General features: G+C 54.5%; 7 protein-coding genes and 1 long non-coding RNA gene across 12 annotated transcripts in view; 6 read left to right on the top strand and 2 right to left on the bottom strand.

The window, feature by feature from the left end:
* The window catches only part of HSD17B14 (hydroxysteroid 17-beta dehydrogenase 14), a 12810-nt gene extending 8917 nt beyond the window's left edge, over positions 1 to 3893 (top strand). Inside the window, exons 6-9 of the mRNA XM_028530179.2 lie at positions 2492 to 2596; positions 3110 to 3177; positions 3298 to 3394; positions 3493 to 3893. Coding sequence (XP_028385980.1) covers positions 2492 to 2596; positions 3110 to 3177; positions 3298 to 3394; positions 3493 to 3699 — 477 coding nt within the window. The 3' untranslated portion in view covers positions 3700 to 3893. The remainder of the gene's footprint in view (positions 1 to 2491; positions 2597 to 3109; positions 3178 to 3297; positions 3395 to 3492) is intronic.
* Positions 3894 to 4056: 163 nt separating this feature from the next.
* Positions 4057 to 8986, bottom strand: LOC118497598. Of its 2 annotated transcripts, XR_004900132.1 has the most exons (4): positions 8557 to 8986; positions 6885 to 6997; positions 5455 to 6625; positions 4057 to 4264 (listed from the first exon to the last, which is right to left on the bottom strand). It is a non-coding gene; the product is annotated as an uncharacterized LOC118497598 (long non-coding RNA). The 2 variants fall into 2 exon arrangements; XR_004900131.1 differs by lacking the exon at positions 4057 to 4264 and having other exon boundaries at positions 5887 to 6089; positions 8557 to 8985.
* BCAT2 (branched chain amino acid transaminase 2) lies at positions 6238 to 16669 on the top strand. 2 transcript variants are annotated; one of them, XM_028529531.2, is made up of 11 exons: positions 6238 to 6386; positions 9843 to 9917; positions 10241 to 10444; positions 12836 to 12946; positions 13027 to 13146; positions 13308 to 13471; positions 14470 to 14612; positions 14776 to 14861; positions 15083 to 15223; positions 15320 to 15394; positions 16244 to 16669. In XM_028529531.2, the coding sequence occupies exons 1-11, from the start codon at positions 6363 to 6365 to the stop codon at positions 16280 to 16282; spliced, it is 1182 nt and encodes a 393-aa protein (XP_028385332.1). In that variant the 5' UTR covers positions 6238 to 6362; the 3' UTR covers positions 16283 to 16669. The 2 variants fall into 2 exon arrangements, with proteins under 2 accessions (XP_028385332.1, XP_035868405.1); XM_036012512.1 differs by lacking the exon at positions 6238 to 6386 and adding an exon at positions 6962 to 7040.
* Positions 16670 to 31911: 15242 nt separating this feature from the next.
* On the bottom strand, positions 31912 to 33581 carry FGF21 (fibroblast growth factor 21). The gene is made up of 3 exons (XM_028529304.2): positions 33024 to 33581; positions 32816 to 32919; positions 31912 to 32287 (listed from the first exon to the last, which is right to left on the bottom strand). Exons 1-3 carry the CDS (start codon positions 33253 to 33255, stop codon positions 31994 to 31996), a joined length of 630 nt encoding a protein of 209 aa, XP_028385105.1. The 5' UTR covers positions 33256 to 33581; the 3' UTR covers positions 31912 to 31993.
* Positions 33582 to 36558: 2977 nt separating this feature from the next.
* On the top strand, positions 36559 to 39131 carry FUT1 (fucosyltransferase 1 (H blood group)). The gene is made up of 2 exons (XM_028530178.2): positions 36559 to 36620; positions 37169 to 39131. The coding sequence occupies exon 2, from the start codon at positions 37171 to 37173 to the stop codon at positions 38281 to 38283; it is 1113 nt and encodes a 370-aa protein (XP_028385979.1). The 5' UTR covers positions 36559 to 36620; positions 37169 to 37170; the 3' UTR covers positions 38284 to 39131.
* Positions 39132 to 40526: 1395 nt separating this feature from the next.
* Positions 40527 to 44765, top strand: IZUMO1 (izumo sperm-egg fusion 1). Its single transcript, XM_028530319.2, has 9 exons — positions 40527 to 41269; positions 41800 to 41874; positions 42238 to 42324; positions 42599 to 42619; positions 42895 to 42975; positions 43161 to 43261; positions 43526 to 43679; positions 43996 to 44212; positions 44465 to 44765. The coding sequence occupies exons 1-9, from the start codon at positions 41035 to 41037 to the stop codon at positions 44763 to 44765; spliced, it is 1272 nt and encodes a 423-aa protein (XP_028386120.1). The 5' UTR covers positions 40527 to 41034.
* Positions 44766 to 44894: 129 nt separating this feature from the next.
* RASIP1 (Ras interacting protein 1) lies at positions 44895 to 57485 on the top strand. Of its 2 annotated transcripts, none has more exons than XM_036012506.1 (12): positions 44895 to 45172; positions 45411 to 45551; positions 46110 to 46792; positions 48196 to 48551; positions 51296 to 51949; positions 52612 to 52649; positions 52881 to 53032; positions 53139 to 53254; positions 54474 to 54717; positions 54920 to 55092; positions 56365 to 56512; positions 57075 to 57485. In XM_036012506.1, exons 2-12 carry the CDS (start codon positions 45415 to 45417, stop codon positions 57272 to 57274), a joined length of 2901 nt encoding a protein of 966 aa, XP_035868399.1. In that variant the 5' UTR covers positions 44895 to 45172; positions 45411 to 45414; the 3' UTR covers positions 57275 to 57485. The 2 variants fall into 2 exon arrangements, with proteins under 2 accessions (XP_035868399.1, XP_028386071.1); XM_028530270.2 differs by having other exon boundaries at positions 44899 to 45172; positions 53151 to 53254.
* Positions 57486 to 57938: 453 nt separating this feature from the next.
* MAMSTR (MEF2 activating motif and SAP domain containing transcriptional regulator) lies at positions 57939 to 65296 on the top strand. Of its 2 annotated transcripts, none has more exons than XM_036012507.1 (10): positions 57939 to 58426; positions 58918 to 58996; positions 60155 to 60193; positions 60795 to 60970; positions 61143 to 61327; positions 61693 to 61795; positions 61998 to 62192; positions 62452 to 62637; positions 62718 to 62772; positions 62907 to 63944. In XM_036012507.1, the coding sequence occupies exons 2-10, from the start codon at positions 58939 to 58941 to the stop codon at positions 63188 to 63190; spliced, it is 1281 nt and encodes a 426-aa protein (XP_035868400.1). In that variant the 5' UTR covers positions 57939 to 58426; positions 58918 to 58938; the 3' UTR covers positions 63191 to 63944. The 2 variants fall into 2 exon arrangements, with proteins under 2 accessions (XP_035868400.1, XP_035868401.1); XM_036012508.1 differs by having other exon boundaries at positions 58356 to 58426; positions 58913 to 58996; positions 62907 to 65296.
* Positions 65297 to 65714: the final 418 nt, after the last annotated feature.

The raw sequence follows: 65714 nt of genomic DNA, 5'->3' as shown, positions 1-65714 counted from the left end.
GAGAATGACAAGGACCCAGGAACCCCGACACTGGAGCGAAGTGGAGTCAGACCGGAGCCAGGCTCCGCAGATTGGCTGTCTGAGGGAGGGAGGGCCAGCCGGGCCAGTGAGAGTCCAGCAGGGCTTTGATGTAGCTACTAGGTGACCTTGGGCGGGGGGCAGGGGAGGACACGGCCAAGGAATATGTGGGAGGGTTGGGAAGGGCAGTGTGGAGCAAATGTTTGTTCAGTAGCAGCTGTGTCCCTGGCGCGGGGATGAGGGTGGCAAAGGAACCTCGACTCTGCCCTCGCTTCCCTTATTGTGGGAGTGGCGAGGGAGTCAGGCAGTCGACCGAGATTGAGGGGAGAGATAGGGCTGCGGCTGCGCAGGGCCAGGGGTGGGGCTGGCTGAGCAAGCCCCAGGCCCGAGGGAGGGAGGGTTGCAAGGCTGAGAGTGAGGGGAAGGGGGAAGGGCAGGGGGAGATGAATGCGGGGAGGTCCCTGAGGAGGAGGCTGGAGGATTACAGTTCCACCCCACCCCCAATTCTGGCCGCATTCTCCTGTTGCTCATGTTATATCCTAAAGTTCTTAACACTTAGAGTTGTCGAAAATTATTTAGGCCCTGGCTGGTGTGGCTCAGTGGATTGAGCACGGGCCTGTGAATCAATAGGTCGCCGGTTCGATTCCCAGTCAGGGCACATACCTGGGTTGTGGCCCAGGTCCCCGGCTGGGGGTACATGAGAAGCAACCACACATTGATGTTTCGCTTCCCTCTCTTTCTCCTTCCTTTCCCCTTTCTCTAAAAATAAATAAATAAAAACGTAAAGGAATTATTTACTTATTTTGGCCTCAGACTGCCGGGCTGCAAAGACTGGTTCTGTTAGGGGTCACGTGACCCCCTGTGCTTGTCAGTCACCTCCTGTTCCTCAATGGGCTCCTCTGTGTGCTGCTGACAGCGGGGCGGGCCACAGCAGAGCCTCCCTCCGTAAATCCTTTCCTTTGTTCAAAAGATACTTACTGAGTGCCTTAGTCTGTGCCAAAGAAAATAACAATTTCAGCTGTTCCGTTGTGGATTTTTGCATGCTGGTGGGAGAGACAGAAAATGAGCAAATAAGTAAGTAAAATATATGTGGTGTCCTGGCTGGTGTGGTTCAGTTGGTTGGGCGTTGTTCTGTGAACTAAAAGGGTTCCCGGGTTCGATTCCCAGTCAGGGCACGTGCCGGGGTTGGGGTTTTGGCCCCCAGTTGGGGCACGTAGGGAAGGCAGCCAGTCCATGTTTCTCTCTCCCTTCCTGTCTCTCTAATAGATTTTAAAAAGCAATAAAAATAAAATAAATAAATGGCATGTCAGGTGGCATGTGGGCCACAGAGAAAAGGAATCAGGAAGTGGAATGGGGATCTGGGGGAGGGGCGGTTTGCAGTTTTTAAATACACCGGATGGTCAGGGAAGGCGACATCCGAATGGGATTTGAAGTTGCTGAGAGAGTAGGTTCAGCCAGGGCTGTCCCACTTTAGCAGTGAAACTGTAGACTGGATGTGCCATGTCCTCAGAAACCCCTTAGCCCTGGCCAAGCCAGGGTGGCTGGTCACCGTGGGAGCAAGCAGCATGGCTGCGTGAGGACAAGCATTCTGGGCAGAGGGCACAGCACGCACAGAGGCCCTGAGGTTGGGACGCTCAAGGTGTATTTGAAGACAGACAGCACTGAGAACGGTGCGGAGGCTGTTTCTGAGAGAGTAAAAGGTTTGAAAGAGCCAGGGGTGGGGTGAGCCAGGGAGGGAGCCAATTTCTGCTCCCACTCTGAGAACCCCTGGGGAGTGAGAACCCCTGGGGAGCTGGCTCCTGCCTGTGTGTGTGTTCATCTCGGCAGGAGCAGGCCTGGGGGCGGGCAGGCCAGCTCAGCTGCCCAGAGCAAACAAGGGCTGAAGGACACACAGTTTGAATCTCTTCAAGGTCATGGACAGGGAAAAAACTGGGAGACAGAGAGGGAGGGAGAGTTCATTTAGGGACCTCCAGGTAGCCAGGGAGTTTTAAGGGGAGTAGTTGGTAGAATATGGGGTTCATTTCCTGAAAGCCTCCCACAGTGTGACCACAGAGCTCTCCCTGAAACTTGGAGAAACTCCCTTCCCCTCTGTGGGTAAAAGAGCTTCCTCCAATTTTTGCAAAAAACAAAACAAAACAAAAACCCAGCCACGTTGTGTTTTTTCTGTCTTAATGTGGACGGGAGTCTGAATAACATGCACAGACCCAGAAGAGGGGGATGACCCAGAAAGAGGATGGGGGAGAGACAGACTGGAAGAGACACAGGGGTGGACACCTTAAGCGCTGAGACCCAGAGACCCGAGGCCCTGGGCTGAGCCAGCGAGGCTGCTCTGGATGCAGTCCCTGCAAGTCACACAACTCAGCTAGTGAGCATGCCAGGGACAACGGCCATCGTCCTGGACGTCGGCGAGTGCTCCCTCGGGCTGGGGGAGCTCCCAGGCCTTGGCTGCTCACTCCGCCTCCTCTCTCCCCAGCTCGCCCTCCCCTACCTGCGGAAGACCCAGGGGAATATCGTCAACATCGCCAGCCTGGTGGGAGCCATTGCCCAGACCCAGGCAATTACCTACGTGGCTACTAAGGTAGGCCTTCGGGGCACCCCCTTGCTTCTTCCTTCCCGCCCTACTGGTACCCTAGGGGCCTCTGACCTGAGGCATAAAAACCTGTGACGTGTTGTTAGGCATCAAGTGTCTCCCAAGAAATAAGGCCTAGCCCTGGTTAGTGTGGCCCAGCGGCTTGGACATCGTCCAGGAAACCGAAAGGTCACCGGTTTGATTCTCAGTCAGGGCACATAGCTGGGTTGCGGGTCAGCTCCCGGGTTGGGGGAGTGCTAGAGGCAACTAATAGATGTTTCTCTCACACGTTGATGTTTCTCGCCCTCTCTTTCTCCCTTCCCCTTTCTCTAAAAATAAATAAATAAAATTTTAAAGAGAGAGAGAGCGAGCCAGCTGGGTGCATCCCCAGGTAGCCTGCAGGGAGGGCGTGCCTTTCCCATTCTGATGCCCCTGCCTGACCCTCGTGGGTGTGGGGCCGGTGGGGGAGCCTCATCTTCCCGGGACTGAACTTTCTCCCCGCCCCGGCCCTGTCTCCTGTAGGGGGCGCTGGCAGCCATGACCAAGGGCTTGGCCCTGGACGAGAGTCAATACGGTGTGAGAGTCAACTGGTAAGATGAAGCTCCAGTGGGTGGAGAGGCCCCTTGGGGAAGTGGGAAGACGCGGAGTGAGCCAGAGTAGAAGTGTTTGTGTGGCAGACCCGCCTGATTCTCTCTTCTCCCTTCTCCCAGTATCTCCCCAGGAAACATCTGGACCAAAATGTGGCAGGAGCTGGCAGCCGCATCACCTGACCCCAAGACCGCTATCCAGGAGGGCATACTAAACCAGGTAGAGATGGGCATAGGGGTGGGGGCCACGTCCCCTCGGTATGCGCAGGCAGGAGAGGGCTCCCCGTGACCTCCTTTTCACCTGGTCTCTCTCTCCAGCCTCTGGGCCGCATGGGCAATCCTGCCGAGGTGGCGGCTGCCGCGGTGTTCCTGGCCACTGAAGCCACCTTCTGCACCGGCTGTGAGCTGTTTGTGACCGGGGGTGCGGAGCTGGGCTATGGGATCAAGGCCAAGCGGGGCGCCCCTGTGGAGGCCCCTGACACCCTTCCTGATTGCCCTCATTTCCAGTCAGGCTCCTCTGACTAGGGCTCTCCCACCCCAAACTCAGTCTCCCAAATTCCAGCTTCTGCTCTCTGCCTCTTGGGTCCAGTCCCCAACTCTAGACCTTAAGCTCATTTACCAGTGTGCCAAACCACCCCACAAGCTCCCATCAAAGCAATTTGCAGCCCTGGCTGGTGTGGCTCAGTGGTTGAGTGCTGGCCGGCGAATCAAAGGGTCGTGGGTTCCATTCCCAGTCAGGGCACATGTCCAGGTTGTGAGCCAGGTCCCCAGTAGGGGGCACATGAAAGGCAACCACACACTGATGCTTCTATCTCTTTCTTCCTTCCCCTCTCTAAAAAAATAAAATAAAATCTTTTCAAAAAGCAGTTTGCAGCCAAAAGGAGGAAGTCATCATTACATTTATTTTCGGTCCACACTGCCACCGCATGCCCCCCACTCTAGCCCTAAGCTTGGCCTCCACCCGAGGGACTGCAACTCCCAGCAGACCTTGCAGCAGGAGCTTCTCGCCTGGGGCCCCAGGGAAAAGTGTTGCAGGTTGGCTTCACCAGTGACCCAGTTAAAAGGTTCGCAGGGGAGAGTCAATTAGGCTCTAATTAGGAGATAACGCAGGAGATGAAGCCAAAGGGCCTCCTGTTTGTTCTCGGCCCCTAGTGGAGCGGTAGGGTGGCCGGCGCTAGGAGTTCTGAGGGCCGGGGAGGCTGGGGATTGAGACTGCTGGGGCAGAGAAAGGAAGAGCTGGGGGTGGGGATTTCTGGGTTTGGGGGAGGAGGAAACGGGGCGGGTAGGAAACTGGGGGCCTCGGTCTCCCCTGCTTTGGAAGGCAGACTCTGGACTGCCCCCGCCCCCGGGGCGCTGTGCCCAGTCGGGGGTGTGTCCCCCAGGTGTGGGGGTGGAACTGCATGGCTGCTGTGGATTGGCAGCTGCGGGGGGTGTGAGGTAGTCGCTGATTGGCAGAGGCGTGACCAAGCAGTCCTTTTTCATTTTTCATTTTTATTTTTAGAGACAGCGGAAGGGAGGGAGTAGCAGGGAGAGAAACATCGAGGTGTGAGATACATCAATCCGTTGCTTCTCGCACGCCGCAACCGGGAACTGAGCCCGAAACCTAGGCATGCGCCCTAATTGGGAATCGGTTCGCAGGCCGGGGACTCACAGCAGCCAGGGCCCAAGCAGTCTTGCGGGCACCGCCCTCCGCGACAGCCCCTGGCGGGATGGTGAGGCGGGGAGGGTTGAAAGCTGGGAGACACCCTGCCAGGGGAATGTTTGGAATTTGACTGTGCCTGTGGCTGTTCCGGCTGGGGAACAGAATCTGGGGACAAAACTTTCCAGAGTAGGTCTATGGTGGGATCGTGGCTTTGGGCTTGAGTTTGAGGATACAGTAGGAACAATCGTTTGGAGTCACAATAACCCGGATGCAGGAGTTGGGGGAACTCTGGTCACGGAAGGTTTGGGAGGCACAGTGACTGCGGAGCAATTGGCTGACTCTGTCCCTGGGGGTTCTGCAGTTGGGGAAACTCTCAGGAAGGGGGAGGGGAGGCGGGCAAGCAGGGAATCCTTGCTCTAGAAGCTATTACAGGCTCATTGATAAGTTGGGGAATTGACCATTTTCGGGATCCATTCATGAAAAGGACTGGAAGGAGGCATGGTGAGCCATGTGTGTTTTTATGGCTTAAAAAAGGACAGAAAAACTATTCAAACAGGGTTTTTGCCTGCAACCCCTTCATCCCTGCCAGCCACCCTCTTCAGAGGCCTTTTCCCAAAGTCCTTACCCTTTTCATTTACGTGATACTCACCCACCGACACGTAGAGTGTGCTTTTCCCTTTCACCAAGGAAAGGATGGAGATCTGCAAAGGTGCTGGCCTTTCTTCTCTTACTGATCCGGGAACTCAAGTGTTAAAGATTTTAGCGTTAGTTAGCTGGCAGGCTCCAGTGACCGATGCTTGAGGAAAGCTGTTATTCCAGGAATTGCAATACATGACCTGCTGACTCCAGGAGGCTGACAAGCAATTCAAACTTTGTGCCCCAGGGGGCCTGATGCCACGGTGTTCCAGGGAGGCCGTGTCCAGGACACAGAGGAACTGTTGATCCACAGACAAAGAAGTACTGGGAAGATCGCCCCTCCGCCCCCTTGCCCCTCTGCAACCCTTCTCCAATTAAACTTTTCCCCCAAACCCCTCACCTACCCTTCCTCCTCCTAATAATAATAAAAAAGGCTGGTTTGAGATGGGATGTTAAGACGGATTTTAGGGTACACAACCCGCCGTCTTCTCAGACCGCCAGCATCTGAATAAAGCGCCCATGAAAATTCAATCCTTGTCTCTCCTTATTGGTTCTGATAGTGACGGGCAGCAGAAACGGCCGAGTTGGGCGATTTCATTAGGGGCTGCTTCTCCTCACTTCCGCTATGTGGCAGAACCTATTAAAATGCATCTTTGAAAACGCTGCATGCAAGCTCTTGAACGGCTGCAGCGGGACTGGAACAGACCCCGCAGGGGGCTGGGAGGAGGGAGTCTTCCCATTCGCTCTCAGTCCGGGGGTGCGTTCTAGCGCATGCGCTCTGCAGCAGACTCCTCTCCTCGAGGGCACCCGGTAATAATGGAATCTTGGGGCCTTCAGTGCGAGGGGGCGTGGACCGGGCGGGGCCGGACGCCTTAATCTGGAGCGGGCACAGTTCCCCGCCACACCGACCATGGCGGGAGCCGCACTGGGGCAGGTGGGTCCGCGGCGCCCACGCGCCGTGGGGCTGGAGAGCCCCCGCGGGGAGGCGCACTTCCGGGAGGACCACTCGGCGCAGCCCGTCCGGCCTGGCGCGGCTCCTCGGCACGGGGGTTCCGCTGCGGGGAGGCGCGGAGGAGCACGGGGGGGACCGCGTTGGATAAGGAGTACAGAGCTTTGGTGGGCGGTATCGGGTGCGGGGAGGTAATTGGCGGGAAGGAGACCGGGACGGGAGGTCTGAGAAGGGAAACGTGGAGGAGGGGACAGTTATCGGGGAGGCACGGGACTGGGTGGGGGACTAAGAAGGGAGACTCCAGCTCCCTTGTGGGGGCGCCAGGCTAGGCCCCCAGTACCTACAGGGGAGGGAATGGGCTGTAGGCGCAGAGGGCATCCTCAGGTCTGGACAGGGAATTGGATTCCAGGTTCTTTTTTTTCTTGGAACTAAAGGTTAAGATAGTTGTGTGCCAGAAACCCCTTATCTAATAAAGCTCCGCACCTGGGTTGGAGATGGAGGCGGATTCGCATTGTCAGAACCACACAGACGCTCCAGGCAAGACTGAAACAGTCCATTTTTGCTGATTTGACGTCAACCAGCAGAGTGCAGGAAGTCTATAATTTCAGAAAACAAGTTTTTTCAGTGGAGAAGGAAACAGTAAAAATTCCGAGAAGGGGAGGTCATTACAACCCATGACAGCTACAGCATAACCTTGGGAGTGGTGTTCTGCCACTCACTTTGAGCCTGACTGTGGCTGGGTCTCTTAATCCGGCTTGATGGAGAGCAGGGCGGATTTTTACTTTCTTGGCGTTTCAGTGACTAATGGAGACAGGCCTGGCTATGACTGGGGCACCCCAGGGGATTGTGGTGAGTCAGTCATGGGCAGTGACAGAGATGGTCTGGGGTTGGGCTGTGGAGAGTCTTGGACTGTCACAGGACGGTTCTGGTCTGTGATGGGGGAGTCCTGGGTTATAATGGGACAGTTCTACATGTGAAGGGACCAGTCCTGGGCTGTGACAAGGACAGTTTTGGGGTTTCACTGGGGCCATTTGGGGCTGTGATAGGGACAGTCCCTGGGTGAGACAAGGATAGCACTGCACTGTGATGGGGACTTTCTCTGGGCTGTGATGTGGGGGCCAGTCCTGAAGTGTGAAAGACAGTGCTAGCTAGACAGTGACAGAAACAACCCCAGGCTTTGATGGGGACACTCCCGGACTACATTGGGAGACAGGCCTGGATTGTGGTGGGGACGGTCCTAGGCTGTAATGAAAGAGCAGAGACTCTGCCCTGTGCCTACATCCCGCCCCCAACCTTCCTTGTTTCTTAATTCATCCCCATTACTTTTCCACTCTTTGTTCCAACGCCCATCTACCATCTAGGAGTCTCCTTGGCGCCCAGTCTCTATGACTTGGGGTGTCGGATGGTGGGGTGTCAGCTGAGTGAGACTCCTGCCCCTAGAGAAATGTCCTGGGAGGAGGAGGCAGTTTCTCCCAGTGCAACAGGGACTCTGTGGCCGGTGCAGATTTCTCATCTGAACTCGGACCAGCCCCTTCTCTGTGCTGTGGGTGTTTTTCTGCCCCTTTCTGTCTCTCCTGGATGCCTGTCTCTCTAAGTCAGTTTCTCTCCAGGTTGTCTGTGCTGTGGCCGACATCCAGTCTTCGTCTGTTGCCTTTTCCCTCGTCCTCTCCCTCGTGGCTCCTCTTTATCCTGCCCTTTCCATATGCTACCTTGATTTCTCCCAGCCTTACTTTCCCGGAGTTTCTCTCCCTCTTAGCTGTTGTTTTAGCCTCTCTCCTTATGATCATTTCTATTTTGGCATTCTCTAGGTCTTGTCTTCTTTCCAGTTTGTGTTTTCTATTTCTACGTCTCTCTTTCTCACTCTTGCTCTTCCCTACCTTACTGTCTTTTATTTTTGTCCATCTGCTTCCCTCTGCAGGCTGCTCTCTTGCCAACACACTGGCTGTCTCTGCCCAGCTGTGGGTATTCTGTTTCCTCTCGGACAGAAGCGTGGCCATAGGCTTATGCAGGCTACACATCGCCACCTAGCAGTCATGTGTCAGAGCAACACTCTAATCATGCCAGAAGCCCTTGGTGGGACACTATCCAGGGCTACTCCTCCGACTTGGTGGCCCAGACTTTAGGACATTGCAACCTCCCCCCCTCCATGACTCACCTACTGACCAGTCACCGCTGCCACTCACATCCATTCTCACTGGTTGGTGGCAGCTCATGCAGCTCACAGGCAGGAGCAGGCTAGGCTGTTGTCTCCCAGCCTCGGGACCCAGCTGTCTTCCTCCAGGGCCGGGGAAAGAGGCCTGTGAAGTCCATGAACATTGGGTAGAGGGCACCCTGCTGGCCACAGCCGGACCTGCTCACTCCTGCTGGCCTTGGGCAGGAGCACAGGAGAAGTGTTCATGTGGACAGTGTCCACTGATGACTGGGGTGGGTGGCCTCCAGGTCCACATGGCTACTACCCCTTAGTCCTGGGATCTGAAGGGACCTGGGATCACTGGGGTTCAAAGTGGGCAGGGGCTTCAAGTCATCCTAATTCAGTGGGTCTGATACCCTGGAAGAATGTAGACTTTGACTCCCGGGCCTGAGGGAGGGGGGCTGGGGGCCTGGACTCCCGGATCTGAGGGAGGAGGGCTGGGGGCCTGGACCCCTGGGTCTGGGGAGGAGGGCTGAAGGCCTGGACTCCCGGGTCTGAGGAAAGGTGAGGCTGGGAATCTGAATTCCTGGGTCTGAGGGAAGAGGGGGCAAGGGACATAGATCCTGGGTCCTGGGGGAGCATGACCTAGAGGTCCCCCACTTTTCTAGCTCTTATCAGAATCTGGGTCCCCCAGAGAGGCCTTCACTTACCTGCATACCTTCCCTCATCGTCTTCTGTCGTCTTCTGTCTGAACCGGTCTCAGGGCTGGGGCCAAAGTTCTGTGTGGTGGGAGGTGCCTGTGTTTGACTTTGCCCCGCATGGAGGAGGGAATGGGAGCGGAGTCAGCACTTTCTAGGGATGGCCCGCATGGGGACAGGGAGGGACTTGGCCTCTTCCAGGATCCCTTTCTGCTGCCTGCTAATCAGGACAGAGCAAAAGACTTGGCCAGCCCTGGCTGGGTGGCCCAGTTGGTTGCAGCGTTGTCTTGTATACCTAAGAGCTGCAGGTTGGATTCCTGGTCAGGGCAGTTGCCTGGGTTTCGGGTCCCATCCCTGGTCGGGGTGCAAGCAGGAAGCGGCTGATCTCTCTCTCCCTTCCTCTGTCTCTAACGTCAGTAAAACATATCCTTGGGTGAGGGTTTATAAAAACAAGCCTTGGCCAGACCGTACTCCCCATTTAGAGTGCTCTGGGCTGGGACAGAGTAGGCCAGAGGGACCTCCCATGTGAAGGAGGTGGCGAAGGCATTGCCAGGGCTTTGGCGCTCTCTCTGTCTCCTGGCCTCACCGCCTTTCTTCCGTCCCCATCCCCAGATCTGGGCCCGAAAACTTTTCCCTGTCCCTTGGCTTCTGTGTGGGCCCAGAAGATATGCCTCATCCAGCTTCAAGGTAAAAGGAGGGGACTAAACTTTTGGATCCCAAGAAAGAGGGGCTGGGGGCCTGAACTGCAGGATCTGGGGAAGGAGGGGGCTGGGAATGGGCTTTGGGAATCTCTAAAAGATCCAGGGTTCAAAGGCCAAGGTAGGTGGCAATCAGGTAGCCTAACTGCCTGCCTTATGGCTATGGGAAAGAGTTGAAACTGCATGTTCCAGAAGCCACTGGAGCCTCCTCCCTGTGGGTCTTGGCCCCAGGGACTCGTGGGAGTTGTAGTTTTTTCAGTTTGGAAGTTGTGTCCAGATTCCAGGACACCTGGGTCCCCTTCTCTTTCTCAGGCTGCAGACTTGCAGCTGGAAATGACACAGAAGCCTCATAAGAAGCCCGGCCCCGGCGAGACCCTGGTGTTTGGGAAGACGTTCACCGACCACATGCTGTTGGTGGAATGGACGGAGAACAAGGGCTGGAGCCAGCCCCGAATCCAGCCCTTCCAGAACTTCTCGCTGCACCCGGCCTGCTCGGCTCTCCACTACTCACTGCAGGTGGCGTGACAGCTGCTCTCCCTGTCTCTCTCTGCATCTCTTCCCTCTCGCTCTGTCTGTGGCCGTGTCCCCTACCCTGGGTCTGCTTTCTGTGTGTTTCCTCTTTCTGTGTGCGCATCATCTGTCTTCGGAGGCTTCTCACATCCCGGGCCATGTGTTGGGGTCTGCGGGATCCCCCACCTGAGCAGATCCAGTTCCTTCGCTTGAAAACTGCATATTTTGTTTACACGTGAGTGTGATCTGCACTCTGATAGTGGCAGCTGAGGCATCGTGGGGGGCCAGGAGAGGAACCCAGTTTTACCAATACCTTGAAAGAAAGTGGGGTCTGTCTGAGAAAAGAGGGGAATGTAGGGCATCAGAGGGAGAGGGGACAGCCAGTACAGAGACAATACAAAGAAGAGCCCACCATATTTTGGGGGATCGTGGGACTGGAGTGTGGTGCATGAGGCTGAGGGTGTCATCAGGGCCGCTGAGGGGCTGGAACCTTGTCAAAGATGCTGGGAGCCCTGGCTGGTATGGCTCAGTAGATTGGGTGCCAGCCAGCGAACCAAATGGTGGCCGGTTCGATTCCCAGTCAGGGCACATGCCTGGACTGTGGGCCAGGCCCCCAGTAGGGGACACACGAGAGGCAACCATACATTGATGTTTCTCTCCCTCCCTCCCTTCCTCTCTTTCTAAAAATAAATAAAATCTTAAAAAAAAAAAAGGTATCGGGAGCCATGGAGGCTGTGAGCAGGGCAGAGCCCCTGTGGGCACATGTGGGGATGAGCTGGAGTCTGGAGACTGGATGCCAGCAGGCCAGGCTGGGGGCAGGTCCAGACAGGGAAAATAGGGAGACTTGGAGGCCTGAGCTGGGGGATGAATCGGAGGGGACAGGACAGAGGTCTGGGGACATGAGGGATTGGCTGGCTGGGTGAGAGATAGGACGGGAGGGCTGAGGATGGTGCGCCCAGAGGTCTGGTCAGGTGACCAGGTTGTTGATGGGACTGTGTTCGCATGGGTACTCGGGAGGCTGGTCGGCTTTGCAGGGCTTGGTGGCAGGCCTGTGAGGAGAGAGGTCCAGATGACGTTTGGTTTGTGACTTAAATCTATGGCTGAAGGCAAGTCTTCCCGGGGAGCTGTAGTTGTAAGGATTTGAATGAACGTAGTACAGCTCTAGTAGCTGGTGTGTAGCCGAGTAATTTTTGTTCCCTCGGGTACGGTTCTGTGACATTAGGCATGTTTTTCCATTAAGAATTTTGAGGGTTGCCTTGGCCGGTGTGGCTCAGTTGGTTGGAGCGTCGTTCTGCAAAGGGAAAGGTTGCCAGATGGATTCCCAGTCAGGGCACCTGCCGGGGTTGCAGGTTCTGCCCTGGTTGCCGAGCCTATGAAAAGGCAATGAGTCAATGTTCCTCTCGAATGGCTGTTTCCCTCGTCTTTCTCCCTTCCTTCCCCTCTCTCTAATTTTTTAACAGCATTTGTATTATGAGGAGCTTCAAACAAAAGCAGAATGATAGGACCTGCCCCACCCCTCCCCCATCACCTTGCTTCACCAATTAAGGTGGTTGGTCACCATCTTGTTTAATCTGGACTTCCTCCTTTCTGTAGGGTTTTTCAGCGAATCCTGGGCATTGTATTATCTCACGTATAGCTATTTCGGTGTTTCTTTAAAACACAGGGGCTCTTTATTTTATTTATTCCTAGGCAGAAAGAAAGGGAGAGAAACATCAATGTGTGGTTGCCTCCCATGCACCCCCTACTGGGGATCATGCCCGCAAACCAGGCATGTGCCCTGACTGGGAATCGAACCAGCAACCCCTTGGGTTGCCGGCCATCGCTCAGTCTACTGAGCCACACCAGCCTGGGTAACACGAATTCCTTTTTTTCTTTTTTAAGATTTTATTTATTTATTTTTAGAGAGGGAAGGGGGGAGAGAGAGAGAGAGAGAGAGAGAGAGAGAGAGAGAACACATCAATGTGCGGTTGCTGGTGGCTGTGGCCAGCAACCCAGTCATGTACCCTGACTGGGAATCGAACCTGCGACACTTTGGTTCGCAGCCCATGCTCAATCCACTGAGCTATGCCACCCAGAGTTACAAAGATTCTTTAAAAACATAACTCCAACGCCATCAGCAGTCCTGAGAAAGAGACACCTTAAGTAGCACGTTCTCTCAGCACCTCCATCTCTGGGTGGCTCTGTTCTGCTTTCTCTGGTCTCTGTCCTTTGCTTTCTTGATCGTCTGTGTCTTGTCTCTCTGGGTCTCTCTTTTCTCTCTCCCCCTCTCCCTCTGCGTGTCCAGCGGGTCCGTCCCTCCCCAGCTGTGTCTGCTTTTGCGTCCCTATGCCCGGGCATCAGGCTGCTTCTCCCTGTCTCTCACTGTCTCTTCCTGACTGTCAGCGGTGATCCCCGCAGCTCTTCGAGGGCATGAAGGCGTTCAGAGGCAGCGACCGGGAGGTGCGCCTCTTCCGACCCTGGCTCAACATGGACCGCATGCTGCGCTCCGCTCTGCGCCTGTGCCTGCCGGTGAGCGGCCCTGGACGCCCTGGGCTGGGAGGGCGAGGGGTGCGGCCAGGGCCCCCCTGACGCGTCTGAGTCCCGTGCAGAGTTTCGACAAGGATGAGTTCCTGGAGTGCATCCGCCGGCTCGTGGAGGTGGACAAGGACTGGGTTCCGGACAGCCCCGGCGCCAGCCTCTACGTGCGCCCTTTGTTCCTTGGGAACGAGGTGGGTCTGACTCTCAGTGCCGGGAGGCAGTGGGGCTAGGGAACCAGACTGGGGTGGGGGAATCCTAAAGGGCAGCGCTGGGAACCCAGACTCCTGGTTCATGGGTGGGGCGCGAGGCCTGGACTCCTAGGGTACCGATGACCCCCTTCTGCCCATCGCAGCCCTCGCTAGGGGTCGCCAGATCTACGAGAGCCCTTCTGTCCGTCATTCTCTGCCCTGTGGGCTCCTACTTCCCCGGAGACGCTCTGAACCCTGTCTCCCTCCTGGCCGACCCAGCATTCATCCGCGCCTGGGTGGGCGGGGTCGGAGACTGCAAGCTGGGTGGGTAAGTAGTCCCGCCCTCACGCTGCCGAGCTGCTCCCTTGGACGTCAGAGACACTGGGTGTAGTGCGGTGCTTTGGGCTGTGTCTTGGATGTCCATTGCCCTCCCTGTCCTGATTCACATGGTTGAGGATGGCTCTGTCCACAAATTGGGATGTGAGGTGGTGAGTGCGCGCGCATGTGGGATGTTCAGGAGTGAGGGGGGCGGGGGAGGAATGGGGGAATAGCGGGGATTGGGTGGGTGGAGGTAAGTAGGGAAACCGGTACTGGTCCCTTGGGAAGCTTCCGGAAATAAAGGTCACACTTAGTTCGTTGGTTTCACCGCCCGGGGTCGCCTCCCCTGAATATGCAGGCTTGCCCCCCTCCCCAGCTCTCCTAGGCCCTCATGCCTCCAGCGCCCTCGGCCCTGCGTTTGATCTTTCTCTGTAAGTTAGTCTCACCGCGGCCTTGGTTCAGGGCAGCAGAGAGGGGCTTCTGGTTGGTGATCAGAGCGGAGAATGGGGTAGCAAGTGTGGTCACAGCTGGGAGTTCATTCAGGTCATTTCAAACACACACCGCATGGGGTGTCCTGGGGCCCAGGCCCTGCGCTGAGTGGAGGGGGCTCCGCAGATGAGTCAGATCCACCCGGCCCTCCAGGGTGCCCCCACCCCCCACGGGGGGACCCCCAGTGTCCGGGGCAGCATGACCCCTGATGGAGGCGACTGGGGCATTTGCAGAGTGTTCACGGAGGAGCTGAGTCTTAAGGGTGGGAAGGAGATGGTTTCCTAGGTACAAAGATGGTAAACAGTTTCTAATCTGTGGGAGGGCCGAGTCACCGCCGTAGTCCGGTGCAGGCCAGGCCCCGAACTCCAGACCGAGGGGCTGTGACCCTGTCCCGGAGGTGCTGGGAGCCCCAGAGAGCTGGGAGCCGGTGCGGACCAGGGTCAGCCCTGGTGTGGAAGAACTCATCTAGGGCTACGCTGTGGTCGGCTCGCCCTCGCCGACCATGTTGCCCTTCCCTAGGAACTATGGGCCCACAGTGTTCGTGCAGCAGGAGGCGAAAAATAAGGGCTGTGAACAGGTCCTCTGGCTGTACGGGCCTGACCACCAACTGACCGAGGTGGGCACCATGAACATCTTCATCCACTGGACCCACGAGGATGGGGGTGAGCCCACCGCGCCCCTGCCTGTGCCCTGATGGAAGTGGGCAGTGACCTAATTCCTCGCAGATTGCAGCCCTCAGGGATTGGAGTGGGGTGGCTCCCTAAGAGAATGGGAGGGAGCACACAAGGGTGTGACTGACACCCCCATCCCTTACACCCGACCCAGTGCTGGAGCTGGTGACCCCCCCACTGGACGGTGTCATCTTGCCTGGAGTGGTCAGACAGAGTCTGCTGGACATGGCTCGGACCTGGGTGAGGGTGTGATGGGGTCCGGGTCCTGCTCTCTTGGGGGCCGGTGTATTGGGGGCTGGGGTGGGAGCTGGGGTACACTGGCTTGTCTCTGTCCCCCTCTCTCTGGTGTCTGTCCCCCACCCCTTGGGTCTCTGTCTTTCTCACCATCTTCAGGGCGGGAGAGGCAGGTGTCCGCAGCAGGGCAGTGCCCTGGGCTCACAAATCCGCCCCTCGCCCTGCAGGGTGAGTTCCGGGTGGTAGAGCGTAAGATCACCATGAAGGACTTTCTGCGGGCACTGGACGAGGGCCGGGTTCTTGAAGTCTTTGGCTCTGGCACCGCTTGCCAGGTGTGCCCAGTAAATCGAATCCTGTACCAGGGCAAGGTGAGGTAGGGCTGCCCCTGGGGATGGGAGAGGAGACGGGAAAGGAGACATGGCAGGAGCCCGTGCTTCACCACGGGGATGCGGCTTCTTCCCCAGGACCTCCACATCCCCACCATGGAAAACGGGCCCGAGCTCGTCCTCCGCTTCCACAAGGAGCTGAAGGCCATCCAGGTAAGGTGCACTTGCTGGGAGGTGGGCTGGTTGCTGGTTCCCCAGAGAAGTTCACGTCCTATGAGCCTCTGGACTGAGAGCTCATCTCCCCCCCACCCCCCAGTAGTCCCACCAGATGATAATGACACTCCCATCGGCATCTGGGCCCCTGCCTGAGTCCACCTGCCTTGAGCTTCTGTGGCCTAGAACACCCCTTGGGGCTCAGTGGCCCTTTCCTATAGCTTCTGTAGCCCTAGCATGAGAAACCCCTTTCCCCCAACCCCTGAGGACCCCCACTGTCCTTCCGATGGGAGAAACCCCCTTCCCACGAGCCTGTGGGACTTTAAGGCAGCCTCTGGCCACAGAAGTCCACTCCCCATGGATTCCCCTGGAGCCCTGGGCTATCCATTTGGCCTGAGAAGGCTCTGATACAAGCCTCTAGACCCAGGGCTGTTTCCTCTCATGAGCCTCTGGAACTATTTCCATTCGTCTGAGCCAAGATTATCTTTCTGGGCAACGCCGGGGCTCAATTCCTGGCACTTGAGCTAGAGCTTCTGGAAACTCAGTAGAAGCATTGGGTCTTACAATTTCTCCTCTCTTGACTGCCCGGGTTTCTCCAGTGCTTTTTTCCAAGAGCCTTCAGGGGCTTAGAATAACTCCTTTGCAGCCCTACACCTCCCTGAAGCTTCTGCAGGGTCCTGGCAATGATCCCCCCTCCGCACGATCCAGGGTGGGCCTCTGGGGAGTTGACTACATCTCCTAGGAGGGCCTGGGGTGCAACTCCGCCTGCACTGAGCCCGGGATGCCCCAGGGCCTGCTGGGAATTGCAGTGGGATTGCCCTCTCACGCTCTGCTTCCCTTGCCCTGCAGTATGGAGGAAAAGCCCACGAGTGGATGCTGCCGGTGTGACGCTGCGGACCGTGCCTGGCCACTGCGGAATCCGCCTGTAGCATCTAATCCCAGCCGGTTCATCACCACCTCTCCACCACTGGTTCTCCTCAAGTGCAATAAGGAAAAGGCCGGGGGGGCCCGAACCTGGGTCTCTGGCGCCCCCTCGTGGTCGGTACACTCCCAAAGCCATAAGGGCCGATCCAGGCGTCTGGGCCCATAGCTCCGTCTCTCAGGCCTGGGGGATTGGGTTCCCCGCTGCTCTGTGTGCTGAGGGGTCAAGTAAACTCCTTGGCCCCGACTCCGCACCTCTCTCCGTTCTGTTCTCAGGCTGGATCTCCCAAGTGCTGCCCTTGATTTTTTTTTCTCTTCTTGCTGCAATTTTGAAATAAAATACCAAAAACCAAGGCATTAGCTGTCATCTCCAGTGATGCAGCAACTCAGGGACGCTAGGGTCCCAACCGGGAGTCGCGGTCCTTGGTGTGTTCATTTTCAGTCCTCGCTCACAACGCCCTGGCGGTTTCTCTGACGTGGAAGATGCTTCCGCTTCATCACGGACTGGACTTAATTGCTTCCCCTGCTGACCTGCGCCTCCCGGACTTCCCCACCCTGGGGACAGGCCCACTGTACATGCAGTCACGGGGCCACCCTTAGGGTGAAGAAGGGAATTTGGGGTATATATATTCACATTTCAGATAACACGTTGTAGAGAGCTTCTCTTTCAAAAAGAATTTCCTAATAACTGTGACCTCGGGGAAGGGAAGTGAGGTCACCTTCCTTAGCCTCAGTTTTCTGATTAAAAAAAAATTGATCGATTTCAGAGAGAGAGAAAAATATTGATTTATTATTTCACTTAGTTTATGGGCTCACTGGTTAATTTTTGTATGTGTCCTGACAGGGATTGAACCTACAACCTTGGCGTATGGGGACGATGCTCTACCCTGACTGAACTACGCTGCCGAGGCTGTTTTCTCATTTTTTTTTAAAAAGATTTTATTTTTAGAGGGGAAGGGAGGGAGAAAGAGAGGGAGGGAAACATCAGTGTGTGATTGCCTCTCACACACCTCATGGGGAACCTGGCCTGCAACCCAGGTATGTGCCCTAGACTGGGAATCGAACTGGGGACCCTTTGTTTTGCTGGCTGGTGCTCCATCCACTGAGCCACAACAGCCAGGACTGGTTTCTCATTTTTTAAATGAGAGTCTCATCCATTAAGTCCTGACAGCATTAAATGGGTTATTCCATGTTAGATGCTTAGAACAAAGACTTGCTATAATGTTGCTCTTATTTTTGACAATTGAATTTGCCTTATGATTTTCTAGCTTAATTTAAAAAAATTGTCCAATTCTGTGAGAAAATGAATATCTGTAAAGATTGGATGTATTTAATTCTATCATACATAGGAGACTTCATGGTTTCATAAAATTGATTTTCTTCAAAATATTTTAAGTCCTCTCCGTGCTGAAGGATGTTCTTCATTTGAAAATAACTAATATACACTAAGTGGAAAGAACTAAAATGTGAATTTACATTTAATCTAGTAATCAGAATTCTGAAAAATTTACAAAAATATTTTTGTATTCATATACTAAAACCACTTTAGATATTTGATTTTCTGAATATAAAAGCTTTAATTTCACTCATCATGTCCAACAGTACTGCATTTGATGTGAACATTTTTGTTGGTTTCTAAAAAAACACTAACTCATAATGAGCCCCTTCCACCAAAAAAACCCACACAGATTAGTCTTACTGTGAGTGCTAAATACTGATTCTAAGTTAATGGCCTAATCAAGAATGTAAAGAACCAGGGCGGCTGGTGTGGCTCGGGTTGGGCATCTCCCACAAACCCAAGGGTCACCGATTCGATTCCCAGTCAGGGCAGGTGTCTGGGTTGCAGGCCAGGTCCCCAGTAGGGGGCGTGCGAGAGGCAACCACACATTGATGTTTCCCTCTCTTTCTCCCTTCCCCTCTCTCTAAAAACAAAATTTAAAAAATCAACAAATAAAAAGGAATACTAACAAAATCAATTATATGTTCTATGCAGGAACACCTAGCATATAAAAATAGGATAATAAAAAATATTTACATATGTACATATCTTCCTTGTTATAAGGAAAAGTAATGGACAATTAGATTAAATTGAGGCTCTTGGGAAAGAGCCAAAGGAGTTCATCACCACCAAGGAATACCACGAGGAAAGTTAAAGGGACCTCTTTAAGAAGAAAAAAAAAATGTTTGCAAAGCATATATCTATATAAGGACCTATCTGTTCTGTTGTATAGCTGAGTGGGTTTAGGCAAAGTGACTCTGTCTCTGAGCCTCAGTTTTCCCATCCATGAAATGGAGATAATCAGAGCACCTCACTCATAGGCTCGTTGGGAGGATTAAATAGGACCGTCGTGTGGTCAAACCGTGGGGCCAGCAGGGCTGGAGAGGTTCTGGACCAATAGGGGGCGCCACAACCCCACACACTGAAAGTTGGGGGCGTGGCCGAAACTCGCACACAGCTGAGGCTACTGCCCGGCTTCCCAGTACAGCGTCTCAGGTGAACCCACCATCTCCACAAACCCCTCCCCACCCCCACCCGCTCTCCCGCCCAGGAACTTTTGGGTTTACTCGGGACCGCAGAGAGGGAATTGAATCACTCTTATCACTTAGGGAATTCCGAGGGTTTTTGGAGCTCTGTGCTAAATATATTTCTTAGTATAAATCACAGGGACAGTTCCATCTGGGGCTTTTAGGACAAAAGCTATCAGCATGCCCAGCTTTAGCATATATTGATCAGCAGATACACAGTTGTCATATTAATTAATCTCCGTGCAACCTGTGCTGGAGGGTTTTGGTTGCTGGCCAACCCTTGGTATTTCCCGTTTGGTCCTTATTTTTAGTTTAGTTAGGGGTGTGTGTGTATGTGTGTGTGTGTTTTGTGTTTTTATTTTGTCTTCCCATTCTGGTGTGATGCTGATTTTTAAAAAAATCCTAACCTGAGGACATTCCTTGCTTTTAGAGAGAGAGGGAGGGAGAGAGGAAAGGAGAGAGAAACATTGATTGGTTGCCTCCCATTCATACCTGTACAGGGGGTCATATGCGCCCAGGCCAGGATTGAACCTGAAACACCTTGGTTATGGGCCTGAGCTCCAACCTCTGGGCCACTCGGCCAGGGCTGTGGTGCTGATTGTTTAAAAATCAACTTTAGCCCTGACTGGTGTAGCTCAGTGGATTAGGTGTTTTCTGCAAAACAAAAGGTTACAGGTTCCATTCCCAGTCAGGGCACATGCCTGGGCTGTGAACCAGGTGCCTGGTTGGGTGCCTGGGCAAGAGGCACCAATCAATGTTTCTCTCACACATTGATGTTTCTCTCCCTCCTTCTCTCCCTCTCTTCCCCTCTCTCTAAAAATATAAACAAATAAGACGTTTTTAAAAATAAACTTTAAACCCTGCCTGGGTAGCTAAGTTGCTTAGAGCATCATCCACGTCCGCCAAGGTCATAGGTCCAATCCCTGGTCAGGGCACGTCCAAGAATCAGCCAATGAGCCCTGGCTGGTGTGGCTCAGTGGACTGAGTTTGGTTTGCTGGCCTGCAAACCAAAGGGTCATTGGTTCAATCCCTAGTCAGGGCACATGCCTGGGTTGCAGCCAGGTTACCACTTTGGGGCGTGTGAGAGGCAACTGATCTACATATCTGTGCACATTGAGTTTTCTCTGCCCCGTTGCCTCTCTGCCAACTAGACTTTACATGAAGGAGAAATAAAAATCAGTAGTTTAAATCACTGATATTTCAGAGTTTATTTGCTGCTGTGGTTAACTCATACAGGAATCAATTACCTCTGAGGCAGGAAGTGAAAGTTTAAACTGAACACATAGCCCTCTGTAACTTTGCTGTGTGCATGTATAACTTTGATAAAAAGAATAAACACAAAAATGAGGAAACAAAGAAAACCCCACTGACTCAATAGAAGGAAGGAATGGAAAAAAATAAGCTGAATAAACTCCAAACAGACCAAAGATTTCAGGGTAAAATATGACACCACGGATGAGCGAGTTGCAAACATCAAAAGTCCCTTTACAATCTGAATGTGGAGAAAAACCTTTGAACTCAGAACCCACAAGCCATAAAACACTGATATGTTTCATTTAAATGCATGAGATAGAATCACACGTTCTTCCTCTCCCCTCTCCTCTTCTTCCCCAACAACATCGTCCTGGGGCCCTTGGGTGGGGAAGGAAGGCCAGCTTCAGGTGGGGTGGGGACAGTGGCCCAGAATGGGGTGTCGGGACCTTAGCGTGGTGAGGAGGGCATCCGCTCGCTCATGGGGCAGCTCAGCACAAAGGGATGCTCCCAAGTTTGGGCGGGGCCTGGGGAGGGGGGCGTTAGTGCTGGGAGAGAGGCCAGGGGCTCAGGGTGTGAAAACCCACACTGGGTGGCGAGGGTTTGGGTGGGGGTGGAGGAGGAGAATGGGGAACACACCGGGTTACTGATCAGAGAGCAAGTGAAGGAAAATGGACGTCAGGTTTCTCACTGGCGGAAAAAGGGGGTGTAATTAGGGCAAGGGAGCAAATGAGAGGTTTTGGACTTGAACTGCATATGTCATTATGCATTTGTGGTTTCCAATATACGTCAATAAGCCCTGTCCGGGTAGCTCTGTGGTTAGAGCGTCATCTCAATACACCAAGGTTTCAAGTTCTGCCCCCGGTCAGAACACGTACAGGAACCAACCAATGAATGCATACATAAGTGGAACAACAAATCGATGTTTCCCTCTCCTCCCCCCTTTCCTCTCTTTATCTAAAATCAATTAAAAAATTAAAAGTATATGTACATAAACAGAAATGGGACTGTGTGAATGTATATGTACTTAATATATATGTGTGTATATGGACCTAATATATAGATGTGTGTAATATATAGATGTATAGATACACTAAATCTCACAAAATAGGGAGGCTGGGTCAAAGGATGCATTTATGACATTATAGATGGTGCCAAATTGCCCTCTATAAAGCTGATAAGTCATCCAAATACATATCCGATTAAGTATTTACAAGGTTATCCAGCACAGTACTCCTTGACGTAGGAAGCGGCTGGAAAGAGCTCAAGCGTCTATTAAAAAGAAAGTGACTTATTGTTATTTTACTGTTCATGCTTTCAACAACTGAATCTAAAAAAACAAAAACAAACTAAGCAAACAACCTGAACAGGCACAGAATCACAGAAATGGAGATCATGTGGAGGGTTATCAGTGGGGAAGGGGAGAGGGGAGAATTGGGGGAAAGTTCAGGGAATAAGAAGCATAATTGCTAGGTACAAAATAGACAGGCAGAGGTTAAGAATAGTATGGGAAACGGAGAAGCCAAAGAACTTGTAAAAAATGGGACAACTGTAATAGTATAATCAATAAAATATACTTGAAACAACAACAAAAAAGAGGAAACTGCCCTGGCTGGTGTGGCTCAGTGGACTGAGTGCCCGCCTCTGAAACAAAGGAGCGGTGGTACAATTCCCAGTCAGGGTGCATGCCTGGGTTGCAGGCCAGCTCCCCAGTTGGGGTGACCATTGACCACCACCGTTTATGGAGGATCAGCTGGGCAGGGGCAGAGTGACGGTGCTCCGACGTGGTCTGTAGCTGTCCCCTGGGTGCACAGGCCCTGGGCTTTCCCGGCTGGTGCAAGCCAAGGTCAACCCCCACCTGTGTTTCACCCGGTGCCATGCTGCCTGACTGTAAAGCAATCTGAGACGGCTGCCACTGGTGCTGGGCTGGGAGACTCCCAGGTGAGACCAAGCTGTGAATCTAATCGGCTGCAGCCAGGGCTCACTGAGGCCAGCTGAGGCTTGTTTGATAGGATTTAGGACCCAAGACCAGCCATTCTGATTGTTTCCATTTTTGACAATGATCTGTGAGTATTTTTGTATAAGACTTTTGCAAATATCCACTTTATTTATCTTCAGTAAACGCTTGGGAGGGTGACTCATGGTAGGTGGAGGTTTGGCTGTCTTACAAAATTGCCGAATTATTTTCCAAAGGGGCTGCACCATCTGCTGTTCCCACCAGCAGTGGGTGAGGGTTTCCCTGGCTTCACCTCTGGCCAGCCTTTGGCCTTGGCCTTCTGCTCTTCGTTTCCCCTGCTTTTATTGAGATGCAGTTATCGTGTAACTTTGAATTAGTTTCAGGCGGACAAGACCATGATTTGATATATGCATATACTGCAAAATGACAGCCGCCAGAGCTAACATCCATGACCTTACACAGTTACAAATTTTCACGTGATGAGGGAGTTTACGATCTGCTTTCTTAGCAACTTTCCAATGTGCGACCCAGTATCAACCATAGTCGCTAAGCCGTACATTACAACCCGAGACTTACTTGTCTTATACCTGGAAGTGTGTTCACCTTTTGATCAGCTTCACCCATGGCTCCCAGCCCCAACTTTTTTTTATGCATATGAGCGATGTGTCCCCTTTTTCAAAAATTTTTAAATTTATTTGTTTTTAGAGATGGAGGAAGGGAGGAAGAGAGGGCGAGAAACAATGACGCGTGAGAGGAACATCGATCAGTTGCCTCTCGCGCGCCCCCTACTGGGAACCTGGCGTGTGCCCTGACCGGGAATCAAATCCGCAGCCTCCTGGTTCGCATGCCAGCGCTTGGCCCGCTGCGCCTCCCCAGCCAGGGCGCCTCAGCCCCTTGTTATTGTTTTATACGGTTAATATTTACATAAATTTACCCACCCATTACCAACTTCCTTGTTCCAGTTCCTCGTGGCTGCTGACCCTTTCCTTTCAGCTTCAGTTTGCTTCTTTGTAAACGACATGCGTCAGCAGTTCTTTCAGGGTGGAACACAGCGTAGCCGTTTTTCAGTTTTTACTTGTCTGAAAGTGTCATCATGTTGTCCTCGTTCTTTAAAGGCTGTGTGGCTCGCGTTCAAGCCTGGGTTGACCACCAGTTTCTCCCCGAGTGACGGGGACTTCTGACTTCGGGCTCTTATTATCGCCGGGGATGGTCAGCTGTTACTGATGGTCTTTCCTCGGTCTGTGAGGCTTCCCGCCCCTGGCTTTTTAAAAAGGTCTTCTCTGTGTCTTCGGTGTCCAGCAGATTCGCTAGAATGTATCTAGGTGTGCACTTCTTTCTGTGCCGCTCAGGATATTTTTTGCTTCCTTCGTCAGAGATTTCATGTCTTTCGTTAAATCTGGAAGTTGCTCTTCTCTAAATTTGAGAGAAAGAGAGAGAGAGAGAGAGAGAGAGAGAGAGAGAGAGAGAGAGAGAGAGAGAGATGGATTTGGTGTTCCACTTATTTATGCATCCATTGGTTGACTGTTGTATGTGCCGTGGTGGGGGATCGAACCTGCAACCTTGGTGCACGGAGACTATGTTCTAGCCAACAGAGCTACCCGGCTGGGGTGCCATTATCTTCTGGAAGTTTATCTCATATCTCACTCTTGATCTCTCTACATTTTCTTCTAGAAGTTTCTTGGAGCTTTTCATTCTATTTCCATGCCTCTTAATTTCTTCTTCAGTTTTCCAGCAACTTGTCTTTCCGTGCTGCCTTTCAGGTAACATACTGAGATCTGTCCTCCAGTTCAGGAATTCTCCCTTTGGCTGTTTGGAGAGGGGAAGGGAGGGAGAAAGAGAGGGAGAGGAACATCAGTGTGCGGTTGCCCCTCCAGTGCCCCTTACTGGGGACCTGGCCCACAATGCAGGCATGTGCCCTGACTGGGAATGGAACCAGTGACCCTTTGGTTCTCAGGCTGATGCTCAATCCACTGAGCCACACCAGCCAGGGCTGGAGGTGTTTATTTTGTAGCTGTCAGTATTGCAGGTCTTCAGCTTTCTTTGAAACATGTGTTTTGATTTCAAAGTTGACCAAAGGCTTTCAATTGAACCCAAAAAGACCAGGTTTCTGGGTCTGCTGCTGAAAGCAGAAACCACTCCAGGCATTTCAAATACAGGGACTTTATTAAAGGGAGTTGATTACAAGGGTGCCAGGTAGCTGGAAAAGGAAACGCGCTTCTTGAGATAGCGGAAGTAGCGGTTACCAGGAGCAGCTCAACCCCCCCCCCCCCCCGCAGACTGTAGGTCGTGGAGGACTGGCCCCTGCCGGGTAGAACTCTGACCTCTGGGGAGAGAACCCCGGCAGCTGGCGCTCTGACTTCCAAGTCTGCATGATCAGTGGGGGGCGCAGCGCCTCTGTCAGAGAGGCTAGAAGGCGGCGCAGCCGGCTGAAAATCACGCGCTGAAAATAGCAACGTGCCTGGGACCTGCAGCCATTGCTGCCAGGGCTGCTGGCCAGATGCAGGCTGCAGCTGGAGGTGGGAAACAATTCCTCGTGTCCCACCGCCTCCTTCTTCCTCTCCTGAACGGGCCTCCCTGCCACTCCTGTTGGTTGGCAAAGGGGGCCACAGAGTTGGAATGTGGGCTTCATGCTCAAGTGACAGCAGCCAGAGCAAGCAGAGGGAACCCTGGGTGTGTAATGAAGAGGAGATAGTTCAGCACGGGTCAGTGGTTCAGCTGGTTGGAGCATCATCCTGTACACCAAAAAGTTGAGGGTTCGATACCAATTGGGGCAGGTATGGGAAGCAACTGATAGCTCTTCCACCCTCCTCTCCCCGCCCATAAACATATCCTCAGGCGAGGATTTAGAAAGCAGAGTAAACATTCCACACATTTTGCAGAGAAGGCCCCAGAACAAACAGCTGGTAAGTGTTCTTGCCTCACATCCTATTAAAATGATACAACTCATCCTGACTGGCTCAGTTAGCTGGGCATTGTCCTATGAACTGAAAGGTCGCTGGCTCGATTCCGGATCAGGGCACATGCCTGCGTTGCAGGCCAGGTCTCTAGTTAGGGGAGTGTGAGAGGCAACCCATCGATGTTTCTCTCACACATTGATGTTTCTCTCCCATTCTCCTTCTGCGACCTTCTTTAAAAAATAAATAAATAAAATCTTTAGAAAATAAAATGATAGGACTCTTAGAAGGTGTTTTCCAGGCTGTGCAATAAAGACAGGACACAGAGGAAACAGATGTGGGAGAGAATTCAGGATCACCACAGTCAGCTTCCTAAGTTATGTGATTGTGAGAACGTCTAATGCAAAAGAGAAAAATGGGTCTTGCCCAGGTCAGTGTGGCTCCGTTGGTTAGGGCGCCATCCAGTACAGGGAAAAGTCGCAAGTTCGATCCCTGGCCAGGACTCAATGGGAAGCAATCGAGGGATGTTTCTCTCCCATTCTCTCTCTAAAATTACTAAGTATCCTTGAGTGAGGATTTGAAAAAACAAAAACAAAAACAAAAACAAAAACGGGTCTTGTCTTGGAACTTGAGCTTGGTGAGAATACACTTAGAAGGGGCCCAGGGCCAAACCTTCAACCATCCAACTGTTAACAGAGCCTCACCTGGCGGATGAGCAAAACCCAACTCCTAAGAAAAATCTTACCCAGGAGAACCCTTTTACCTAGAAGAAGAAAAATGACAGCTAAGAAGGAGTATCAAAATCTTGATCAGAATAGAGGCATTGAGCCCTGGCTGGTGTGGCTCAATGGATTGAGTGCTGGACTACAAACCAAAAAGGTTGCTGGTTCGATTCCCAGTCAGGGCGCATGCCTGGGTTGTGGGACAGGTCTCCCAGTTGGGGGTGTGTGAGAGGCAACCACACATTGATGTTTCTCTCCCTCTCTTTCTCCTCTCGCTAGAAAGAAATAAAAATAAAATCTTAAAAAAAAAGAATAGAGGCGTTGAGGGAACATGTGTATATCCATTGTGCCAGTGCTTCTATGACTGTGCATTGTGAGGGACCAAACGATCCGTCCGATCATCGCCCCACCCCCGCTTGGCTCTCCTTGAGGGTGTTTAAAGCATCCATGAGAATCCGTTACGTCAGACTTGTAAAAAATATGAGCAAAACTGTATTATTGGTTTTCTTCTATTCAAGGCACCTTTTCCCCACAAGGCACTGGTATTTTTCAAGTTTGTTCTTTTTTAAAAAAAATCTAGCTGACATGCGATATTATGTTAATTTCAGGCGTATGACACAGTGATTAGACAGCAGTGTAACGTGCAAAGGGTTCACCCCGATAAGCCCGGCACTCACATGACACCGTACGTAGTTGTTACAAGACAGGTGACTGACCACGTTGCCCGTGCTGGACCTCGTGTTCCCTTGAGTGTGTTTTATGGCTGGGAGTTTGTACTTCCTCATCCCTCTGCTTTCAGGGAAGGAATCTGAGATTACAGACTTTGTTATGTTTCATTGGTTAAAATCCCAGTCCGAGTTTGAATGTTTAGAGAAATCTAAAATTGGGAAATTCACAGCTGGCTATTTTTAGCTATGAAAGCAGTCAGTGAATATTTAGAGGAAAGTTGACTGCTTAAAAATGGATTAATCATTACCAAAAAACAAATAGCTGGGAATAGTTGTGTCCATACTCAAAAGCTCTACTGACATAGAAAAGATTTTACCTTAATCTTTTTAACAGACAGTGCTGGAAAAACGGGATGCCCACATGTAAAACAATGAAGGGGACCCTGGCTGGTGTGGCTCAGTGGACTGAGCACCAGCCTGCGAACCAAAGGGTTGCTGGTTCGATTCTCAGTCAGGGCACATGCCTGGGTTGTGGGCCAAGCCCCCAGTGGGGGGTCGTGTGAGAGGCAACCACACATTGATGTTTCTCTCTCTTTCTTCCTCCCCTAAAAATAAATACATAAAATCTTTTATAAAAACAATGAAGGGGACCCTCATCTTACATGTTATGCAAAAATTACTCAAATGCAACCAGTAACTTAAATGTAAGACCTAAAACTAAAGCTCTTAAAAGAAAGCTTCTCTGAGGGAAAAAGTTTCATGCCATTGGATTTAGCAATGATTTTTAGGCTGAGGCAGCAACATCACAGGCAACAAAAGTAAAAATAAATAAATTGGACTATATCCAAATTTAAAACTTTTACTAGAAATCAAAGAATGGAGTGGGAGAAAATATTTGCCATCATATATTTGATGAGGGATTAATGGCCAGAATATACAATGGAACTTTTGCAACTCAACCACAACCAAAGCCAATAACCTGATTTTAAAACTTGGCAAGGGACTTGAGGAGACACTTCTGCAAAGAAGATAATTCGTACACATATCTCACAGACACGGGGCCCTGGCCGGGTGGCTCAGGTGGCTGGAGAATCTTCTGGCACTCCAAAAGTCGCAGACTCGATCTCCAGTTGGGGCACGTATGGGAGGCGACTAATAGACGTTTCTCTCTCACATCAATGTCTCTCTCTTTCTCTGCCTCTCCCTCTTGTTCTAAAATCGATAAAACAAATCCTCGGGTGAGGATTGAAAAGAAATCTCGCACCATCATTTTTCCCCTGCCTGTTCCACACTGCCTTTGTTGCTAGGCGGGGCTGTCCAGCGTTGCTCAACGGTTCTGCTGGCACATGCCACACACCTGGGCTCTGTGTAAACTCTGTCTGTGACTTTGGAGTATGAACTCATCCAATACTCTCCTGCAATATCTGAGTTGAGTGGCACCTCTCCAGAGAGACCTTTGCTTTGGCCGGAAGCCCTGGGGCGATCACTAGTCCCACCGCTATTCCCTCGGGTTCCCAGACTCGGGCACGCGGTGCACATGAGGTGGTGCCGTGGCTGCACGGCTTTCAACAGAAGGAGGGTCACTTTTTCCCCACCCAGAGCCCGAACGGTGACAGGGGGTCCTCCCGAAGTTTTCTTAGCGCAATTTTGTGGATTGTGTGCGTGTGGTGAGATACACACATAACATTTACCATCTTAGGCATTTTTAAAATTTAAAGCTTTTAATTTTTAGTACTTAGTTATTGATTTTAGAGAGAGGGGGAGGGAGGGAGAAAGAGAGGGAGAGAAACATGCATATGAGAGAGAAACATTGATCGGTCGCCTCTTGTGTGTGCCCTGATGGGGAAATGGGGAATCGAACTGGTGACCTTTTGCTTTGTCAGGGCCTGTTTTAACCAATGTTAAGTATACAGTTCAGTGGCATTAAATACATTCACATTGTTACACGGCCGTCACCCATCTGCAGAACTTTTTCCTCCTCCCAAATCACAACTCTGCGCCCATTCAACGGCATTCCATTCCTCGTCTTCCCCCAGCCCCTGGCACCCACCATTCTATTCCCTATTTTTATTTCTATTTTATACTTCTTTTTAAAAAATGTTATAATATTTTTAAAGATTTTGTTTATTTATTTTTAGAGAGAAGGGAAGGGAGGGAGAGAGAAAGAGAGGGAAACAACACACATACGCCCCCCACTGGGGACCTGGCCCGAAACCCAGGCAGATGCCCTGCCTGGGAATCGAACCAGCGACCCTTTGGTTCTCAGGCTTGGTGCTCAGTCCACTGAGCCACACCAGCCAGGGCTCTAGATACTTCTTTGTAAATGGACTCGTGTAGTCTCTGTCCATGTGTGTCTGGCTTCTTTTCTCTCACTTAGCAAAATGTGTGTGTGCATGCATGTGTTTATTCTTACCAGAGGACGTGCCTATTGCTGATTTTAGAGAAGGGAAGGGAAGGAGAGAGAGAGAGGGAGAGAAACATTGATGTGAGAAAGAAGCATCGACTGGTTGCCTCCCGTATGTACGTGCCCCATCTGGGGCTGAGCCCTCCCCACGCCCAGACATGCATGCTGCCCTGACTGGGAATGAAAACTGTATCCTTTCCAGCATTCCGGTCGATGCTCCAGCGAACGGACACGCACATGTCGGGGCTAGCGGAATGTTTGCAAGGTCATCCATGCAGCAGCATGCATTGGAATTCCCTTCCCTTAAAAAAAAAGAAATTATTTTTATTTACAAACAGTTGTTTCAATTCTCACCCAAGGACATTTTTAAAAATTGCTTTTAGAGAGAGGATGGGAGGGACAGAAATATCGATCCATAGCCTCCTCCCTTATGTGCTTGGGACCAGGGATTGAACCCACAACCTAGCAGCATGTCCTGACCAGGAATCGAACCCGCCACCTTTTAGTTATGGGAGGATGCTCCAGCTAATGGAGCCAGTCGGCCAGGGCAGAATTTCCTTCCCTTTTAAGGTGGAATAACATCCCATTGGATCCAGGTTGGCAGGGTTTTAACCACCTGCCATGAACTAAAGTGGTGACCTTTGGGGCTTAGCCTTGAGACGCAGGTTCCTGGCCCGGGAAACTGCAGGTTGGTTCCCTCTTTCTACTCCGAGTCCCACTTCTTTCTCAGGGTTTCTTCTTCCCCTTGTCCCGTTCCCTTCTGCTCTTCTTCCCATCTTTTTTCCTTTTCCCTTCCTTCCTTCCTTCCTTCCTTCCTTCCTTCCTTCCTTCCTTCCTTCCTTCCTTCCTTCCTTCCTTTGATTCGGGTGGGGCACCTAGAGATTTCTCCTGCTTCTTATAAGCTCTTCCCTGCATTCTGAGGGGGCTGCAATGTTATCTAATTTCACTTGATGTAATTTTGAACTTACAGAAAATGTCATGCCTTGTACAAAGACGTCCGTGTATTCTTTACCCAGGTCCCCCAATTCTTGCCATTCCTGCACCCATTTGCACTAGTGTTTGCTCACTATCTTTTTATGTTTACTTTTCCAGGAACATTTGATATAACATTGGCAATACCACGTCCCTTCGTCCCTGAATATGTGGGTGTGTATTTGCTAAGGGCAAGGACATTCTTCGTACTAACCACAATACGATGGTCAGAATCAGAAACTTCAATGTGGATACATTACTACTGTCTCATGGACAGAAGGCATCCAAATGTCACTGAGTGCCGTACGAATGTCCAGGACAGGAAATGGGTTCCCCCCCAATGGCATTTGGTGCAGCTGTCTCTCTGGTCTCTGTTCTTGGAAACGTTCCTCTGTCTTTTTCTTTCTTGACATTAACATTTTTGAAGAGTCAAGACCAGTTGTTTGGCGGCAGGCCCCTTGGTTGGAATTTGTTTGACATTTCCTTGCTATTAGAGTCAAGCTAAAAAGCATAGCTATTTTTTTAAAGATTTTATTTATTTCGTGGGCTGGGAACCAAAGTGTCCCAGGTTCAATTCCCAGCCAGGGTACATTCCTGGGTTGCAGGCCATAACCCCCAGCAACCGCACATTAATGTCTCTCTCTCTCTCTCTCTCTCTCCCCCTCCCTTCTCTCCCTAAAAATAAATAAAATAAAAATCTTTAAAAAAAAGATTTTATTTATTTCTTTTTGGACAGAGGGGAAGGGTGGGAGAAAGAGAGGGAGAGAAACGTCAATGTGTGGTTGTCCCTCACGTGCCCCCCGACTGGGGACCTGACCTGCAACCCAGGCACGTGCCCTGATTGGGAATTGAACCAGTGACCCTTTGGTTCACAGGCCAGTGCTCAATCCACTGAGCCACACCAACCAGGGCAGCATAGTTTTATATATATGAAAGAAAAATAGAGTAAGGGAGGGCAGGAGAGAGAGAACGAAACATCAGTTGGTTGCCTCCCATGTACACCCCTACCAGGAATCAAACCCACAACCCAAGCATGTGCCCTGATGGGGAATGGAACCGGAGATCTTTTGGTTTATGGGACAATGACCCAATCAACTGAGCCACTCGGTTAAGGCAGCAGCACAGTTTCTTAATCCTCCTAAATCCCACCCCTGAAAATCCCACATGGAACAAGCAGGAAAGCAAAAGTTCACAGAGAACATTTTCCACTCAGGCCACTGACCATGCAGCTCCATGAACCCCGAAACACACATGGGTGGGGCCGAACCAGCACCAGCACAGGGAGCAAAGGAAACTGGGGAAGGTTCTGTGGAGGCTGGCGTCCCCACGGGTCCTCTGCCCTGGAGGGGGCGTGTGGCCTGTCCACGTGATACATCTATGTACCATGATCTGATTGCCTCGTAGCGATGGACCACGGTGCCGCTCTCACACTGCCTAGTTCTCTGCTGTTTTTGGTGTTTCGACTAAGTTCCCCTCTGGCGAAGCCTGTCCTTGACTGTCATTATACTCCAAAGCCCATGGGCACCTGGGCAGAAGCATTTGGACCTTCAAGTCCTCTTCCTGAGACCTAGGATTCCCAATCTCCAGTTCCCCCACCCTCAGACCACATGTCTGGGCCCCCCGCCCTTCTTCCCTCAGACCAGGCTGTCCGGGTTCCTAGTCTCTGGTTCTCCTGGGATTCCCATGTCCAGATGTCCAGCTCTCTGGTCCTTCGGGACCCACGAGTACCTCCCTAGCACCAATAACACCCCCAGGATCCAAGAGACCTGCCCCAGCCCTGAAGACCAAGATGTTGTCCCATTTCTAGTGCTACGTGAACCCAGAAAACTATATCTCCCAAGAGGCTGTGGGCCTTCAGTGTCATTAAAAATAGTTCCCTGTTTAAAAAAGAATCCCGTTATTGTGGTACCCCTGAGAAACAGTTCCACAGCACCAACAGGAAGTTGGGGGTAAAATGGGTGGGGATAAGCTCTCTCCTGTCCAAGGGCAGGGGTAGTCCAGGGTTCCTGGGGACAGACACCTCATCTCATGGGAACAGAAAGCTGAGGCCCTGTGAGGGGGAGGCTGGGACTTTCTCACACCCTTTCAGCCATGGGAGCCAGGGGGCCTTGGAGGTCAACAGGGGGAGGGAAAGCAGATCCCGTTTCTTTCCTCAAACACACACATGTTCACTCTGATCTTTCTTTCATACTCTTTATTATTCCAAGTAAGAAAAGTAAAAATATAAATAAGATAAATAACCCAATAAATAAAGAGGAGACGCAGTCGTAAGTGGCCTGAGGCTTCAGGACATATAGCTGGGGCTTTGGTCCAGTGAGGACCGCACCATGCTGAGGGGGTCCGAGGAGCTCACGTCTGGGGGGCCAGGGAACGGGACCCCTGGGCTCTCCGGCGGTGGTGCTGGGGGCAGGCCCTTCAGCGGCAGGAAGCGGGAGGGTCCCCAGTGGCGCCAATCCGAGGATGAGGAGTCGTGGGGGGCCAGGCGGAGCGGGAGGCCGAGGGCCTCGGACTGGTAGATGTTGTACCCATCCTCCAGAAGCAGCTCCCGGAAGCTGCAGGCCCTGGCGTTGAAGTAGAGCTGAGGGGACGAGACCAGAGATCAGAGACACCGCCACACCTCCTGCCTGCGGGGTCCTGGCCTCCCACCCCAACCTCTAGGATGCCCCTGGGTAGTTCTGCAAAGCCCACTTCCTGTCCCCACCTCACAAAGCAGAACGTTCCAGCCCAGCGAACAGCCAAAGCTCTCCCAGACTGAGCAGGGGGGTCTGGCCACCCCCCCCCCCAAGGCCGTGGTCACAGTACAGGTTCCCTGAGTGACCACGTGCCCAGCACATAGAAGCCCATGGGGTCACCAAGGGTCACCAGACCCAAGACTCCGTCTTTCAGGCCACTGTGCCATTCGGCAGCCTCGTGACTTGGGGCTAGTGGTGTTGCTGCCTGAGCCTCAGTTTCCCCTTCTTGCAAACATTGATGGCAATGGCCCCACCTTCATGGGTTTCAGTGAGGTCTGGCCGTGCAGAGGGTGTGGACCCTAAGCTGGCCCGGGGCAGTCCTGAAGGAGATGGGAAAGGGGTAGAGGTGGAGGAGGGCCATCCCGGGAACTCACCGATCCATACAAGGACCCATCTGGCCTCTGGCACAGGAACCTGGAGGTCACCACCCCCATGATCTGAATGACACCTGGCTTCAGGGCTTTGAGCTCCAAGAGACCTGAGGGGAGAAAGTGGTCAGAGACTCAGACCCCCTTTTCCCGGCCCCAGCACTCCAGGCCCCAGGCCCCTCCCCCTCAGGCCCAGTCCAGCCCCCACACTCACTTTCGGGGCTCTGGCTGGCAGACCCCGCCACGGTGCCATCAGCCCGGATCTCCAGGTGGGCCTCCGTCTCCTGGGCATCATCTGTGTAGAGGTACCGCTGCCGGACTTGGCTCCCAAATTGGAGGAGGGGGCTGGAGTCTGCGACGGGGAGTGCCTGGCAGGCTCCCAGCAGGACAGCCAGCACAGGGACCCACAGTCCCGGGCACTGGACTCCGGTCTTGTCTCTGCCCATCAATGGCTCACGTCCTCCAGCGGGTCCGGAACCTGCAGTCCGAATTGCTGCAGGGTCTAGATGCTGTTGCAGATGCTGGCGGTCTGAGGGAGCAGATGCGCGGACTGCTGCTCAGGCGGTGCAAAGGCACGTCGGTTCTCAGCCGAGAGACACTCGAGTATCTTGGGATAGATGCAGAAGCTGTGGAATTTATATCCTGACAGACCCGCCCAGTCACCATCCGTTCACCTGACTTGTGATATTTGACCCACTTGGCAGGAGCAAGGATTCCACCGTGTCCAGGTCAGCCTGAACTCGTGATGCAATCAGGTGGTCCTTCCAGGTGGGGGCCCGGACTCCTGGGTCCAAGGGAGGAGTGGCTGGGGGCCTGGACCCTTGGGTCTGAGGGAGGAGGGGCTGGGGGCCTGGACCCTTGGGTCTGAGGGAGGAGGGGCTGGGGGCCTGGACTCTTGGGTCTGAGGGAGGAGGGGCTGGGGATCTAGACCCCTGGGTCTGAGGGAGGAGGGGCTGGGGGCCTGGACCCCTGGGTCTGAGGGAGGAGGGGCTGGGGGCCTGGACCCCTGGGTCTGAGGGAGGAGGGGCTGGGGGCCTGGACCCCTGGGTCTGAGGGAGGAGGGGCTGGGGGCCTGGACTCCTGGATCTGAGGGAGGAGGGCTGGGGGCCTGCCTCCCTGAATGACTTTTGCAGACTCTGTCCCATCACTGGAGTTTCTGCATCCTACCTGAATTTCCAGGTTTCTGGGGTCAGACACTGAAGATCCTCTGTCATCAGCAAATCAGTAGGTGACACAGGACAAAGTATTCTCTGCAAGGACACAAGTGTCCTGGCCCCAAATCATCTCATCTCAAGCCAGCCTTCCATCTCAAGCTCACCAACTCCTACCCAGGAGCTGGTGTATCAGACACCCAGGCCTCTTCCTCCCTGATGCAATCCTGTCTGTTTCTTTCATAAGACAAGCTACTTCAGGCCCAGACAAGTGCTCCCACAGTGGCTGGCGTGGGTGGGTGTCTCTAGCTCTGAGTCGTCGGCAGGTGAGCCGGGCTCTGAGATGGAAGTTATAAGACAGGCTAGTGACCCAGGACCAGTGGAAAGGGGAAACTGAGACAGTTCCTTAAACAAGCAGTTTGCAGCCAAGTGGTAAACCTAGATGCCGAGCAGTTGGCAGCTACCTAATAAATTGTATCCTCCCTAAACTTGGCTCTGGCTGGTGTAGCTCAGTGGATTGAGCACGAGCTGCGAACCAAAACATTGCAGGTTTGATTACCAGTCAGGGCATATGCCTGGGTTGCAGGCCATGGCCCCCAGGAACCGCACACTGATGTTTCTCTCTCTCTCTCTCTCTTTCTCCCTCCCTTCCCTCTCTAAAAATAAATAAATAAAATCTTAAAAAAACCCATCATCATTAAATTGTATCCTCCCTAAACCAAAGACACTTAAGAGTAAATGGTTTGCACTCCTCAACCAGAGGGTGAGCAGTCTAAATCGCCCTGTTCAGGGAGATGGCAGAGATCCAGTCCGTGCCAGCCGCACCCAGGGGCGGGTGGAGTTGAGGGAGTAAGTCTTCTTTAGGCGCATCAGCATAACGCTGATGAATAGTCTATTGGCCGTCCTTCCCAAGATCCCCCCAAGCCCCCAGCCTTTAAAACTCATCAAAACGAAGGTTCTGGCAGGCTTTCCCTCCAGGAAGCGTGCCCATGCCATTCCCTTCCCCCTCCCCTCCCCCCTATCGCTCCCTCACAGGCAGCATCTCCTAAGCTCCAGGGCCCCCAAGAGGCTTGCAACGAGGGAGCAATGGGCAGCAGCAGCTCCTCCTGGGCTGCCCCCAGCCCTGCCCCAAGCCCCCAGACCCCCTTTAAATTTTTAAAATTGGTTTTAGAGAGAGAGGAAGGAAGAGAGAGAGAAACACTGACCTGTCCTCCACCTGTGCATGCATTCATCGGTCAGCCCTTGCATCTGCTGTCTGGGGATTGAACCTGCAACCTTGGTGCACGGAGGTCATGCTGCAGCCATCTGAGCCACCCTGCCAGGGCCCCAAGGCCCCCTTTTCTCTGGTTTCCTAGTGAGCCAAAGCAGCCCAGCCCAGGCTCATTTCCCTACCTGGTCCCTCTCCGGTTGCTCCCTCTATCCGAAGCCTTTCCTCGTTTCACTGGCCCCAGCTTTAATAAACGTTCCCTCCTAGTCACTGGGACTCATGTTGTGGAAGCTTTCCTACACAAAGTCAAGACCCCACTCGCTGCCTGCCCACCCTAGGCAGACCCGTTCAGGGCCAGCCCCCCCGTCCCCCCCCCCCCCCCGCCTGGTGGTCACAGTGAGACCCAAGGGCCGGAGGCCAGGACTCTTTTCAGTCTGAGGACCCCCAGACCCAGTCCTGCGTGTGGAGGAGTTATGATCAAGGGTCTGGAGAGTCCCGGCAAATTCCGGAGTGTCTGGTTCTGACTGCTGGGGCTGGGTGGGTGAGGTGGGCAGCCGCCTCCAGCAGGGGGAAACCGCATTGATTTCGTGGGACAGCCGAGGTCGTCCTTTCCCCGCTGGACTCTGGCCAGGTCCAGGAAGGAAGAGTGACATCCACGGTGCTTGTTTCTTCCGGTCCTCAGGAGGGGCTGCCTCGAGATGTGCCCCTCTGGGGAGTTAGGGGCCAGACCCTAAAATCTCCTCAAATGAGAGGCTTGGGGGCCATGACTCTGGCCAGGGGTGGGGGTCCCCAGTAGGCACGGGGACACCTTCAGGTCGCACTCTGAGAGCTGGAGGAGGCTCTGCATCTGCTCCTGCAGCAGCCCGGCAAACAGGTTTTCCCGCCTCCAGGGGAGGATGTGGTCGGGTGAGAACTGCACCGCTGCCTCGCGGGACCTGTATCAGGTCCCACCCAAAGCCACTGGGGCGAGACCGGGCTGGCGCATCCAGAGACACGGAAGACAAGGTAAGCCCAGGCAGCGGAGAAGAGGGAGAGGTTGACGGATCGCCGGGTCCCGCATTGCATCTGGGCGCTGGATCTCCAGGTCCACCGACGGATGCGTGTCCTGGGTGGCCAGCCTGGCCCCCCCGGCTGGCCAGGGCCGGGGAGAAGGAAGGGGGCTGGGATAGCGGCCCCCCCCCCCCCCGCCCCGGCAGGAAGGGGCGGGGCTCTGCCTCACCCCTACCTGCCTAGCCGGGGGAGGCAGAAGCTGTGAACCAGCACACCGCGCCCAGCGCGCTGGATCTCAGAGCCCTGGCCGCCAATTGAGCGAGGAGGCGTGGAGCGCAGGCCGGCGGGTCCCGGGAACCTGGAGTCCGCGGTTCCGGGGCTGCCGGGTGTAGACCGCTCTTGAGGACAGCTGGCTGGGGCCACGCCACGGCGAGTGGGTACCCGCCACCCTCCAGGAGCTCAGGTTAGTGGGAAGGGCGGATACCCCACCCCCAGCAGTCGCACTCCCAACCTCTTTTTATGACCCGGGGAGTGACCTTCATCCTCACTGCCCTGCTAGTGCTCCACCCAAGATCAAGATCTCTTATCAACCTTGGCCCTCCAGCCACTCACTCTCTCTGTGGCCTGTGGCTTCCTGTCCCCTCCTCGGTGGATTTGATTCCTCACCCAGAGGTACACGTGAGAAAGGAGCTGGTGGAACACCACCCAGCTTCGGTGGGCCTCACGGGCGGGGTGGTGAGACTGGGCTGCAAGGTGGGGGCGCAGGTGTGGGATCCTGCACTATTGCTCTCTTGGAAACCACCGTTTTTCACCATCTGCATCCCCACGCTCCCAAATTCCAAACCTCCAGCTTCTCCTCCCTCAGATCCAGGAGTCCTGGACCCTGATCCCCTTTTCCCTGAGACCCAGAGTCCAAACCCTGAGGCCCTTCATTCATTCCTTCCAGCCTCTCCTCCCCGACACCTCCCTCAGGCTCCGAGCTTCTGCTCACTCATTTTTTCTGTCCTGCAGCCATGGGGACCCTCAGCCGCCGGCCCCTCTGTCTGACCTTCCTGCTAGCCTGTGTTCTTGCCTCGATTGCCTTCCTCCACCTCTCGCAAGACCTCTTTCACAACGTCCTGGACCTGCCCGTCCTGTTCAGGGGCAGACGCCGGGCGACAGGCCCTGTGGCCATCTTCTGCCTGTCTGGCACTCCGGTGAGCGCCAACGCCTCATCTCCCTGTCTTGCGCACCCGGCCTCCCTCTCAGGAACCTGGACCATCTCCCCGGACGGCCGGTTCGGTAACCAGATGGGGCAGTATGCCACTCTGCTGGCCCTGGCCCAGCTCAACGGCCGCCAGGCCTTCATCCTGCCCGCCATGCACGCCGCCCTGGCCCCTGTGTTCCGCATCACCCTGCCGGTGCTGGCGCCCGAGGTGGACAGAGACATGCCCTGGCGGACGCTGGACCTGAACGACTGGATGGCGGAGGAGTACGCCCACTTGCAGCAGCCTTTGCTGAAGCTCAGGGGCTTCCCTTGCTCCTGGACCTTCTTCCACCATGTCCGGGATCAGATCCGGAGGGAGTTCACCCTGCACGACCACCTTCGGGACCAGGCCCAGGATTTCCTGAGGCGGCTCCGCCTGCCCGGCACTGGGGCCACCCCGAGCACCTTCGTGGGCGTCCACGTGCGCCGTGGGGACTATCTGGAGGTGATGCCCCATCACTGGAAGGGTGTGGTGGGCGATCGCGCTTACCTCCAGCAGGCCATGGACTGGTTCCGGGCCCGGCACGTAGCCCCCGTCTTCGTGGTCACCAGCAACGGCATGGCCTGGTGCCGGCAGAACATCGATGCCTCCCAGGGCGATGTGGTGTTCGCTGGAGACGGGCAGGAGGGCTCCCCGGGCCGGGACTTCGCGCTGCTCACACAGTGCAACCACACCATCATGACCATCGGCACTTTCGGTTTCTGGGCCGCCTACCTGGCTGGTGGAGACACCGTCTACCTGGCCAACTTCACCCTGCCCGACTCCAGCTTCCTCGACATCTTCAAGCCAGAGGCCGCCTTCCTGCCTGAGTGGGTGGGCATTAACGCCGACTTGTCCCCGGTCCAGAAATTGCGGAGGAGTTTTTTTGGAATAGTCTGACCCATCCAGAGACAGCGTCACGGGTTTCCAGAGGCCGAGCAGCTACTGGCAGTCCTGCAGCAGACAGGCACCCATTTCTAGAGTGATTCTAGTTGGCTAGAATTTCAGAGAAAGAGAGGCTTTTCAGCGACTGCCTGAGCACTCTAGAACCAGCAGAAAGTATGTTCCTGATGGCTGGCAATGTCTGAGGAGGCTCATGACAGTTCTGCAAGGCACAACGGCCACCTGTTCTTCCCAGCACATATCCAGTGTACTTCTAGATGACAGTAGTACTTCTAGATGGCAGAGGGCTCAAGAATCAGAAACTACTCCCTCTAATGTTGACTGTTGAGGTCTTTTACGGAAGAGATGTTTCTCTTTCTTAGGCCCTCAGGACTGCAGGAACTCGTGGGTGTTCTAGAGCAATCACTAGCCAGCTCCCCTTCTGTGTTTCTGGAATGGTTCTAGATGGGGGGGGGCTTGCTCTAGAGAGTGGCAAACCCTGCAGGGCTCTTCCAGAGCAGTGGGGGTCCTGGAGTTCTGGAGAACATCGGTGAAGAGTTGAGTATAGGTACAGCCAGAAGCTCAACACGTCACCACTGGCAGAAAGACTGATGCAAGGCAAACTATGTGTAGTTGGGGCAGTTTCTGAGAAGAGTGAAACTCTATCCAACTCAGCCCCTGAAAAAAACCTCACAAAGACTTTATTTAGCTTATTCCAGCAGATAGGCTAAAACGTGGGAGACGGAAGAGAGGGATGGCTGCAGAAATGCTGCAGCTTCTGAAGCAAGGCTTTCCAGAAATTTAAGGAGACTTGTTTTTTTTAAGCTCAAAAACTACCAAAGACAAGCCCTGGCTGGTGCGGCTCAGTGGATTGAGTGCAGACCTGCGAACCAAAGGGTTGCTGGTTTGATCCCAGTCAGGGCACATGGCTGAGTTGTGGGCCAGGTCCCCAGTAGGGGGCGTGTGAGAGGCAACCACACTTGGATGTTTCTGTCCCTCTCTTTCTCCCTCTCTTCCCCTCTGTCTAAAAATAAATAAATAAAATCTTAAAAAAAACTACAGAAGGCAGGCACTGCCCATGTTGGCTCTGAGCTTGGGTTGCCTCTCCAAATTAAGGATGTTTCATCCTCTGCAGCTGAGCTGCTGGGGGAGATGATGGGTTTTCTGGAAGCCAGCTGGCATAAACGTGTCCTCTGGACTTGCAGAAAGCTGCTGGTACTGTGCCTAATCACTGTCTGTCTGCCCCTGAATTCACAGAACTTAGTGACAGCTGGCTTTGGCAGTGAGGGATGGGAAGATTTGGGGGTATGCAGACCCTGGATTAACCTCATATCCCAGCAGGAGGACCCTTGGCCAAAGAGGATAGGATTCTTGACTAAGGTTTCAGTATTCCCTTGATGCTTTTTGAAGGGGGAGTGAAGGTAGATACATTTATCACAAAATTGTCTAAGAATCTAAGCCCCTTTTGTAGTCCTCTTGAGGAGTTTTGAGCGATTATTCACTACTCAGCTGCCATAAGGGGGAGAGAGGGAGGTATGACTTAAAAGTCCATGTCACCAACCTGTCTGTGGATTTTTGGGGGCTTGCGCGCATGAATGTGTGTGTGTGTCAGAAGGAGGAAAAATGCACAACTTCCAGGGACACTCATGGCCCATGTGTTGGGGTATTCTCCTTGCTTAGATCTGGCAGCCTCTTGTTGCCACCCTTGCCTCTGGGCCCCAGTTCTTTTCTCGTCTCTCACTATTGGCCCCCGGACCTCACTTTCCTCTGGGACCTTGACATTCAGGCCGAGGCTGTGAGAGAAGGTGGAGCAAGAAGTGAGCACACAGTATAATTCTTTTTTTATGTATTTGTTATTGTATTTTTTTCCATTACCATTTACCCTCATACGCCACGCCCCCTCACAGTAGAACTCTTGGACTACATTTCCCACAATGCCACGGGGTTGGCTGTGGTTCTCCGCTAGGGAGAGGTCCGCAGCCTTCTGGGAGTCGTAGTCCTAGGGCTGGGAATGGCCACTTTTAGCGTCCTCCGATGTCGATGTCTGGGGTCGTGGGCATCTAGCCGGAAGCCTGGGTCCCGGGGCCCAGAGAAGGGAGCAAGCTGGAGTCCAGAATTCCATCCCTTGTTTCTGGAAAGCTGGAGCAGATAGGGTACTTCTATAGACACTTCTATCGATGCTCGGGAAGTTCGGATCTGAAAAGCCGACCGCCTCTGTGACATCAAGGCGCGATAGGCGGGGACTCCTTTGTTGTGGTCCAATCAGACTCAGAGTTGGGCTCCTGGGCGGGGCCAAGGAAGCCCCTCACGTAACATCTCTTGGGAATTTCGGGTACCAAGTAGGAAGCTAGATAGAAGGCGGAGGCTGTGGGAGTTACCTTGTAGATGGAAGTGAACTGTGACTTTGACCCCAGTCAAATCTCTATACTGCGCAACCAACCTCACCCTCGCCTCTAACAAAATCCTTAATTTCAGTAGTGGGAAAGTAGTAGAGTGGAAGGGTGTGGCCCGGTCTTCCTCTCTCAAAGCCCTGGGAACCTGGACTCAGCTCTTCAGCGAACCCTACTGTTTGAGGTTACAAGCCTCTGGAGATCGGCAGCGTCTGTTCAGGGTGCATCAGGACTCCTCGGTTCCCTAATGAGAATTGTGCTCCCTGCAAATTGGGGGTCCATTAGTCTCGGGGTAGGGCATCTCTTCATTTAGCGCTCACCTCCTCGGGGTGAGAGGACTCTTCCCAGGGGTCTGCGCAGATTGAGCGCTCCGGCCTCAATGGGGCCGCGGCTTTCCCTCCTGGTAGGGGCGCTGGCCAGCTGCCTGCTTCCTGCCTTGGGTTGTGTCATATGTGATACAAAGGTCGTGGAGGCGCTAAACTCCTTGGAGACGGATTACTTGCCAGGCCACCTGGGGGCTGAGCATCACAAAAACGTGATGAAAAGGTTAAAGCAGGCCGTGCAGGATTTCAAGGAGCTGCCGATTGACGAGGATTCCTATATGGGGGTCGTCGGTGAGGGCAGGATGGAGCCCAGACTCCAGGGTCCTGGGAAAGGAGGGATCTGGGCTAGGATTGCTGGGTGCAGGGGCAAAGGGCCGAAGGTAGAGTCTCCTGGGTTTGAAATGTAGCAGGCTTGGGTACAGATTTCAGGGTTCCTCAGGGCTAGCAAATATGGTGTTCCCCCACCCCTTAGCCTGCAATTTTATGCAACAAAACTACAACTCCCAGAAAGCAATGGGCAAATAACTTCTTTTTTTATTTTTAGGAAGGGAAGGGAGGGAGATAGAGAGAGAGAAACATCAATGTGTGGTTGCTGGGGGTTACGGCCTGCAACCCAGGAATGTACCCTGGCTGGGAATCAAACCTGGGACACTCTGGTTCCCAGCCCGCGCTCAATCCACTGAGCTACGCCAGCCAGGGCTGGCAAATAACTTCTTAACCAGGCCTATCCTTGTCTAGTGGCCCCATGGGTATTGTAGTTGCCGAGACTAGGAAGCCAATGAGGCAGTAACAGTAGAATCTGGGGTTCTGTCTTCCCACAGATGAGGCCACACTGGAAAAGGCATCCTGGAGTTTGCTGAAGGATCTGAAACGCATCACGGACAGTGATGTAAAAGGCAAATGCATGGAGGGGACAGGGCAGGGGGCTCCAGTTTCTCGAAGGGAAGTGATTGCTGGTGATGCCTGGTTGAGGCAGGGGGGTCAGGTACTGGGCTCTGGAGCCAGACTGCCTAGGTTCAGTTCCCAGCTCTGCCACTTCCTAGCTGTGTGGCCTTGCCACTTCGTCCCCCCTAAAAGGGAGACCATGACAGTGCAGACTTGTCCCAGGTGTTCTTAGCCAGCGTGTTAAGTGGCCACTCTGTTTCAGGGGTCTTCCCTGAGGAGGCCAAAAAGCGAATGCCAGGCTTGCAGACAGAGGCGAACTTCTTTGCCTGGGAGGAAGGGAGCGGACCACTCTCTCTCATCCTGCTTCTTTCCAGGTGAGCTCCTGGTGAAGGAGCTGTTCTGGATGCTGAGCCTGCAAAAGGATACCTTTGCCCGCTACGTTGCTCGGTTCCAAAAAGAGGGTGAGGAAAGATGAGAGTCCTGGACTGCAGCCCCCTCCTTCCACACTCCAAGAGTCCCTGTTCCCAGCCCCTTGCTTCCCCAAGTCTGGTCCCTCAGCTCTCCCACCCGCCTCCTTCAGACGCAGGGGTTTGGGCACCCAGCTCCTTCCTCCCCTCAAAGCCAGGAGCTCCAGTCCAGCCTCTGCCTCCCCACCCCCCGCCTCCCCGTCTCATCCTTTAACTTAAAAATCTGATTCTCTCTCTCTCTGTCTCTCTTTGTTCTCTTCTGAGGCAGCTTTTTGTCCCAACAAATGTGGTAAGTCAGCATTATGGGTGCTGGCCCTCTCTCCCTCATCCCTGCACTGTAAACACCCAGCCTTTCTGCTCCTCCTTTTGGGTCTCGGTGTTTCTTCATTCCCCACGTCTTCATTCCTGGGTCTCCAGTATTCCTTCTGCACCAAAGCCATCTTGGGGAGCATTCTTTCCTGGTTAGACCCCGACTTCCTACCAGCTGCGCTCCAGCCCTGCCCGCCCTCTCCTTTTAGCCCTGCCCCTTTGTGGGCAAATACAGCCTCGGCCCCGCTTCTTCAGGTATGATGCTGCAGACTCTGATCTGGTGCAGTACCTGCCAGAAGCAGGTTCACGCTTGTCGGAAGTCCTTGGATTGTGGGGGTGAGAGAGCTGGGCCCAATAGGAGGGGTTGGTGCCAAAGGGGTGGAGCCAGAGCAGTGACTGAGCACAGAGAGAGCGGAGACTACAGTCAGCGGGAGAGAAAAGGCGGGGCGACCCAGTGGAAAGGGGCTCCGGGGCGGCCAAGAGCCACAGAGGAGCGTTGCACAGTAACCCCCTATCTCCAGAGCGCATAATCAAGGTCCATGAAATGGAAGACATGATCCTGGACTGTGAGCTCAACTGGCACCAAGCCTCTCAAGGCCTGACCGATTACAACTTTTACAGGGTGGGGCCCTCTGAATCCTGTACCCTTGAAATCCAAGTCCACCAGGCCCATGCCAACCCTGTATCCACAGGCCTGCACCACAGTCCCTATGACCCATGACCTACCAGGCTTGGCCACCACCAACCCCCTGGGGGCCCTTTACCCTGACCACTACACCCAGGACACCCATCTCCCCCCCATGAAGTCCCCACGATCTTCTTACCCCTGTGCTCCCGCAACCCCTGAATTCCCCAGGCCTCTGTGACCCCTTGAGCTTGGGTCTAGGTTTGGAGGAACAAGTCTGAGACCTTGGTATCCAAGGGGAAAGAGCCCACCCTGACAAAGACCATGGTGGCTCCGAAGGACGCGGGGACTTACCGCTGCCAGCTGGACACCGTGAAATCCAGCCCCGCCACGGTCATCCGTTTTCACGTCAAAGGTCAGCGCTTGGGGAGTGGTACCGAAGTCTGGGACTCAGGGCCAGGGGTTGTCTCCTTCAGGGGTGTGGCTTATGGCACAAGAACTTCCTGCCAAGGTGTGATTTCACTCCATGGAAGTGTCACTTCCTGCCCTGGGTGTGGCTTCTGGCCACAGTGGCAGCCCCCCCCCCCCAGGGTGTGTCTGCCTAGGTGCAGTTGGAGGCGCGTGATTGCCTCGTGCAGGGCCTGGCCCTGGGGCCGGGGGTGGGAGGGCTTGCCTTGGCCGGTGGGACCACCATGCCTTCCCAGGGCTATTCCTTCCTTCTCCCCTGTCAGTGTTGCCCAAAAGACTCGTGGAGGAGACATCATCCTCAGACACCATGAACCAGGCTGGGGTGGCCCCGGATGGGATCACTCAGCGTCCCACCAAGCTGTCCACAGCCCTCCAGCCCCTGTCACCACAGTCTCCGAAGGTGGAGAATGTGCTGGGAAGACTGCTGGTCGGGATGCTGAGCTGGGGCTTCATGGTGCTGATTGCCAGCATCACCATCCTGTGAGCTGCCCACTGAGGAAGGCAGGGATTGGAGTGAGGGGTGGACTTCCCGGGCAGAGTGGGGTCTGGGAGCTATGGAACCCTGAAAGCTGGACTTCCACTGGGGGTGGTGCTTAGGAAAGAGTTTGGAGCTTGCTTAACCTAGGAGGGTGAGGCTTGGGTTGTTGCGTGGGTAAGATCAAATATAGGGAGGCCAGGATCTGATCTGGATCAGCTATGGGCACCCTTGCCCCAAACCCCCCTCTCCCCCAGGATACTTTGCTATTGGGCTGAGAAGGACCCTTCGTACTTCATGGATGCTGTGAAGCACTGGTTCGGCAATGGCAAGAAAGATGCTCCGAGCTCCACGGATGCTGCGAAGCACTGGTCTGGCAATGGCGAGAAAGATGCTCCAAGCTCCACGGATGCTGCGAAGCACTGGTCTGGCAATGGCGAGAAAGATGCTCCGAGCTCCACGGATGCTGCGAAGCACTGGTCTGGCAATGGCAAGAAAGATGCTCCGAGCTCCAATGTTCCAGAGACAAAGACCAACATCATCTTGAGGAGTCAATAAAGATTTATCTGTTTGTCTAAGTATCTGACTCACTCCTCCATAAGGATCCTAACTTTTGGTCCCGCGCTCCCCCGCCCCTCCCAGGAGAGATCTGGGGATGGTCTCCCATCTGAGGGAGGAGGGGCTGGAGATCAGGCCCCCTGGGTCCTGGCAACAACAGAATTCCAGAATCAAGGAGTGGGGCAGAGCCAGCCCTACCCTCCCCCAGGCCCCCGTTCCCTCACAGGACGCCCCCTCCCCGCTCTTCCTGCCGGGGTTTCCTCTTGCCTTTTCCTGTCCCCCACCCAGTGCTGGGAGCTGGGGCCGAGAGGAAAGGCTGGGAGCTGGGGCCGAGGAGCAGTGGGGTCAGGAACAGACCCGGCCGACGGAGCCAGGGCCCCTCGGGTGCTGCTGGGACCCGAAGCAGGGTAAGAGCTGGGGACCCAGGAGTCCCGATCCCTCCTTCCTCAGACCCAGGAGTCAGTCCTCAGCCACTTCCCATCCCCACACCCAGGAGCCCAGGCTCGCATCCTCCCTCTCCTCTACCCAGACTCGGGATCCGAGCCCCAGTCCCCTCTCCCTGCTCTGAGTGAGTCCAGGCGCCCCTCTGGCCCATCCCCACCACTCAGAGCCTCAGCAGCTGGGGCCTCGCCCTCCCTCCCTTAGGGCCATGCTATCTGGTGAACGGAAGGAGGGCGGGAGCCCCCGCTTTGGGAAGTTGCATCTCCCCGTGGGCCTGTGGATCAATTCTCCCAGGAAGCAGCTGGCCAAGTTGGGGCGGCGCTGGCCTAGCGCTGCCTCCGTCAAGTAAGTGGCCTCCTCCTCGAAACTCCTGCCCGGGCCCATCTGCCTCCTGTCTGCCTTGTTTACGACCCCTTCCCCGCACTGGGCAGTGCCAGGGACCCCTGCCTGGGCGAGTGAGCTGGCATTCGAGAGGCCACCGTGGGCCATGGTCACATTGGAGGGGGGTGGGGGGAGTGTGGGGCCTGGAGACGGACTTAGGCCCGTGGCCACAGAGATGGGGACCCAGAAGGAACATGGGTTTGAGTCACCTTCCTCCTCCCCTCCCTGCTCACCCCTTGCAATTTCCTTCTGTGGGACTCGCCTTTACTTACTTACTTATTTATTTATTTTATCTCTCCCTCTGCCTCCGGCTTCTGCCCATCCTCCATTTCCATACACCCTACACTTTGCGATTTTCTGTGGGTCTCTGTCTCCTCTCCATGGGTCTGTCACTCCACCTCTGGGTCTCCCTACCCTCCTGTCTGGGTCTCTGTTCACCTCCCTCCTTCTCTAACTCCCCTGTCCCTACGTGTCTTTCTGGGTCTCTCTCCCCCGCATCGCTGCTCCTCCTCGGGCTCCCAGGTCTTCCTCTTCAGACACGGGGAGCCGCAGCAGCGAGCCACTGCCCCCGCCGCCGCCGCACGTGGAGCTGCGGCGGGTGGGCGCGATTAAGGCGGCCGGGGGAGCCTCGGGGAGTCGCGCCAAGCGCATCTCCCAGCTCTTTCGGGGCTCGGGCACCGGAGCCACGGGATCTGGCGGCACAGGAGGTCCCGGGACCCCCGGGAGTGCGCAGCGCTGGGCCAGCGAGAAGAAGCTGCCTGACCTGGCGGCGGGAGTGGCCCCTGAGCCCTCCCTGGCCACTCGCGCCACTGCGCCCCCGGGGGTCCTCAAGATCTTCGGCGCCGGACTGGCGTCGGGAGCTAACTACAAGAGTGTGCTGGCCACGGCGCGCTCCACGGCACGCGAGCTGGTGGCCGAGGCACTGGAGCGCTATGGGCTAGCCAGCAGCCCGGGCAGCGGCCCCGGTGAGAGCAACTGCGTGGACGCCTTCGCGCTGTGCGACGCGCTGGGCAGGCCAGCGACTGGCGTAGGCAACGGCGAGTGGCGGGCGGAGCACCTGCGCGTGCTGGGCGACTTGGAGCGCCCGCTGCTGGTGCAGGAACTGTGGCGGGCGCGGCCAGGCTGGGCGCGGCGTTTCGAGCTGCGTGGCCGGGAAGAGGCCCGCCGCCTGGAGCAGGAGGCCTACGGGGCTTCGGACAACGAAGGTGAGCCGGACCCGCGGAACTTTGGGGGCGGGGCCTGCGGGCCCCGGGTTGGTTTGGGGGCGGGGCCAGTGAGAAGGATTGGCTGGGTCTTGGGGCGGGGCCAGAGAGGCGGGGCCTGCAGGGCGGGAAGAGGGTCCCTCGGAAGGGGACTAGGTAGGACCTGCGGCACTGGGTCTAGGGGAGGTAGGAGCTGGGGCCACACCAGGGTCAGCCAGAAGGGCTAGGCTAGAGTCCTTGGGATAAGTGCGGCGCTCCTGGGCGGGGCCTATGATGCTGGCTGGGGCAGGGTTTGCAGAATAGAGTAGCCTGGAACAGGAGGTGTTGGGTGGGGCCTCTCAAAGTAGTAGGTTGAAGTGGCTCCTGAAGAGATTTATGTGGATGGAGACTAGAAGGTGGTGGGTGGTGGATGCGAAGAAATGTGCTGCTAGATCAAAGCTTAGGAATGGGCGGGACCTCAGAGGGGTGGGCCTTAGAGCAGGTGGCCTTGAGCTGGACTGGCTGCCAAGTCCGAGGGCTGGGGCTTGAGGGTGCATGGCAGAGCCTGGCTTGGGTGGGGCCAGGCTCACAGGAGTGGGAGCAGCGCAAGGAGCCCTGTACCTCTTTTCCGTTTCTGAGTCTCCTTTTGGAAAGTAGAGTGGTGTGGCAGTTAAGCTGATGGGCTTTGAACTCAAGCTGAGATTCCAATCCATTCTTAGCCAGTTAAACTCAGCAAAATGCTAAGGGAAGATTCAATGAGAGAGGAGTGCACATAAATAATTTCAGCACAGTTCTTGGCACATCAGTTGCTTAATAAGAAATGGCAATTATAACCATCATTGTCTTTATTTCCCCTCCTCCAAACAGCATTCATTGGGCACCTGCTCTGGGCCATACATTATTTAGGACCCTGGGGGAATACAATGGGGACACCAACAGGTGAAGTTTCCTTCTTCCTGGATTCTATAGCCTAGTGAGAAACACATCAGTTCACTAGTTCACTTCACTTCCACTAGGCACCTACTGTATGCCTGAGCTGTGCAGGGCCCAGACAAAGCCTGACGTGCCCAGGCGTGCTGCTCTCTACTTCAGCTTGGAATGTCAGGGGAGGGTGTTCTGTTTCCCTGGGGGCAGGGGCTTCCCTGTTCACTACAAAGTCCCTAGTGCCCAACACATAGTAAGTGTTCAAAATATATTAGTTGAAAGAATGAATGAACTTCTGAGCTGAAAACTTCAAGACAGGTAGGAGTCAGGCAGAAAGTATGTTCCAGGCACAGGGAAGAGCATATGCTAAAACCTAAATATGGGAAACAGCTTCATCTCTCTGTAGCCAATTCTTGGTCTCTTGATAATCTCCAGATCTCTGAGTCTGTCTCTCCCTGTGTGTTTTCCCAGTTGTGGCCTCATTGCTTTCAATCTCTCTGCAGGCACGGGCCCTGCCTTATGGCGGCCACAGAAGAACCGCTCCCGGGCAGCATCCGGCGGTGCGGCGCTGGCCAGCCCTGGCCCAGGGTCAGGGTCAGGGCCCCAGGCTGGGTCAGCGGGCAAGGAGCGCTCGGAAAATCTGTCCCTGCGGCGCAGTGTGTCAGAGCTCAGCCTGCAGGGTCGGCGGCGGAGGCAGCAGGAGCGCAGGCAGCAGGCACTTAGCATGGCCCCAGGGGCAGCGGATGCCCAAATCGGACCTACAGACCCTGGCGACTTTGATCAGTTGACGCAGTGCCTCATCCAGGCCCCCAGCAACCATCCCTACTTCCTGCTGCTCCAGGGCTACCAGGATGCCCAGGTAAGCACAGCCTCTCCTACAGAGAGAGCCCTATGTTCCACCCTTTGGTTGAAGGGTAACAAAACTACAACCCCAGAATTCCTTGGGTCATGGTAGTCTCAGGGATGCTGGAAGGCGTGATCCCAGAAAGGCAGGAGATATTGTCAGAGAGGATGGTAGGAATGGTGGATAGATGGCCAGAGAAGATTCTGGGACAAATAGGGAATAGTTCTTTTCATTTGAAGTTGGGGAAAAACATTGTCTTCCTCAAGGGTGAATGAGAGAGGCTACCGTGGAAAGGAAATCTCCTTAAAGTGTCTATTTCTTGAGGGGGAATAATAGAAGAGTCTATCTTCTGAGGAAGCCTAATATTTTCAGCAGAGGAGTGGACTCATCCATTTTTAAAGATTTTGTGTATTTATTTTTAGAGGGAGGGGGAAAGGAGGGAGAGAGAGGGGGAGAGAAACATCAGTGTGAGACAAACATCTATCAGTTGCCTCTCACACACACCCCAACCAGGGACCTGGCCCGCAACCCAGGTATGCACCCTGACCAGAATTGAACCCATGACCTTTTGCTTCCAAGACAATGTTCAACCCACTGAGCCATGCCAGTCAGGGCATCCTTTTTCAAAAGATTGTTTACATTGGCATGATTTGACCATTGCTGATGGGGGCAGGTGGTCCTGACCCTTCTATTTTACATATTTAGGGGGCAATAGACTTTGTTTATTAAGGGTCAGAGAGGGAGAAAGGATGAGCAGTTGAGGGTCATAGAACTGTAAGGTATTAGTGGAAATACTCATTTTTGTGTGATGAGTAGGAGAACCATCCTTATGAGGTTGCTGGCTTCTGCTAACAGTGGAACAGCCAAACTCAACAGGTACCATTGGGACCCATGGGAAAGCCCACTGTAGAAGGTGGTGAAGTTGACTGAACAGTTCCATTTGTACTACCAGAGAGAGATCCAATTGGGTTGGCGGCTTGGCTCTGTGTATGAGTGAGAGTTTAAGACTATTCAGAGAAGAGCTTGCACAGAAGAACTCATTCCTTCGTTGAGGCAAGGGGATGGGGCAAGTCCATTGTAGAAAAGGGTTTACATGTATCACAACAGCCCATTCCTCCAGACAAGACTGGAGAAAGGAGGGTCAATTTTGGGAATGTAGTCAAATTAGAAGGATCCATTTGGGGGTGTATAAGGCAGTGTGTTATGGGAAGAGGGGAAAACATTGGAAACATTCATTCTTTTGGGTGATGTTCATGAGACATTCCTTTGTAAGAAAGAGGCTTTACTGGAAGTGTCCGATCCTTGGAAACGAGTAAGAGGTGAATTGATCACAGAAAGGGATTTATGTGCATTTCTCTATGCATGGGTGGCCGTAACTGGAGAGTTCATGGTGTGTGCTGTGGGAGCGTCTCTTCTTGGTGTAAGGAAGAGGAGAGCCCATTTCAGAAATGGAGTTCATATATTTTGGATCATTCCATTCCTTGAGACAGGGATGGAAAACAGGAGAGCCTCCCTCCAGTAGGCAGTCAGACTGGAAAGGTCCATCTTTCTAGACAGGCAGATGAGCAAACCCGTCGTAGAAAGGGGTGTCTTTAGAAAAGTCCACCCATGAGATAAAGGTCATATGGGAGCATTTGGTGCAGAAAGAGGATCTGGGAATATCAGAATGAGTCCTCTCAGACCTGAGTGAAGGACAGAAGGGTCGACTCGAAGAAGGGAATCAGCCCGAGCTATTCCACTTTTATAGGATGGGGATGGGAGAGTCATTTTGGGGGGGAGGGGTCTTCTGCAATGCACCTTTTCACTGGGTGGACGACATGGGACACTCCACTGTAAGAAGAGGGCCTCCTTGAACACATGTATTAACATGGTGAGGTCACTAGAAGCGCCACTATTCGGAGATATCCTTGGAAACATCCTTTTTGGGGGATGGGAATACCAAGAGCATCCACTGATGGAAGGGAGAGTGGCTCCGGAAGCCTCCACCATGGGGGAGGGGGTAACAGGTGAGTCCCTTGTAGGGTTATGTCTCCTTGGAGGCAGGTCCATCACAGGGCGGGAAAAAAACGAGCCCATCGTAGAAATGGGTCTCTTTGGAAGTGGTCGTTTGTGGGGTGGAGATCGTGGAAGAAATATTTGCTCAAAAGGGGAATCTCTTTAAAAGTATGTGTTCCTTGATTTGGGAATATTGAGGGTGACTGTTTTGGCAAGGAGAAATGTCTCTAGAAGCCTCCACCATGGGGGTGGAATGATGGGTAAGGGGGGCCTGGGGTAGGGAAATGGGTGTGATCCTTGGGGAAAGAAGCTTTTCTTGGAAAGGTCCATTCTTTGAGGGGGAGGGCAGTGGGGTGGTCCACTGTGGTCATGGGGGGTGCGGTTTCTTTGGAAGGGCCCATTCTCCGGGCTGGATGTCACAGGCAAGTCCACTGTGGGAGGGATTGCCTTGAAACTGCCCGTTCAGAGCAGGCAAGGAGAAGGGAAAAATCTATTAGAAAAAGATCTGGGAAGCATCCGCTTTTTGAGGGAGGGGCCTGGTGGTGACCACGGCAAGAAGGGGTTTTCAGGCCCCGTGTTGTGGGCCGGCCCTCCTGGGAGGCGGGGGTAATTGGCGAGCCTTTGGGGTCGCGGAGACCTCCCTGGAAGTGTTCATGCGTGGGAGGCAGTCGATGGGAGAGTGGACTGTCCTAAAGAGACCTCCTTGAAAGCGTCCATCCACGGGAAACGGTATTCTTACCACTGCATCTTCACACTCCCCCCAGGACTTCGTGGTCTACGTGATGACGCGGGAGCAGCACGTGTTCGGTCGGGGCGGGAACTCCTCAGCCCGTGGCGGGTCCCCCGCCCCATACGTGGACACCTTTCTCAACGCCCCAGACATCCTGCCACGTCACTGCACGGTGCGCGCGGGCCCTGAGCCCCCGGCCATGGTGCGCCCCTCCCGGGGAGCGCCGGTCACGCACAACGGGTGCCTGCTGCTGCGCGAGGCCGAGCTGCACCCGGGCGACCTGCTGGGGCTGGGCGAGCACTTCCTCTTCATGTACAAGGACCCCCGCAACGGGGGCTCGGGGGCGGCGCGGCCCTCCTGGCTGCCTGCACGCCCCGGGGTCGCGCCTCCGGGTCCTGGCTGGGCCTTCTCTTGCCGCCTGTGTGGCCGTGGCCTGCAGGAGCGCGGCGAGGCGCTGGCTGCTTACCTGGACGGCCGTGAGCCCGTGCTGCGTTTCCGGCCACGCGAGGAGGAGGCGCTGCTTGGGGAGATCGTGCGCACCGCGGCCGCCGGCGCAGGGGACCTGCCACCGCTCGGGCCCGCCACGCTGCTGGCTCTGTGCGTGCAGCACTCAGCGCGAGAGCTGGAGCTGGGCCACCTGCCGCGCCTGCTGGGCCGCCTGGCCCGGCTTATCAAGGAGGCTGTCTGGGTGAGCGACCCTACCGCTGCCCAGCCCCACTTACATCCCAGGTCCTCCCCGCACCTCTCACCCAGTTTCAGAGCGGGGCGGGGTGACACTGGTCTCCCAAGGTGCCTCAGGAGGGGCTTGGGCTGTAAAGCAGGGGGTCCTATGGGATGCTGGGAGTTGCGGATTCATCCCCCTGCAAGATGTGGATCTTATGGAGGAAACTCTTCGGGGAGATGGAGGCGTGGGGGTGAGGGGGAAGAGATCCCGTTATATGAAAAGTTGGAAGAGACCATTCTGAGAACTGAGGCAGGAAGCCCACTGGGTCTGAAGCTTGGAGCAGGAGTGGGCGAGACCAGTGCGGGAGGTGGGGGGGGGCAAACCCAGAAGTGCGGGGAGATGCCCCCGGGGGAGAGGGTTGTTGCAGGCTAGTGCGGTAGGGCCTATTAGAGGATTTGGGAAGTTCCTTGGGAGTAAGAAGCAGCTCTGAGAAGTGGACCTGAGGGAGACAGATCGCTCACCATCACAGAGATGTGTGTTTTAGAAGAGGAGAGTTCATTCTGAAGCCTGAGAGTTAGAGTCCATTTGAAAAGTGAGGAGAGTCTCTGAAAAAGGGCTTCTAGAAAAACGCATGGGCCTGTGTCCTCGACCCCCCTCACCTTGATTCTAATCTTACTGTTTCACAGGAAAAGATTAAGGAGATTGGAGACCGTCAGCCTGAGAAGTAAGAGGAGTTCTGGGGAGAAGCATCTTGAGGGATGCGGGGGTTGGGGCTTGCGGTCAGTTCTGTTCACTCCACGCCTGTCAGAACTCGAGTTTTGGCTCTTCCTCGAGACTCGACTTGTCCAGCCAGGAAATGGGGGTTAGACTGAATCCACAACTGGACCCAGATCTCAGGGTTTGGACGCGATGGTGGGGTTGGGCAAGGATCACAGGTCCCATCCTCCCTCCCCAGCCACCCAGAGGGCGTCCCCGAGGAGCCCTTGACCCCCGAGGCGGTGTCGGTGGAGCTGCGGCCCCTCATGCTGTGGATGGCCAACACCACGGAGCTGCTGAGCTTCGTGCAGGAGAAGGTGCTGGAGATGGAGAAGGAGGCCGACCAGGAGGGTGAGCTCGGGCCCTGACGCAGGCCTGTCCAAGCCCCCTGCTGCCTCCCGAACCCGGGGACCCGGGCTCCCGTCTGCCAGCCCCCGGCTCTCCCTCTCATGCCCAGACGTGCCCTCAGACCCACAGCTCTGCAATGACCTGGAGCTGTGCGACGAGGCCATGGCCCTCCTGGACGAGGTCATCATGTGTACCTTCCAGCAGTCTGTCTACTACCTCACCAAGGTTGGCCCGGACTCCCGCTTCCCCTCTGGCATCCCTTCACTTCCCACGTGAACTCCTTCACGTGGCTCTGGGGGCACTTCCTCTTTGACCTCACAAGATTTCCTGCTTCGCTGATATCACTTCCCATTTTGCAAGTCTGACAGCACTTCCTGCCTGAGCACATGTCACTTCCTGCCTTTCTGGGTTCTCTTCCCATCTCTGCCACTGTCCCCTCCAGACAGTCTGGCCTCCCTACCTGGTTATATCACATAATCACGGTCTCCAGCTCCCTTTTCCTAAGTTCAGTCTTCAGTCACTGATAAGTTGTTAGATAGATAGATAAATAAATACACAGGCATATAGATATAACGAGATCGAATAGTGTTAGCTACTGTCATTTAAACTAAAGGTCCTCTTTAATCAGTCCTCACTCCCTGCGTCTGCTGACTTCACTTTCTATCACTCTGAATTCACTCTCTTTTCTGAGCCACAGACCTTTTCTCCCTGGAGTGTCCATCCTACAGGAGCTACTTGCGGCCCCAGGTCCCTTCCCCCTACCCCCCCACCCACCCCATACCACCCTCTCCCTTAACGTTGCTTCTTGGAATTCTCAGGGTTCCTGGCTTATGGGGGTCCGATTCCCTGTCTGTGAAATGAAAGGGGATCTTTGGGGACAGATAGTCTGTGTCCCTGGAGGAGCCTTGATTTTCGAACCCCTTTCCTTCAAGGCTTCACTTCCTGCACATCCTTGCCAAGTGCGCTGTTCTTTCTTTTCTGGCTCTGACCTCATTTCCTGTCCTTGTCATCTCGCTCTCCACTGGCTAACTGCCACCCCACTCCCACTTCCTGACTCTCCATTCTTTCTCTTTCCTTCTGGGATTCTGGATAAATAATTCTTTGATTGAAGGGGGACTCTTTGTTCAGATCCTTTGTCCTCCTTAAGCTGTTTCTGTTGAGGAGCTGTGTCCCATAGGGCACCAAGGGTGGTCTTAAAATATGCAAGAAACTTGTGCAAAGCCTTTCTTAAGACTTGAGGTGTCCCAGGCTTGATGAATGCTAGAAACCCAATGGAAAGTAGGAAATTGCTCATGGAGACAGATCTTCAGGGTGTTGAAGGCAGAATGGACTACAATTCCCAGAAACCTTTGGTGGAGCTCTCCACTATCTGGGTGGGCTACTACCCTGTCACCTCTAGGGAGCTGTGGTCTGATCATTTGTTTGCATCTCTGTATCTCCTTAGACTCTCTATTCAACGCTGCCTGCTCTCCTGGACAGTAACCCTTTCACAGGTGGGGCAGAGCTTCCGGGGCCTGGCGCGGAGCTGGAGGCCATGCCCCTGGGTTTGAGACCTACCCTAGGCGTGTTCCAGGCAGCTCTGGAACTGACCAGCCAGTGCGAGCTGCATCCGGACCTTGTGTCGCAGACTTTCGGCTATTTGTTCTTCTTCTCCAATGCATCCCTTCTCAACTCACTGATGGAACGAGGTGAGGGTCAGACTGGGAGGGGCAAGGAGGCATGGACAGACCACTGCGATCCATGTTGAGAGTCAGACACATAACAGGCTAAGGCCCAACCTTTAGGGACTGGAAAGCACGCTCCAGATCCCAAGCTGCAGGACGGGAAGAGTCTGGGAGGCAGAAGGGCAGGTTCCACACACCCACTGCTGTTCATACCCTTCCCCCACAGGTCAAGGCCGACCTTTCTATCAGTGGTCTCGAGCTGTCCAAATCCGGACCAACCTGGACCTTGTCTTGGACTGGCTGCAGGGGGCTGGGCTGGGGGACATTGCCACCGAGTTCTTCCGGAAACTGTCAATGGCTGTGAACCTGCTCTGTGTGCCCCGCACATCCCTGCTCAAGGTGATTCCTGACCCTTGACCTCTGACTTCTCAGTCATCCTCTGTATTCAGCTTATCTTACCCTTGGATCTTCCCTTGAAGTCCATGTTATCACCAGTCCCAGCTCAGACACCATGGATGATGCATTGGCAGCTATAAGGAGGTGCCCTGCAAGTGTCCAAACTGGGCTGCATCTGAATCCCAGTGGGACTTATTAAAAACAGTTTCCAGGGCCCCACCCCTCAGACATACTGATTCACGAAGTCTAGTCTGAGAGCGATGTGATGGTTAAAACATTCATTGAACATAAACTACATGTCAGACACTATTTAGCATTTCTAGCTGAATGCCCCGTCAGATAGGTTATTAATTGCCAATTTTTTCTCAGACAAGGAAACAGAATCAGGATGACTAGGTCACCTGATTTCATTTATTTATTTGTCAAACTTGGCAGAATATTTAATAAGTCTGGGCAGTGTTCTAAGTACTTTATAATCTTGCCATATTGAATATTCATAATAACCCTAGTAGGTAGTTCCTAATCTCTCCCAATTCACAGGTGAGGAAAGTGAGACACAGTGACTTGCCAGAAGGTAATAAGGCACCAAGCTGGGGTGGGATTTGTTTTTGTGTGTGTGTGTGTGTTTTAATTTTTTTTTTATTTTTAAAGAGAGGGGAAGGGAAGTAGAAAGAGAGGGAGAGAAACATCAGTGTCTGGTTGTCTCTTATGTGGCCCCCACTGGGAACCTGGCCTGCAACCCAGGCACGTGCCCTGACCGGGAATTGAACCAGTGACCCTTTGGTTCTCAGCCCATGCTCGATCCACTGAGCTACACCCGCCAGGGCACCAAGCTGGAGTTTCTGAACCCGGACAATCTGGGTCCAGAGTCTGTGGTTTTTTAATCACACTCATGATTCTGATGCCAGCTAGGTTAGGTGTGGAAATTTTCAAAGATACAAAAAATAGCCACACTGGAATATCCATCCCCACACACTCATCACCAACTTCAATGCTATGAATGAATGGCTAATTTTGTTTCTTCTCCATCTCATCCTGCTCCTTCTTCATTTATTCTCCAGCAAATCTCATTTAAACCCCTGCCCCCCTCACCCCCCGCCGAGAGCACACCCTTGCCATCACTTCGGTGACAACCAGGCTTCATGGTGCCCAAAGGACATTGCACCCACGCGGGTGCATCTCACTACGTCCACCCGCTTTACAGAGGGCTTTCCATTTAAGATTTTTCAGCTGCTCCATAGTGATCAAAGCCTTCTCAACTCATCTTCCCACCAGGCTTCGTGGAACAGTCTACGCACTGACCACCCCACGCTGACCCCTGCTCAGCTTCACCATCTGCTCAGCCACTACCAGCTGGGTCCTGGCCGTGGGCCTCCACCTGCTTGGGACCCTCCCCCTACAGAACGAGATGCTGTGGACACAGGTGAGGAGAGATGGGGACCGGCATTGTGACTATCAGCTTTCTTCTGTCCTCAGGACCTAAGAATCCATAGCCCTAGCCCCTTCCTCCTTTTGCCTCAGGATTCTGGACCCCTAGCCCTCTCCTCCCTGAGTCACCAAGTGCTGGACCTCAATTCCCTTTTCTCCAGGATACAAGAGTTCAAGCACCCAGCCCCCTTGTTTTCCTAGGGGTTCAGATTCCCCAGCTTCTTTCTCCCACAAACTACCCTCCCTGTCATCTAGGACTCCCGGGTCCAGAACCTCCATTCGAAAGAATCCGTAAAACTAGATTTCTAGCCCTTCCTTCCTCATGGACCCAAGAACCCAACAATATCACCCGTTTCCCAGGCAACTGTAGCCTTTCATAGTCTGAACTACAACTCCCATGATGCTTGGAGACTCCAAGGGTCGCGTTTGAGTGGGCCCCCGCTCCAGGAGTTGCTGGGGATTGAAGTTTTCTTCCTTCGGATGTGACGCAGCCCTTTTTTAATATTGCTGCCTAACGCCCATTTTCAGATTTTAACTCCGTGTTTGCGATCTCACAGGGGACATCTTCGAAAGCTTCTCCTCCCACCCTCCCCTCATCCTGCCCTTGGGTAGCTCGCGCCTGCGCCTCACAGGGCCAGTAACGGACGACGCCCTGCACCGTGAACTGCGCAGACTCCGGCGCCTCCTCTGGGATCTTGAGCAGCAGGAACTTCCGGCCAATCACCGCCACGGGCCTCCTGTGGCCTCGCCTCCTTGAAAACCAATAGAAACAAATGCGCGAGCCTTGAAAATTGCTCGGCTTCTACTCAATGGAGCCCAACTGAGCGCAGAACTTTCTGGGAGTTGTAGTTCTTTCCCGCTTGGAATGCTGGGAGTTCGAGTTTTGGGGTCGTAGAGGATGGGACGGTGGGTAGATGGGCTTGGGCTTTGAGTTCCAGGAGAAATAAAGGCATCTGTGGTATTGGCAACGCCTCACTTGTTAAGACCGGGGAGCGTTAGTGATGATGATTTCCTGCGGACACTGGCGCCGGGGCCCTTGCCTGGAGCGTTGGGCTCTTGCCGACTTCGAGGGGGTATTTATAACCACGGCCTCAGCTTGCCCTCTTGTACGTAATCCAACCCAGGAGCCCTGGGGCCTCCCACGAATCTTAGGACAGAGCTCTAAGTTTGCTCTGCCATATGTCAGGCCCTCAGCGCTGCCAGTGGGAACCAGCCATCATCTCGGTTTGATCTCCAAGTCCACACTCTAGCCCCCTCCTCCCTCAGACCCAGGAGTCTGGGCTCCCTCTGGGCCTTCCTGTCTGTCGGGCGCACTGCGGAGTCCCAACACCTCTTTGTCCCTATTCCCAGCATCTGGAAGCTGGGGTCCCAGCCCACTGCTCCCTCAGACCCAAGAGCCCAGGCCCCGCCCCCTTTCCTTCAAACGCAGGAATGCAGGTCCCTGTCTCCCCATTCCCTCAGACCCGGGAGTCCAGGGCTCCAGTCTGAACTTTTCACTCCCCTGAATCCGACTCCTGTTGCTGCGTCAGGGAAAAAGTAAGCGACAGGTGGCACCTGCCTGCAGGGTCGGGACGCGACCACCTGCCTCTGCTGCTCGCCCGGCGCCACTCTCCGCACCTGCTTCTGTCAGTCCGCCTGCCGCCGCCCCGCCCGACCCCGCAGCCCCAGGACGCGGAGGAGGAGCGAGCCAGGGAACCCCGCTGTCCGCCCCGCCCCAGTCCCTCTCAGCCTGTGCTCCCGCCCTTTCTCAGGGTTCCAGGCGGGACTTCTGTCTCCCCTCCCCTCTTCATGGGCTCTAGGCACGCCCCAAGAAGGGGGGGGGTCCCAGGCTAGTAGGGTGGAACCCGCGGCCTCAGCCTAAGACGGTGGGACAACCTGCCCCAGAGCACAGCCACAGCAAGGCCACCTGGTGAGAAGCCCCTGGGTATGGGGGTGTGTGGAGGGGAGTCCCTTCTGTCCCCTCTCTGGACCCAGTCCCTTCCCCACAGACCATGGTGGCTGACAAATGCAGATAGAAGAGACTTTCCCGTGCCCTAGGGACCTATCAGGTCCTTTCCTCCTTTTGATCAAGGATGTTGGATTCTCGTCCTCTCAGAGTATTAAGTTCTGGCCCTTCACCCCTTTCTCCTTCCTCCCCTTTCATAGGCCCAGGGGACCAGGGCCCCAGTGTCCTCCCTTTTAGTACCCAGGAGTCCCAGGTCCCAGGTCCTTTCTCCCCCAGGCTCCAGAGTCTGGTTCCCTAGCCTCTTCCTTCCCCGGGGATCCAGAAGTTATGGCCTGGGTCCTTCTGTCCCCGAGTCCTTCAGGCTCTTTCCCAGCTGCTTCCACGTGCAGGGACAGCCTCCTGACGTCCATTCTGCCCCTGCCTCTTGTGGGGGTCCTGCCCTCCTTCTAGTCCAGGTCCCCATCCCAGGCTTGGCAATGACCCTGGCGGCTTCCTCCCAGCGCTCCCAAATCATTCGCTCCAAGTTCCGATCTGGTGAGAGACTTCTCTCTGTGTTTGTAAGAAAGGGGTTCTCTGGGTCCAGGGAATACTTTAACTCTGGGAGTGTGCAGGTTGTGGTGAGGTTGGAAGGGGGTGATGGGGCCCACGAGGCATGTGTTTTCTGTGCAAAAGAGCACTTGTGCATAAAGGAGGCCCCAGCAAGGGGGTTAAGCTGTGCTGAATCAGTGTGTGTGCAGATGGCTGGTACAATGCTCATGCAAACAGTGGGGAGTGGACAGGTAGGGGTGGGGGTTCAGCGGGTCAGGTAATGCAAAGGAACAGGGGCTTACACTGACATGTGTGCAAAGTGAAATGCAGAGTGGAGATTTGGGAGCGACCAGTGTGAGAATGTGGGTTAGGGGACTGTGAGCTATCAAGCTTTGAAACTGTCAAAGTTGTATTTTAGGTCCCAGTGCAGGTAAGAAGTGTGCAAGTGAGTGGAACTGGAGGTCATTTCCTGAGTAGAAAAAGTACACCTGAGTGTGCAAATGAGGGTGCTCCTGTGACTGGGTGAGCGCAAAGACACAGTAACAAAAAGCAAGGAGTGTGCAAAAGAGTGCAACGGTATAAAGAGCAGAAATGTGCAAAGGGACCAAATCCTGAATGTGCAAATAAGTGTGTTAATGTGGCTTGGGGAGTGGCAAGAAAGTGAAGAGTGAAGAGTGTCAAAGGGTACCTACAAGTGCACAAAAGTGGTGTGTGTGCAAAACTAAAGCCCAGGGAGATGCCTGTTTGAAGGTGGGTGTGCAGAGGGTGACTTTGGGGAGGTGGCACAGAAGACAGCCAGCGTGTGCAAAGCGGAGTGCAGGGATAAAAGCAGGCGAGGAACAAATGGGTCGGGCTGCCAAGATGGTGCTTGTGCCAAGGGTGGGGTGGGCACACACTCCTGAGGGGGGCAGGTGGAGTTGGGGGCAGGGCTGCCTCCTGCATGTGTGCCGGCTGGCACCTAGCCCCAGAATGGCCCTGGCCCTTGGCGCTCTGCTGGCAGGGAGCAGGCGGGAGGCCCTGGAAAGGGAAGCCTGCATGGGGTGTGTGTGAGGGGGCTGGGCACGCGTGTCCCGCCAACAACTGCAGCTGGAGCCGCCTGCCAGGCCAGGCTCCTGGACACTCCCTTCCCGCCTTTCTCCTCCCACTCCCTTCTTCCTTCCACAGTCCTCCAGCTTCGGATCCACAGACGGTATCAGGACCCGAGTAAGTGTGGGCCCTGAAAGGGAGGGGATGGTGGCCCTGCCTCGCTGGGGCCTGCTGGAGTGCAGCTGCCAGGTTCCCTTGCTGGTTTCTGAGCCTCGGTCCCTCAGCCCCAGGCGTCACCGAAAATCATCCCATCCTGTCCTCTCTGGAGGTCCCAGGAATACTGGTCTCCTGCCACCCCACCCCTGGGCGCTCTTCCGTTATCCCCACTTCAGCGAAATGCGGGAATCCAGAAGGAAATGTCCCAGACTCCACATTCAGCACACATGGAAATCTCAGGACGTGGCTTTCTTCTCTCTCTCTCTCTCCCCAAGACCAGGAGTGCTGCGCCATCCGTTCCAGCAAAACCCCAGAAATCTGTGATCTTCAGCCACCACACCCCTTGGTGACTGAGGACATGATTTTGCCTTTCTTGAGAATATAAAACTCTGGGTTTCCAGTCCCTCTGCTCGCAGATTCAGGCACCCAGGCACCCAGCTCCCACCGCTTGGGTGTTGCTCCCTGGTCGTGTTGTCCGCACACCAGAGGGGGGGAGTCTGAGTCCTCCAGGACCCTCCTCCCCACACAGCCTTGCTCCTCCCTGCCTCCTCACTGCCTGCAGGCCTCTCGGGATCTTTCACTGCCTCTCCAGTCTCAGATTCAGATCCCTGGATCTCAGCCTCAGCCCCAGCTCTGGCCCCCACCGCAGCCTCACCCTCAGGTCCTGCCCCTCTCTGCTCCAGTCTGGGTGTTCTGCACCCTGAGTCACAACGCTGCCCTTGGAAGTCGCTGAAGAAGGTCAGTCTCCACTGGACTGAGGGTCCCTCTGAGTCTAGCTTTGGTCCTCCTTGCTGCTGGCCTTTTTGCTCCTCTCTGGTGGTGCCAAGCTGACCCCATTCTTCTCGTGGGGCTCTGGGACAGCGAAGTAGGAAGGGAGCTGAAGCATGTGGCATCACACCTGCTTTTTCAGGAGTCGCCCAACATCTCCCAACATTGGAGGGAGGCCAAGCCCAAGGGGAACTTGACATACCACCAGTACATTCCCCCAGAGCCAAGACAAGGGTCTAGGGCAGACCCCCAGGCCAAAGGATCGGCTGAGGGTCCCCCTGGGCCACCTCTGTGTGAAGAGATGAAATCACAGCAGCCACCTTCTAGGTATGACCTCTGTTCCTATCCTCCAGGAAGTTCAAGCCCTCAGCATCCTCCTCCTTCAAACCAAGTCTAAGGTCAGGGGAATCCGCCCTGAGTCCCCTTCTCCCCCAGGACACAAGAGTCCAGGTCCCCAGCCCCTCTTCCTTCAGTTTCTAGAAGTCCCAGCTTCAGGCCTGAGTCTGAGCCTCCAGCCTCTCCTCTCCCATGCACAGGAGCTAGCCTCCTGGGTTTGCTCCCTCGGGGACCCAGAATTCTGGGCCCCTATTTTCCTGCATCTTCATGAGTCCCCATATTTAAGGATCCAAGAACGCCTTTTCTCTGTGTGCCCCCTCTAACCTCTGTTTCCCCTCCCCCACCACTATCGCTAGGATGAAGCCCACTCCCCTCCCTCCCTCCCTCCCAGGAGTCTCCAACCCCTCGTCTCCTTCACACAAGTTGGAACTTCAGACCCTTAAACTGGAGGAGCTGACGGTGAGTGTGGAGAGCAGCTTCCCAGACTGGCCCTCACCCTCGGTGGGGACGCAGAAGTCGAACCCTGCAGCCTCAGCCCCATCAGAGATTCAGGACCTGGGGTCCCCAGTCCCTCCTCTCTCGGTTTCCAACTGTCCAGCCCCTGCATTCTCCTGTGCCCTGGAGCCCGCCCAGCACGGCCTCTCCCCGCCCCCCGCTCCAGGTCTCAGAGCTCCGGCAGCAGCTGCGCCTGCGGGGCCTCCCGGTGTCCGGGACCAAGTCGATGCTCCTTGAGCGCATGCGCGGAGGGGCCCCGTCCCGCGAGCGGCCGAAGCCAAGGCGCGAGGACTGTCCCGCGGGTGCTCCCTGGCCACGCCTCAGGCCTAAAGCCCTCGTAGCCGCCCGACGGCAGGGTTCGGTAAGGGCGGGGCATGCGGACCAATAAGGAGAAGACAAAGCAGAACGGGGCGGGAATTTGAGAAAAGACTAGCCAATGAAGCGTGGGGAGCGTGGCTAAGGGGGGAAGGAGAAGCCAATGAGAGAATAAGGGGTGTGGCGGAGGGGGATTGTGGAGCGAAGGGCCGGGCAGGGACCAGGGGGTGGAGCCACAGGTTGCAAGGGATTGGAGTAGCACTGAGTGGGCGTGGCTTATAGAAACACCGTCTTCTGGGTTCTAGTCCAAGCCAAGCCCAGCATCTCCCCTGCCCCCTGTTCCTCGTGCCGCGGGAAACTTCGTGACCGCTCCGGCTCCGTCTCAGTCTCCGGCTCCAACTCCGGCTCCAGCTCTGACCCCTTCCTCAGCACCAGCCTCAGCAGCCCTGACTCTGGAGGAGGAGCTGCAGGAAGCGATCCGGAGGGCACAGGTGAGAGGGACTGGGCCAGTGGTCCCCGGTCAGGATTTGGGCCGGAGTCCCAGTTTCACTCTGCTTCTGCCCGTCCGCAGTTGCTTCCGAACCGTGGCATCGAGGACATCCTGGAGGATCAGGTGGAATCTAGTGGTAAGAGCCGAACTTCTAGATTTAGGAGCAAAGGGGGCTGAGGTTCTGGACTCCTGGAAACGGGAAGCCCCTAGGGGTCTGGGGTCTGGATTCCTGCCTCCCTAAGTTCACACTCCATTTCTTCCCCCCCGCAGACCTGCTGCCCCCTATCCCCCTGGATTTCCCAGGCTCTTTCGATGTGCTGTCCCCCTCCCCAGACTCCAAAGGCCTCTCATCTGTCTTCTCTTCCTCGCTCCCGTCCCCCACAAACTCCCCATCCCCATCTCCCAGGGGCCCCACGGACTCCTTGGACTGGCTGGAAGCTCTGAGTGGGGGTCCTCCACTGGGCTGTGGCCCCCCAGCCCCCAGCATCTTCTCCACTGATCTATCTGATTCCGGTGGCACCCGGCTGTGGGACCTGCTGGAGGGTCCCTGGTGAAAGATTCTGGGTTTCTGAGGAACTGAGAACTGGTAGGGATGGAGAGGTCACTGAGACAGACTCCTTGAGGGAGGAGTCGGCACAACCAGCAGAATCCCCTCCCACCACAAACCCAGAATCAGAAATGACCCTCATCTCCACCTGGCCCCTAAATGCTGCCCACATGCCAACCACCTGACTTTCGCCTGCCCTGACCTCCACGATCGTGTGGTGGGGGAAGGGAGGTCTCATTTGCTGCGGTCCAGGGCGAACAATCTGCTCGCTGCTTCCTTCCGAGACCTCTTGGATGTCTTCTTCTCCTCATCCTACCCACTACACGGCTACCTGTTGCTGGGGCATCGGGAAGGTGGTGTATGCTTTTTTTGGATGCAGGAGAGGGGCAGGAAGGAGTGGGGAGGGAGAACAGAGAACAGGCTCCCCTCGGCTTTCGGTTGGAAGTGAGAAAATCAGAACCGTTACGTACGAGGTCAGATTCTCTTGGAAGCAGAGCCTGAGACAAGATCCATGTGTCCGAGATTTATTAAAGGAATGCTCCCAGGAGGAAGCCAAAGGGAGCAGGTGAAATGGGACAGCAAGAGGGAAGAAGAGTACTAGGTGTGTGCTGTCAGGTGAAGTCCCAACCTCAGCCTGGTCCCTGAGGATAAATTAAGTTGCAGAATCTTTCCCACCTTGCAATAAATGGAACTGGGCCTTTAGAGCAAAGGGAGATCCCCGTTTAGGTTTTCAAAGCTGAATCACAAACCACCTCAAAACGTAGTGTCTTAAAATGATCACTAATTACAGTTGTTCACAATTCTGTGGGTTGACTGGGCTCAGCCAGGCGGTTCTTCAGCACCATATGCTTTCGGCTAGGGCTGTGAGATCCAATGTGGCGCTCTCACACATGTCTGGAGCCTTGGCAGGGGTGGCTCCTAGGTTGGACTCATCGGGGCTGGGGGCAGCTGGACTTCTCTCATTCTCTGTGCGGGCTCAGTGCCCTCCCTCTCCATGTGGTCTCTCCCGCAGAGACATGGACTCCTTAGGAGGTAGCTCAGGTCTTTGCCAAAGCAACCCTCTCTCGGAGAGGAAGCAGAAACTGCCAGTCTCTTAAAGACTGACCTTGGAACAGACCCAATGTCCTTTCCACCGTTTGTATTGGTTGTTTCAAGTCAGGCCAACCCAGGCTGAATCTGGGAGGGGACCACTCCAAGGTGTTAACATGGAGGGGATGGCATGGTCACTTGGGGCCACATTTGGAGACTTGCTACTACACCTCTCTGGTTAGTCATGGGCTCCGTGTCCTGAGAGGGGGCTGGAACACAAAGTCCCAAGCACTTAGACCCCAAGAAGCACCCAGAGAAGGCCACAGGGTAACCTGTTAGCAGCAAAGTGTTTTAAAGTGCAGATGCTATTAATCCGAGTGAGGCCAACAGGTCAGATGATCGCCGTTGAAAAGACAGTCTGTTAGCCCTGACGGGTGTGGCCCAGTCAGTTGGGCATTGTTCTGCAAAGTAAAAGGTCTCTTGTGCGATTCCCAGCCAGGGCACATGCCCGGGTTTCGGGGTTTGTTTTCGGTCCCAGTTGGGGGTGCCTAGAGAGGAAGCCAATGGGTGTTTCTCTCTCGCATCACTGTTTCTCTCCCTCTCTTTCTCCCTCCCTTCCCCTCTCACCACCGCCCCCCAAAAATAAATTAAAAAGACAGTTTGTTATTCTCACAGATCCCAAAAGAACAGAGCATCCCAAGCCATGCAGGGCCATACAGAGAAGCACCAGGGTCAGCCAGGAGGCAGAGGGGGAGAGGGGAACCATGGTGAGAGCAGTTGCTGTGGCTTCTTCAAGAAGGAGCACATGGGGCGGGGTAAGGAGGCATAAGGTTAGCTGGTTTGAATAATTTCAGCAGCCTCATGGGGTCCTGAGGTACCTGGAACCTGGCCCTCGGGAGATCGGGCTGAAGGGTCAAGTCCCGGAGTATAACGTCTTAAAAAGAGAAGTGGCGGGGAGTCTGGGCTGTGGGCTGCTGGGTCCGCGTGGGAAAGGCCTGGACACAGGTGCGCTCGTGATTACCTCCAGGAATTGGCTGGCCCTGTCAGCCAGGCCCCAGATGTCAAAGCACCGCCCATACAGAAGAAAAAAAAAGGCACAATTATTGCACAAAGCTCTCGGCAGCTGGGTGCTGGGTGAGCAGAACTGAGAAGTGTCCACTACAGGTGGAAAGGGACAACAGATCAGTCCATGGGCCAGGACCCGGAGCCAGTGATGTCCCCTTGTCTTGCTGGCAGCGTCCTCATCTGTTCCGGCAGCCAGTGTGGCTGAGAGAGCTCACTGAGATAGTCTACAAACTGGCCCTGGCATGTGAGATGTGCGGATAAATATTCTTTTATTTTTTTTTTATCCTCCCTTGAGGACAGTCTTATGGGTTTTAGAGAGGGGGGAAGAGAAGAAGAGGGAGAAAAACATAAATGTGAGAGAGAAACATCGATCGGTATCCTCTTGAACACACTCCAACCAGGGACCAAACCCCCAACCCAGGCATGTGCCCTGACCG

Source organism: Phyllostomus discolor, chromosome 12, assembly GCF_004126475.2.
Source record: "Phyllostomus discolor isolate MPI-MPIP mPhyDis1 chromosome 12, mPhyDis1.pri.v3, whole genome shotgun sequence".
NCBI lineage: Eukaryota > Metazoa > Chordata > Mammalia > Chiroptera > Phyllostomidae > Phyllostomus > Phyllostomus discolor.
This window is presented reverse-complemented; position numbering and strand designations above follow the sequence as displayed.

Bases quoted from the DNA above. Each gene is read 5' to 3' on its own strand.
- BCAT2 (XM_028529531.2), top strand. From the start codon at position 6,363: ATGGCGGGAGCCGCACTGGGGCAG. The intron at 12,947-13,026 runs GTGAGCGGCCCT...AGTCCCGTGCAG, and splicing joins CTCTGCGCCTGTGCCTGCCG to AGTTTCGACAAGGATGAGTT. The intron at 15,224-15,319 runs GTGAGGTAGGGC...CTTCTTCCCCAG, and splicing joins GAATCCTGTACCAGGGCAAG to GACCTCCACATCCCCACCAT.
- FGF21 (XM_028529304.2), bottom strand. From the start codon at position 33,255: ATGGGCAGAGACAAGACCGGAGTCCAGTGCCCGGGACTGTGGGTCCCT. The intron at 32,920-33,023 runs GTGAGTGTGGGG...TTCTCCCCTCAG, and splicing joins TGCCAGCCAGAGCCCCGAAA to GTCTCTTGGAGCTCAAAGCC. The intron at 32,288-32,815 runs GTGAGTTCCCGG...TCGTCCCCTCAG, and splicing joins ATGGGTCCTTGTATGGATCG to CTCTACTTCAACGCCAGGGC.
- FUT1 (XM_028530178.2), top strand. From the start codon at position 37,171: ATGGGGACCCTCAGCCGCCGGCCCCTCTGTCTGACCTTCCTGCTAGCC.
- IZUMO1 (XM_028530319.2), top strand. From the start codon at position 41,035: ATGGGGCCGCGGCTTTCCCTCCTGGTAGGGGCGCTGGCCAGCTGCCTG. The intron at 41,270-41,799 runs GTGAGGGCAGGA...GTCTTCCCACAG, and splicing joins TTCCTATATGGGGGTCGTCG to ATGAGGCCACACTGGAAAAG. The intron at 44,213-44,464 runs GTGAGCTGCCCA...CCTCTCCCCCAG, and splicing joins ATTGCCAGCATCACCATCCT to GATACTTTGCTATTGGGCTG.
- RASIP1 (XM_036012506.1), top strand. From the start codon at position 45,415: ATGCTATCTGGTGAACGGAAGGAGGGCGGGAGCCCCCGCTTTGGGAAG. The intron at 48,552-51,295 runs GTAAGCACAGCC...CACTCCCCCCAG, and splicing joins AGGGCTACCAGGATGCCCAG to GACTTCGTGGTCTACGTGAT. The intron at 53,255-54,473 runs GTTGGCCCGGAC...GTATCTCCTTAG, and splicing joins CTGTCTACTACCTCACCAAG to ACTCTCTATTCAACGCTGCC.
- MAMSTR (XM_036012508.1), top strand. From the start codon at position 58,939: ATGACCCTGGCGGCTTCCTCCCAGCGCTCCCAAATCATTCGCTCCAAG. The intron at 58,997-60,154 runs GTGAGAGACTTC...TTCCTTCCACAG, and splicing joins TCGCTCCAAGTTCCGATCTG to TCCTCCAGCTTCGGATCCAC. The intron at 60,971-61,142 runs GTCAGTCTCCAC...CTGCTTTTTCAG, and splicing joins CTTGGAAGTCGCTGAAGAAG to GAGTCGCCCAACATCTCCCA.